This window comes from Mauremys mutica, unplaced genomic scaffold (genome assembly GCF_020497125.1).
Source record: "Mauremys mutica isolate MM-2020 ecotype Southern unplaced genomic scaffold, ASM2049712v1 Super-Scaffold_2380, whole genome shotgun sequence".
Lineage (NCBI taxonomy): Eukaryota > Metazoa > Chordata > Testudines > Geoemydidae > Mauremys > Mauremys mutica.
Genome location: NW_025423354.1, coordinates 947,613 through 1,019,701, shown reverse-complemented (window position 1 = coordinate 1,019,701; position 72,089 = coordinate 947,613). Strand labels below are relative to the sequence as shown.

Below are 72,089 nucleotides of genomic sequence, written 5' to 3'. Positions count from 1 at the left end.
AGCCCTGACAACCCCTGCTGCACTCCCCTGCGGCCCTGCCTGAAGCCAGCCAGCCCACCCCACACCCCGCCCCGTCTCCAGCCAGCCCCACACCCCTTGCCTTGCCTGCAGCCAGACCCTACCTCCAGTCAGCCCCTGCCCTGCCTCCAACCAGCCCCATGTCCACTGCTGCCCTGCAGTTCCCAGGGCAGTAACCCTGCACACCTGCTTCAATGAGGGAGGGCAGGGAGCAGCTGGGACCCACACATGTGCACACCCCCAGGGATTGGCGGTGACCCACACATGTGAAACGGCGTTCATTAATAACCAATCAACAGCATATATGAATCAATGTACATAATATATAATTTTATTATTTATATAGTTATGGAAAGTAAATAATAGAAGGCAGAAATGAAAGGCTTTTTTTTTTTAGTCATCCCTGCCAGGGCCCCGCCAAAAATGTTCGAATTGGGCCCCGCACTTCCTAAAGCCGGCCCTGATGTGTAATATAACTATGTTAAAAACGGCCCCGAACATTGGTGGAGCTGGGCCCCTGGGCCCTGAATTTGCTGGAGCATGGGCACCACGGGCCCATATAACTCGCCGCCCCTGCAACCTTGAGCATGTGGCTCCTGGGAAGTGACAGAGAAACTGTAGCTGTGGGAACAAACAGCATAAAGTTTTTATACTGCTAGGTGCATCCTTGGCCTTCTTGCAGGGCTCTGCTGGGCAGCGGTGGGCTCCCTGTGACCGTGGCCCCCCCCATGCAGTTCAGCCCCTGGGCTAGGACAGAGGAGGAAAGCGAGGCAGTTGGCAGATCCCCGGGGGAACCACCACAGTTGTAAGGGTTTTGGGGATATGTGCTGCTGGGGGATGGATGGGTGGAGACTGAGGGGACCCCAAGCCCGATGAGAAACTGTAACTGCCATATCCCTGGAGCGTGACTTCCGCTGCCCCACATGCAGCCCCCCAGGGAGCAGTCCAGAGACCAGAGCTAATGACCCCCGGGACTGCGCTTCCCTCAACCCATGACATTATTCAGATGAGGGGATGGGAGAAGTGTTTTCAGTTGCCATGGTAATGCTGCCATGCCAAGCGGAGCTTGGGGCAGCAGTGCCACCTTCTGGCCAAGCAGAGCGACTGGGCATGGGAAGTGCAAGGAGGAAAGGTCTTCCCCTCCCTTAGTTCTTCTTGGGGTGAGGGGCTGGGTGCTAGCAGAGATTTTCCCACGCTACAGTGGTCCCCCACCGCTCATGAGTGTTTGGAGCCAGGCTCTGGCTCAGCCCAGTGTGGAGCTGGGCCCGCGCTGTGAGATTGGGGTCAGACTTCCTCAGCATTTGGATTTGAGGGAGCTGGGTTTGAGGCCTCAAATAAAATCAAACAATGGAGGAGGATGAACCAGGCCGCCTTCCCCAGCACTAGCTGCTCCTTTAAGCCACTCTTGGCCTCTGGGTGGAGGGTGGCACATCCTCCTTTACTCCCACCAAAACCCACAGGCATCCCCGAAGGACTGAGCTTGTACGGTTTCCAGCCCTGGAGCCTCCGTTGCTCTACGAAGGGCACAATTCTTAGCCAGTGTCATTCTGCATAGATGAGTGGAACTTGGCCTTGGCTTTTGGATCCCGAGGCCTTTAACAGGGGAGAGATACTGAGCAGGAGTGGAAACAAACAAAAAGATAATCGACCAAGCACCCTTGACTCTTTCTGGCTTGACTAAGGTGGCCAGAGATGTGATCGCGCTGCACCCAGCAGCTCCCATTGTGACACTGATGGGCAGGTTTTCAGATCAGTTCAATGCCCAACCTGCGGGGTCTCCAATCATCCAGCCGCTTGTTTAGGTGCCTAAATGAGAGATGAATTCTTTGGAAAATCTGGCCCCATGTCCACTCCTGGACACCTTGGATGATGATTCTCCCCTCCCATCCCACAAACCCCGGCTGGATTCACAGGCAGACAGGTGTGTTCTGGAAAGCAAAGCCCTGCCATGGGCCCATGCTGGAATCCCTGTCTTGGCAGCACGCTGCTGCTGCTGCTGCTGGTATGCGTTACTCAGACACTCCCTGCACGGATTTATCAAGGCAGTATAGGTGCATGTGTGTTTTTCAGACCTAATTTACAGATTGCTCTGCCAGAGCTAGGATAACAAAGCACTTAAAAGAAAAACAACTAACAAGAGAGGCTGGTTTGAAGGCCCTGCAGAAGTACCAATGCCCACCTAGTAAATCTTTAATTAAAAGAGGAAGGGAACAGAGAAGCAAGTGAGTACAGATGAGATGGTAAATATTTAATCTGGACACAGTCATTATACTACTGCGATCGGAGGGGGGAAAGATGGATGAAAGTGGCACCTATAGAACATTCAATCCTGATAGTCACAGAGGAGATAAATAAAACATCCTGCTGCCAGCAAAGACAGGAATAAACTGATACCTCCCAGCAGCTTGATCACAGCTGTCCCAGCAGCAGCTCTTGGGGAAAGAGTTAGAAAAGGAGACTGAGGACAAGTTAGGGGGCACCTGGGGCCTGATTGCCCTGCTAGCAGCAAGGGCATGGAGTGCCCACTGAAATCCGTGAGACTGTAGTATGCCTCCAGCTCTCGGCTCAACCCATAGAGTGAGAGGGGTAGTTTACAATTGTCAAGGGAAAGGAGAGTGGGAGCAACAGGGCCTCACTTTCTGGACTGTCTCAGGGTCACCCTTTGCTCCTTCATCGCTGTCAAGCCACCCTGTCATGGCTTAAGAGTGTGAAGACCAAACTCAGGGCAGACTGCTAAGAGGCAGGGCACAAACCTTCCATCTCACACCAAAGACAATGCTTGTAGCCAATCCTATAACAAACTAGCTAAAGTTTTATGAACTAAGAAAAGGAAATCAGAATGTTATTTACAAGGTTAAAGCAGATAAACATAAACATACACACACAGGAGTTAGTCGTAAGTTTCAAAAGGTAATAGAGGCTTTTGTAATGAGCAAGCTCTATATATCCCTAGGACTAACCCAGGCTAAACACTAGGGATCTCTTGCTTATACCTCAAAAACCTTGCCCTTGAGACTCCAAGGAGCATAGTGATATAGTTTCTCCTTGTCAGGGATTTTTAGTCCCTTCCCCCTTCTCTGAGCTGTCAGTTCAGCTGAGGGAAGGAATTCACATGATTGTCTCCTCTTTCTGGGGGAGCAAACAACAAAGTCTTTTGTCCTCTGATGTTCCACTGGTGTTAATGGGCCTTCTTTGTTGGGTGGGAGATACCTCCTGTTGGAGACTAGTATTTCACAGTAGACAATGCTTCTCTTCTGTCTAGTGATTTAGACTTACAGAGAATTGCAATGCAAATGCTTAAATATTACCTTAGGGTTTGTCTACACTTACTGGGATCAATGTGCGGTGATCGATGCATTGGCGGTTGATTTAGCAGACCTGCTAAATTGACCGCAGATCGCTCTCGACTCCTGTACTCCACCAGATCAAGAAGAGTAGGGGGAGTTGACGGGAGAGCGTCTCCTGTCAACATCGTGTAATGTGGACCCCGCGGTAAGTAGATCTAAGCTATGTCGACTTGAGTTACGCTATTAATGTAACTCAAATTGGGTCGCTTAGATCAACTTTCACGCATAGTGTAGACAAGGCCTTACAATATAGGGTACAGCTGTTATAAGTGAGATGAATGCAGGCAACAACTTACAAGTACTCAATAAAGTGTGAGAACATTTTTATAACTCTAATACCTATTGCAACAACCCTAACACACAGGTGAACCAGAGTGATTCCAGCTGTGTATTTGTCAGTATTCAAGTGAGACAGGGGACCTTGGCATCAGCTGACACCTGCTTTGCCAGCAACAGTCCCCTGGTTCCCAAACTGCATCTGCAAATTAGTATTATTAGAGTTGTTTCTACAGGCTGAGATCGGGGCTCCATTGTGCCTGGTGCAGGACATGCACAGAGCAAGGGTCTGTCTACGACAGCAGCACAACTATGGCACAGCAGTGTTGTCATGTAGACGCTTCCAACATCGACAGAAGGGCTTTTTCCATTGGTGTAGTTAATCCATGTCTCTGCAAAATGGTAGCTAGGGTGACAGATGCATGCTCCTGTCGCCCTAGTTGTGTCTACACCAGGGATTAGGTTGACCTAACCACAGCACTGAGGGTGCTAAATTTTTCACAGCCCTAAGCGACGCAGCTAAGTCATGCTAATTTTTTAAGTGTAGAGCAGGTCCAAGAGACAGTCCTTGCTCCAAATAGTTCACAGTCGAAATAGACAAGACAGAGAAAAGATTATTATCCCCATTTTACAGGTGGGAAATTGAGGCACAGGGAGATTAAGTGACTTGCCCATGGCCACAATGAGAGTTGGTGGCAGAGCCAGGAATTGCTCCTAGATCTCCTGAGTCCCAGATTTGTCTGTTTAGACAATAAGCTCTTCAGGGCAGGGGCTGTCTGTGCATCTGTACAGCACCTAGCACCACAGGGCCCTGATCTCAGCTAATAATAGCAGTAGTAATAATTGAATTCAGTGGCACTTTGGTTAAGGACCACAGAATTTGGCTTGTAACGAAGAGCCAAAAAACGCAAGTTCTAACTCAGCAGGAGGGACCGCAAAAAGTTTATTTTCCTGCTGAGGGAGCCACGGGGGGGGGGGGGGGGGCTATAATTTAGACTGTAATGATTTTAAAGTAGGCCAAAAACTTTAGCCTCACCTCTAGTAAGAACATTCCTTTAATATTATTAACCTTGCTGGAGGGGAATATACTCCAGCACTTGCAATCTCTCCCTTGGTACTGAAGGAGTGTTTGTCAGACTGTATGGCCTTTTCCTTTCAAGGTGTTTGAACATTTCAGGCTTTGAGACCCTTTCACAAATTGGATTAAGTTGCTCTAGACCTGCTGTCGGGCTGCAGTTCACCTGCCCTCATCCCCCAGCACCCGTACACACTGACCTCAATCTCTCACTCACATGCATGCACACACATCACTTTCATTCAATGAGACTTTACTGGTATGTCAAGCTATGAAAGTGCTATGGGGGGAGGGGGCGGGGAAGGTGACACAGGGAGAGAGAGAGACTCACTCAAGTATCTGTCAGAAGTAGTTCCCTAGCTGTAAAATGGAAATAATAATCCTTCTTCTGGCTGTCTTTTCCGTTTCTCTTTTAAACTCTGAGGTGGGGACTGGTTCTTGCTGTGTGTCTGACAGTGCCTAGCACAATGGGACCTGATCTCACTTGGAGTCATGGAATCATAGAATATTAGGGTTAGAAGGGACCACAGGAGGTCATCTAGTCCAACCCCCTGCTCAAAGCAGGGCCAGTCCCCAGACAGACTTTTACCCCACTTTCCTAAATGGCCCCCTCAAGGACTGAACTTACAACCTTGAGTTTAGCAGGCCAATGCTCAAACCACTGAGCTATCTCCCCCATCACTGGAATACAAACACTAATATTAGTTTGCAGCTTCCCACCAAGTGTATTGCAGGAGATAATTTTTGCCTGTGGCTTTGGCTACAATTAAACCCCCTCCCTGGTGGTTTAGAAAAGGTCAGTGCACTGGGGATGGGCTTGTGATAGAAAGGAGAGTGCTATAAACTACCAATCTCCACTTAGCATCTCACTAGTGCAGCAAACTTTTGTACCTCACTTTTTGCCGGCTTCATCTTCCAGCCCTCTGCTAATACCCTAAGCAATTGTGCTGCTTCTACTTCTATTCCTAAGGGTGCCTGGCTCTGCCATTGTTTGGGATCTGGGTTTGTATTGCAGGCTAAGATTACACAAACATAACATAATCCTCCTCTCTTGTTTTTGCATCTATAGGGAAAGACTTGCTGTTTGTTGACGCAAATGCAAATATCACCCACAGACCTACAATGCAGTTAGTAAATCGCTTTAGCTCTCAAATGGGGTGTTTGCTGACACTAGAAACCAAAGAAATGCAGAGAGGGGTGGTGCCAATCACACAGCTGTCAATTGGTGGTGCCAATCACACAGCTACCAGCTGGGAGCATGAAATACAATAGGAGGCAGAAGTTTTCAGAAGTGCATTTTGCTAACCTGAAGCATTTTGTCACTGAACACATCCCTTGGCCTCTGTGCCACACCCACTGTTTACTTAAACCATTGGAGAGCTGCATGGCCTTGTAACTGGACTTGATCGGTTGCAATGAATGCCCTATAACTGGGACACCCAAAAGAACATTCAGGCATGGAGCAAGCAGGCACAATGGAGTTATTTATTTCTATTGCAGTACCTAGTTGCTCCAATTGAGAGCAGGACCGGGTTATAGTAGGAATTGTAAACGAACATAGTAAGAGATAGTCCCTGCCCTAAAGAGCTTATTATCGGCAGGAGAAATAAAAAATTACCCCATTTTCCAGAGGAGTGAACTGAGAGCCTGGCCCAGAGAGGGTAAGGGACAGATTTTCAAAGGCTCACCACCTGCAATTGTGGCCCAATTTTTAAAGAGAGCTCCGTTCCCATTCAGGCACCTAAATAAAAGCCAGCTTGTCAAACCTGCCCAGAACGCTCAGTGATGTTTTCTTTTGAAAACGTGGCTCCAGCTGTGGCTCTTCAGCCATCTTGAAAATTCTGGCCAAAGCAACTTGCCCAAGCTCAGACAGGAAGGCTGTAGCAGAGCCAGGAATTATACCCAAATCCTAGTTCAGTGCCTTAACCCCAAGACCATACTCTGACTTGGAATTTGGCCTCAAACCTTGCAAAACTGAGTGACATGTTAGTGACCTGCCAGGAGCCTGAAGGCCACACTACATTTGTTTAATTTTTAACATCAGAACTAAATGCACACAGCCACCCTTGCTCATCCTTGAATCTACCTTCTCAGATACATTTTACTTGTTGGGAGTTGGCCAGCAACATTTAAAAAAAAGAAAAAGAAAAACCGCAACTGATTGCTGCTGTTACAGAAGGAGGTCACCAGTTAGCCACACGTTGGGCACCCCAAATCTTTATGAAAATGCTGCTGGGATACAGTAATGCTCCAACACCAGTCGAAAGGTTAATCTAGGCTTCTCTTTAGCAGCAGAAGGAAATCTTCCAATTGTCAAATATTAACATCTGAAGGGGAATTTTCAGCTCATTGCATCAAAAGCTGGATTCTGAAACCATCCTCAAGTCAGCCTCACCTTACCTTATTGCAATTGTTCTAAAAATCTAGTGTAGACTGCATTATTACAGCAGGGTGTTCACATTTCACTCCAGCTGGGCACTGAAAACAGATTAGTCAATTTTTCTTCTAGGTTAGAGAGGCAGGATGGTTTTGTGAGTAAGGTTGTGGATAATAATGCCTAGCTTTTATATCATGCTTTTTATCAGATCTCAAATGCTTTCCAAAGGAGTATCATCATCATCCCCATTTTACAGGGGAAACTGAGGCACAGAGGGTAAATGACTTGCCCAAGGTAACACAGCATGCCCTTGGCAGGGCCAGGAACGGATCTGAGCCCCAGTCCAGTGCACCATCATCTAGACCAGTGGACTCCAAAGTGGGGTGCGTGCACCCGAGGGGGTGTGCAAGAGGATCCTTGGGGGTGCACAGCAGGAGGAGCACTTTTTTTTTTGCGCTTTGGCAGTTTGGGCAGGATTCCGAGCAGCTTTTTTTTTTTTTTTTTTTTGGCTTCGGCGCAGCAGGGGGTGCATGGTCAAAAAATTTTTACTGATAGGGGTGCGCGATCAAAAACGTTTGGAGACCACTGATCTAGGTATTTGATTCCTGGCACTGCTGGTGTGACTTTAGATAAGTCACTTAATCTCTCTGTGCCTCAGGCTCCCATCTGTAAAATTAGTATTCTACTACTCTGCCTGTCTTGTCTCATTAGTGTGCAAGCTCTTCAGGGCAGGGATGGTCTCTTACTATGTGTCTGTGCAGTGCCCAGCACAACAGGGCCTGAGCTCAGCTGAGTTCTCTGCATGCTACCACAATACAAATAATAGCTGCTTTTGTTTACTTACTTTTAATGTTGGGGTTGTAAAATCTGCTGGGAAAGATTTAAGTCCCACCCCTATAACTGAATTAATTAGAATTAAATGAAACATTCCTATTGAACTTAGGTCTTCTTGTTGTTTTGGAAACAATCAAAATTTGAGGGCTTTCAGTTCTCTTAAAGCATTGATCACCTTTCCACCCCCAAGGGTGAGTGAGACACAGGGAGCCATGGCCTCTCTCACGCATATCTCGTCCCTGCTTTGGAAGGGGAGTCCTGAAACCGGGGAAGGGAGAGTCTCACGCAGTCTCTTCCTTCCCATTCACGCCTGTTTTCCTCTGGAGACTTGGATGGTGGAGACTGCAATCGGGCTGTAGCACGGTCCCCTCCCCAATTTACTTCAACCTGGCACGCCAGCCAGCCAGCTTTCCTGCGGCAGTAGCCAGCCCAAAGACTCTGTTCCCTCCTAGAGAGAACCTAGACTCTGCACTGCATTGGCCTATCTATATACCTCAATTAAAGAGCAGAAAGCAGCCAAAGGCGCCCATGAAAAGCAATGGGAGTTTTGTCACCCGTTTGAGTGGCGATCAGGCTGTAAGATTCACCAGCTGGTGTTAGCTTACAAGGGCTTCTTTGGTGTTGGAAACACTTGGGTGTCAGTGCAGAGAAAGAGGCATGAGGTCAGCTTTCAAAAGCATTATAAATTGCTGAGTGGGTGGCAGTGCATGCATTGTGTCAGCTTGTGCCTTTTCAACAATATTCTGTCAGAGACAATGGTTGCTTTTCAGAGGGCCAGGCTCTGCCCTCAGTTACACCAGTGAAGATCAGGAGTAAATCCACTGACTGCAATGGAGCAACTGGCTTTTCACCTATCAGAGGGGTAGCCATGGCTTTTCACCAATATACCTAAAAGCAGGTTTCCACCAGTTTTAAGGGAGCTTTCCTGCATGCCACTGTTCTGAATCGTTATTTGTATTAAATTAGAGGCTCCAAGACTTTGTGCCAGGTACTGTACACATGTATAGTACAACACAGTTTCTTTCCTCAAAGAGCTTGCAATGTAAACAAACAAGAAGGATGGGAGGGTAAGTGAGAGGCACAGAGCAGTAGCAGATTCAGGAATTGGACTGAGGTCTCCTGTGTCCCAGTCCAGTGCTCAATGGGCTACATCACACACTATGCAAGAACAGCTCCCCTTCTCGTTTGCTAAAATGACAAACAGCACCTCTCCCAAAAGAAAAGTATCATGGCCCTGTCTGTAAAGAGGATCAGATGCCAATTGTTCGGCTGCTCTTAACATGATGTGAGCACACTGAAAGGAACTTGCATCTGAAGAAGTGGGTATTCACCCACGAAAGCTCATGCTGCAAAACGTCTGTTAGTCTATAAGGTGCCACAGGATTCTTTGCTGCTTGAAAAGAACTGGATGCATCTACCTGACAAGTCCTCCCCTCCAGAAGTCAAACGGAGAGGTGAACAATTCCATTTCGCTCTAATAAATTTTCTAGCTTCATTTTAAACAGAGAGGATTTGTTTTGTCCACGGGGCTCTCTGGTGACAGACAGCTGCTATTCAACCAGGGGCAGGTAGAGAAGGGGAGGGGAAATCTCACCAGCAGAATGTAGCTTATGGGGAACAGAACTGACACATGTTCTCCGAAATCGATTCTCCCTGCCTCTGGCTAGCCTGGTCTAAACATCTGGACAGCTATAGACATGAGGTGAGCATGCTGCTGCATAGCTCCTCATCAGGGAAAGCTGATGGAGCTAGGGGGAAACAGGAATGCTAAGGATTATTCAGGGTATTGTTTACAAGTAACAGGTCACTGGTGGCAGGTGTGTAGGGTCCACAGAAAGGGCAGAGTGAATGGGCAAGAGAACATGATGCAGGCACACAGGAGAGATGGTTAGTTGTCCAATGTGATTTGCCTGGCGAAGAGAGGTGCAGACACCATAGCAGATGGGAAGGGCATTTCTACTTAAGGATGGCTCCATTTTCTCTTATCACACACTGCCCGGAACCCGCATGCAGAAATGTCAATGGCAGCTCTGCATACAGGTTAAGGGCAGCGTCCCACCCTGTGTGTGCAGGTGCCAGCAATGCTGGAGGGAGGGGGGAAAGAAAGAGCAGAAAAGTTTTTGCCATCATGTAAAATGACAATTTCTCTTGACCAGAAGTGCACATGGGGCTGTGAGGATTCCTCCAGAGATAGGCAGGAAGGCCCCTTACAGAGCTTGGGTTTTTATCTTCCCACTGAAGGTCCTGCTTTACGCTGCAAGCACAGTCTTATGAAATTCTTGGCAGAGTGCAGAAAAAGCTGCATTAGGTAGAAGACCGTGCAAGTGGATTGAGTATGGAGATCCAGAGGCTCTCCCTTGTAAATCGCTGGTTTGTGAGCACAATTACTGCTCTCCGACAGCTGTTTGGCACCTGAAATGGTTGATCATAGCCCATTGTTAACCAACAAGCGTTAACTAGGAAACCATCACTGCAGAGCTCTCTTCCTGGAAATGGTTAATGACTAAATGGCAGTGTGGCATCTGAACTATTTTTACCCCCAGGAAGTGGTCCTTTTGGCAGAGGACAGAGCACGGTATGTTGTGGGCAAGCTTCCACCGTCCCATCCTCGTGCCATGGCTAAAGAATTGTCTCTAGTTCTTTTATCCCGCCACCTTTCAACACCAGTTGCATTTATTTATTTTTCGTAGGGAGCATTCCACCTGCGGTTTGTTATGAAGCTGCATCTCCTTCTGGGCCAGTGACTAGTGATAAGTCACCCCCAGGAGTTTTTAAAACATAACACACGTAGTTGAGTACATATATATATCTATATATAGAGTGCATCTAGTTAATTTGTGTAGAGTCCCACTTGCTTTTCCCCTTCCCTGACACCTGTCTGCCTGTCCTTAGACTGAGCTCCTCCAACATGGACAGTCTTTTCCTGAATGTCTGGAAAGTACAGCAGGGATGCTACCACAAATTATGATGTCGTAATAAAAGCACAGTGGTGCTGTGATAGCCATGTCTGTCCCAGGATATTAGAAAGGCAAGAGGGGGGGGACGTAACATCTGTTATTAGACCACCTTCTGTCGGTGAGAGAGAAAAGCTTTCGAGCTACACAAGCTCTTTTTGAAAGCTTCTCTCTCCCCAACAGAAGGTGGTCCAATAAAATGTTACCTCACCTCCCCCTTATCTCTCTACTAAACTCAGATGATTGTCTACTAGTGTCTTTATAGTTTTACCGAGTTACACTCACAGGAATAGGAGACAATGACCCTAATCAAGTGGACTGCACGTCCCACAAACAGTTAAACTCTACTCAGTGAAGCCAGTTTTGCTGTAGAGTTGGAAGCTGAGGTTTCCTAATATTATGAGTAGCTGGTGCCCTCTAGCGAGCGGCTCCCAATACCTAGTTAGGTGAAATTTACATTGCCATGTTCTATAGAGGAGTATGTTTCTTTTCAGATAATCTAAACTTCCTCCATGCCCACCCACTTACAAATGGACAGCGTTCCTAACATCTCAGGTTAGGCAAAACACTCTCTCCACTGCATTCTGTCACCAAAGGCTCAGGATCAGACTCTGATCTGAGTTATACTGGTATAAATCTGGTCTAATCCCACAGTATTCAACCAAGTTACCAATTTGAGATGTGAATTTGGCCCATACCTCCTGCCCTAACCAGCCATAATCACCTGAGTTATCTAAATGGTACTCTGTATAATACAATACAAAGTCTTAGGGTGCTTCTTCTACACTTTGCTCTAGTCCAGTCCAATTGTTTCCAAGATCTTCTCATTCAGTCTCCTTAAGTCACAAGGACATAAGTTACTCATAGAAAACAAGGAGGTCTTGAGCTGCTGAGGATTTCTTATTGATTTGTTAAGCTGCACATGCACACACACAAAGTGAAATAAATGAGGTTGCTATACTGGTAACAAAAGATTTTATTTAAGCTTTGCCAAAACACAGTACAAATTAAAAACTAAACCTTCTAAGTTACCCTGTCACAAGATTTCAAATGTCAACTGTATTTTGCATGGGAAACAAACAAGTCATTAATTTAGTCCGACCAAAGCACGGTAAAATAGTGCAAATATAAATAGAGTATTTTGGTGAGCTTTATGCTACAAGTAGGGAGCATGTATTACATAGATATTTCACGTTTCCTGGATGAAAATACATTTAGGCGCAAAACAGGGGAAGGGTACTGAGATTTAGTAAGAAATTACGTTTTCTAGAAGGGACTCGGTCTTTCTATTGTTATTCAAGAGCATAAAACATTCCTGCTACCCACACAATATTTCAGCCACCTTCAAGAACCTTCTCAGATAGGTACATGGGGGTATTGGAAGGATTCCTGCTTGCATAGCACCGTAGCTCTTACAGCACTTTATTATTATTAGAGAGAAAGGTCATCACCAATAATTTGTAAACAGTCTGAATACAAACAGTTAAGAATGAATGAGGAAAAGCTGCCACCTTGAAAGCTGAATGACAGTTTGGGACACAGGGAATGTCTGGGAGCAGGAGTCATTCTCAAAGCAGTTGTGTTATTTTAAAATGTATTAATAGTAGTTTAACATGCATAACATTAACTGATTATTTTTTAGTAACAGGACATCAGGCAACTGCACGGCTTTTCATATGTTCAGCTATCCTCCCTGGCCAACACTTTCCAGCCTGGGCTCCAAAAGGGGGCACTGCTATACATAGCCAAAGTTTCAGAGATGTTGAGTATCTCACAACTGACACACTAGTCAACAGGAGATCCAGGTGTTCAGCAGCTCCAAAAAATCCGGGCACTGATTTAAGGTGCCCAATTCTCGATTTAGGTGGCTAACTTTCTGGTGCCTTTATTAGTTTCCCATCTGTAAAATGCTGACTCCCTTTTAAAGTGCATTGAGATCTACAGATCAAGAGAGCTATACAAGGGCTAGGTATTTTACTGAAATACTTTGGGTCCTGTCTCTGCAACTAAGGCATGAGAACAGACTTCCTGTTGGGAAATATTAATAACACGGCAGCTCTGATTGAATTAGGGCTTGTCTGTACCACTAACTATACTGATATATAGCTATACAACCCTCTGAGGCGTTGTCTACACGGCCACGTTACAGAACGGAAACATTCTCGCTCAGGAGTGCGAAAAAAACAAGTTTCAGTGCTGTAAAGCGGTAGTGTAGACAGTGCACCAGCGTTGGGAGCCACATTAGCTACTCCCCGCATGGGAGTGGTTTTTTTCTCTCCCCCAGCGCTGGGGCCGCGACTACACAGGTACAGTAAAGCACTTGCTGCGGCAGCGCTTTGACATTGGTAGTGAACACATACCCCTAGTGTAGACACAGTTACACTGGTGTAAGCATTTATGGGAAGAGGAATAAGATACACCAGTCTAAGGTACTTTTATACTGGTATACCTGCATCGACACTAGCATTGCACTGGTATAACTATTTCATGGGACAAAAATCATACCCTTAAGCAAAATAGTTATATGGGTACAAAAAAGAAGCTGATGCTTCTGAAATACTACTCTTATATTCGCTACATAATAAAAATAAATCTCCGAACTGTCTAATGTTCATTGTGGCTTTCCTTTGACACAAGGGGATTTCCACTTAGACTCCCTATAACTCTTAGCCACTGAATAAAGGCAAGTATCTCAAGCTTTATATATATTACACATCTTAATAGGGTTTCAGTAAGGATATTATATCCCCAATAAATTGTACTTTCAGGTTTTTTTGGTCAACGGACCAAACACTTCGTAACACATTCGGTCTCAAAACTATTCAATCAGAACCCTTAACAAAATGCACTTTTAAAGGCAACAGGGAAAACAAAATTCACAGTATCCAGAAGATGTGCTTTCAGGTCTACGCCCAAGCATCCACCTTGCCGACCGCAGAAACATCCAAAGAAAGGGAAGGCAGCAAGCTGGTAACTAACAGTTCCCACTTCTATACTATTATAAGGAAACTCTGCTAAATCTACTACGGCCCAAAGGAAGGCTAAGGTGTGTCAGCTTCATTTTAGTGACCCTTCAGCAAGGAAGCTACCAGTGCGCTTCAGATATGGAGCCAGAACCCACAAGGGTGCAAGTCAGCATAACACCACTGACTTCAATAGAGCTATGCTGATTTACACCCATCGGTGATCTGGCCTGTTTGCAAAACAATATTGTGAAACTGCAATTTGGTGCACTGCAGCTTAACTTGTGGTTTAAAATCAAAACTCATTCCATTTGTACATTTACAGCAAATAAAAACAGACACAGTAATCATCACACGGTAAAACAAAGTCAAGTCAATATAACTGCAGAATCACCAACAGGTTTGGTGTGCTTTTGGCAGTGATAGCTCTGATTCCACACATCCCTGCAGAGGAAGAATAAGCTCAGCGTGGTTTTGGTGCTGCTGGGTTTTGTGACCTTCCCCGGCAGACGTAGACTTACAGCTGGCTTTACACATGGTAAAGACTGGTTTTGGACTTGAGAAGGAAAAAGTTGCTTTGAGAACCACCTGAAAGAGTGTCAAGTATTTAGCGGCATGGAATGGTTCCCAGTTCTGCTTAGACTTGCTCACTTATAGCTACCGAAGTACTGCTAGTCAGCTGCACATCCAGTCCTGGCGCTGTGCTGGTCAGCCTATGCCCAGTAGTAGCGCTTTCTAACTAAAAGCCACAAATCAATAGGGAGAGAGGAAAAGCCTGGATTATAGCCATGGAAAAGAGATCCGTTCCCCTCTCCTCCTCCCACGCTCAACATTAAACCAGAGGAGAGCCACTGCCCCCTCTGCAAACATAGCTAAGAGGGTACTGATCAGTCCCTGCTATATATTCTCCCTTCCCTTCCCATGTGAAACTTTGGAGATGGAGCTGCTTCAGCAGCAGAGTGCTAAGCACTGCTCTGAGGAACCTTGTGGGGTGCCTGTACCTGCTTTGTGTCTCTACCAGGGAGATGAAGGGAGTTAGAAAGACTACGATAAAAATACTAGATCAAAAAGGAATGTAGCTAGAGAAGAAACTACAGTTCTTTGTGAATACGTAAAGCCTCCTGCAGCTTTACAGGCTCAGTTGAACTGTACACCCTCGGGAACTCTGGGCAATAAGGCTATGATGTACAGCACAAGCTGCAATGGCTGGCAGTGATGGTTCAGAAGGGGGAGGCAAAATCTTCCCCAAATCACATGCTAGAGACAGGGCAGTCTAGGTGGCCCAAGTAATAGGAATCCCCACCCAACTTGCACTGGATAGACACTTTACAGTAGAAGGCAGGTATGTGTATCTTAATAGTTAGAAGGTAAACACCTGGTAGATCAAATAATCCATCTCTTTGGAGGAGCCCATAGTCTTCACAGCAGAAGACGCAACCCCACAATGTGTATTCTATTGACAAAGAACTATGGCTTCCCAGTGTACTGAGCTGCTACACCGAATGAACATTTCTTGGTATTCAAAACAGAGAAGTGACAGCGTCCACCCTAGAACTATTTTAAACAGGCCTGGACAAAACCTTGGATAACACATTGTTGAGAGCAACCTGTGGTGGCCAGGGAGTGCTGGGCTAAATGGGATCTAACAGGTGTTGGCCATCTTTATTTTTTCTAGGTTTTTATTTATTTTAAGTAAGTAGGAAATAAAACAAAGGTGCTAAAAGGGGTGTGTGTTTTGAGGAGGGATGGAGGTAAGTAAATTTACTCTACATAGTGAGCTGTAATTATGGCTATAGCTCTGCAGGAGAGAAGGGAAAGTGCAGCAGGAGAAGGGCTATATACCTGCTTTACAGCCAACTGATATGCATAGATCTATAGGGGCTTGATCTAGCCTGGAGGAGACTCTGCATTTGGTAAGATCGTGTGCTTCCACAGCACTGTCTCCTCCCCTTGGACCCTGCAGATGCCTTTGCACATGGTCCGAGGTCCATGCTGGGGAACAGGATAGAGATAGGGCAGGCCAGAGGAGAATGGAACATGGGTGCCCAGTGATTCTCCACCTGCCCAGTGGAAGTTACTCAAACCCTCAGGGGTCCCCAGGGTAGCTGTGGCTGTAGGCGGGAGTCTGGTACTCTGGTAGCGTGGGTCCAGTGGAATGTGAATGACCCTGTTCCCCTATAGATCCCCCAGGTTTGAGGACAGGCACTCCACAGCCTTCCCCACATGGGCAAATCCTGACCAACCTCCACAAGGGACAATAGAGGATGCTCTCCTTGAGGCAGCCTTCAACCCCTGGAGCTCCTTCCTGCAGATGGGGGTTGAGAAAGATGTGGGTAGATACCTAGGGTGTGCTCTTTAAGAAAGAATTTAACAACAGTTTAAAACTACCAATTCTAGCGGCAGATGGACCCTCTATTACACTGTGCAGATAAGAATACCGCAGAAGGATTCTGAGACGAGTTAAAACCTGTAAGAAATTAAATCAAATTGAAGAGGGTCCAGGTGTGACTAACACCACGCAACAGTTCCTTAGATAAACCAGCTGTCAGGTGGCACACAAAGATAAAGGACTTATTTTTCAAAATTGCACATTAGTCATTAGTAAATCTCACTAGCACTTTAAATAGAGACTTTTCTCAAATGATCAGCCAGCTTAAAAAAGGTAGGGATGCAGTTAAAACAGCTGTAGGTGTGAGGGGCTAATTATGAGCATTAGAATGCTCGTATATACACGCACAACTGCTGTAAGTGCACACCTAACCTAAGGGCCAGATCCACAGCTGGTGTCAATTAGCATTGAGTTGACTGAGCTATGCCGATTGGCAGCAGCCGAGGAACTGGTCCCCAACACTGTATTTTAATTAAAAAGGATCCATTAAGAGAGCAAGACATGACACCTTGCTCTTGCATGATTGCTAAATCATACAGGGTGGTTTACATATTGATTAAAAGTTGGGGAGGTTTGTTTTTCATTATGGATTTTGTGGAGTGTCTCAACCCAATCTTACAAAATACTGAAGAGAGTTAGAAGTCTTGTAACCCCCGTTCACCATTACTCTTCTGAGAACTGATCCTTGGAGAATCCAGCGTACATGTGTGTACACACAGACACACTCTCCTCCCACCCTGTGCTTTCTATTTTCAGGCACTGCACAGAGTTTAGCTTACTGCAGAGCATACAACCAACCAGAGTTAAATATTTATTTATTAACCATCTGGCTTCTGCAAGGATCAGTTATGAAAACAAGACCATGCGGGTGAAATCATCTCCTCTAGAACTTGGAAAGTAAAGGATTTAGAAATTCTAAAATCAGTCAGGCCCCAGGAACGTAAACTGACACTAAAAACCGAACATTGTTGCATTTCATTTCGGGGATTCCTCAACTTTCTTTGTCAGTTTGGGACCCCTGTTCTTTAGCTGCATTACATAATTAGGCTCCCTTGTAGCACCATAGACACTAACGTAAACCTTGTGGCAGATGTCCCCTGACTAGTGACCATTTAAGTCCCTGAAGCACCTTGCAGCGGCACAGCTACCCCACGAAGATTCTGATCACCATCTGGATCGGTTTCTTGCACACTGGACATGGCAATCTCCCTTTCTTCAGCTTTTTCCCACATTTGAAGCAAGCTACTAGGTGACCAGACCGTCCATGGATAATATTCCCATCCCGTGGCCTCTTCTGGCATAGAATGCAGGGATTCAACAAATTTTTGATATTCTCTTGCCATTCTACTACTTCTTCCTTTTTGTGTTCACCAAAATGCATCTGTGGCTCCTGGACCTTGCATTCTTGTGTCAAACCCAGGGACTCCATAGAGCTACCAGGGTCTACATGGGACTCACATTCACCTGTGTGCAGATCTTTGGGTCGGCAAACTGGAGCAGACACGGTCCTTCTGCAGTCTGGGACATCGATTCCCTCATCATCCTTTTTGCCTTGAATAGTATCAATGGTGGACAGAGAGAGAGAATGAGCTAGTCTGGGGCAATCCGAGTACCAGTCCTTCCGTAAGGCCCAGCAGCGGTAACAGTACCGTTTGACTGGAGAGTTAAATTTCTTACATTTGGTGCATTGCTAGCAGTCCTGAAGAATGGAGTAGACAAAAACAAGAGCAAGTCAGTGCATTCTTGCTAAGGCTGCTTTCCTTTATGTGCAGGAAGCAGCAAAGAAGAGTCATCAAGAATGGCAGTGTGTCAAGGCTAGCAGACGCACGATACACAGCGGCCACTTGAGAGAGCCTCAGAAACATTTCACCTTGCCCATAACACCTGCAGACTCATGCCCTCTGCTTAGGAGTTTACTTCGTCTTTTTCCACCTCTCAGCCTTCATATCTTTATGAAGTAAAGTTCTCATTCTATGCAGTTTATTGAAATGTAAGTGCCCCACTCTAAATTCAAGAGTAGATAGCTCCTTGAATTGGTTAGAAGTGTACTTCTCAGAACCATTAATTATTTAGCATCTATTGGATCTACACAATTGACAGTGGTGTACTTGATTACCCTATTTACCAAGGGCAATGGCTGCTCAAGTTTAGAGATATAATTCAGCTGTCCTATGCCAGGGACAATCCAATTTGTCAAGTCAGCACAGTCTAGAAAAGTGTGCTCAAATTTTTTTGGCTCTGCCAGCTGCAAGGAACAGTGTGATATATTTTTTTTGACATACAGCAAAACCCTCAAAAGAAAGCCTGCAAAGATTGGGGAAAAAAGAGCACAGATGATAGAACATAGATCTGGTGTCAGTTAAGATACACTGGGAAGGATGTCTCTTGGAGAAGAGTCAAAAGGGACAATTCTTTTCCACATGGTTCAGAAACTGAAGGGGGAAATGGGGAAGAAGGATGGATCTGTAGTTCAAGTGTTAACTAGGCTGTGGGTGACCCAGGTTCAATTCCTGCTCCACCACAAACACCTTTTGTCACCCTGCACAAGTCACTTAATCTCTCACTGCCTCAGGTCCCCATCTGTAATGTGGTGATAACAGCACTGCCCTACCATCGAAGGGTGTTGAGGATAAATACATTAAAGATGGTGAAGCACCCAGATGCTACTGTGACAGAAGCTGTGTGTGTAACTAAAACAGATTAGAGTGACAATTGGATTCTCTCTCCGTCCTGGGGACCACCTTGAAGCAACCAGCAGTTTAGTAGCTGGCTTGGAGCTCTCAGGATACAGTGGAACTCTGATTGGAATACAGAATATTGCATCAGCCTGTTTTCTGATATGACTAACTCTGATCTGGCTATTTCATTGGCTACTGGGGGCTGAATTTATACATCTGAATCTTCATCAAGGATAATATCCCAGATTCCCTTTCAGACTGCAATACAGAGTTGGCCCTAGAAAAGTGTGCAAACACATCCATTTTTCACCTCTCATAACAAAACCAGTTCCCCCCGCCCCATTCTAATTAATTCAGTGCTGGCTTGACAGTGCCAGACACTGAGGGCCTGATTCCCATTTACAAAATTCTGGCAGTGAAAAGGGGCCTTAGCATAACACAGAATAAAGTCCTGAATCGTCTAGCCAGGAAACAGCTATAGAACAGGCAGGTGCAAACTCTCCCACGCTGCCCAGCAAAACTGCCTAAACCTGCACCTGAAGGGACTACTCTGCTGTGAGTGGTGTGTTCCGTCTCCATGGCCCATTCAATGCTTGACTAATCTTCAGGCTGCCAACAAGGGGGCCATTTCGTGCCAATCCTGGGGTCTGTATTTAAACCAATACCTTTTCAAAACAAACTGGACTGAGACACACCCCTAAACTTCATACAGGTAACCAAGCAAAGGGAATGTACTTTTTTGCTACAGAGCACTTATGGCTTTTGAAAGGGATACGGTAAACATTCTTCTAGCACAACAAATAGTGTACATTTTAGCCAGACAAGCTGGCACAGCACACTCAAGAGCATGGGATGTTGAACTAAAGGATGAATACCTCAGAGGCAGCTTCTACATCTGTGTCGTCACTTAGGGACTGAGAATCCTCGAGGTCATCAGTACACGTAACCTCAATCACCTGGGAAGATTAAATAAATTATTAGAATTGTATGCAAATCTCACTAATGACTTTTCTAAAAATGTGTTCATGGATTTTTCTTCACATCCTTCAAACATGCATGTGGGTAACTTTATTCATGTGACTGGTCTTGCTGACCATCGACTAAGTTTGCAGGATCAGGCCTAAACTGTTAAACTGACTGTGCACAAAGTGCTCACAAAAAAGTATAAGAAAAATGTTTTTCCTCTAATTTTTTTCATTGCTGAATCTTAAAGTAATGGCTGTAGTAGTGGTAGAGAAAAAAATTCAGAAGTATGATTTTAAGCTGATTGTGTGCCTTGAAAAATGACTTCAGTAGGTCAAAACAAGCAGAGACAGAGGACTCCCCACAGCTTATAGCTTCTGAAAAAAGTGGTTCTAATGGACATCCCATCAGAGACTATTGAGGGGGAGTCCTTTACTGAGGAAGACTTACAAAGTTGGCTGGTCATTGGACTGCCTGTTCCCAATCATAGGTGTGCGCAGCACATTTCATTAGGGTGTGCAACCAGGGAGCCCCGCCCAAGCCCCGCCCCAATCCACTCCCTCCCAATTCCCACCCCCGACTGCCCCTCTCAGAACCCCCCATCCCCCTGCTCCTTGTCCCCTGACTGCCCCCTCCTGGGACCCTGCCCCTAACTGTCCCCCAGGACCCCACCCCATATCTAAGCCTCCGTGCTCCTTGTCTCCTGACTGTCACGACCCTTAGTCACATCCCCGCCCCCAGACAGACCCCCGGGACTCCCACACCTATCCAACCGCTCCCTGCCCCCTGACAGGATCCCCAGAACTCCCGACTCATCCAACCCCCCCGCTCCTTGTCCCCTGACCGCCCCCTCCAGAGACCCCCCCGCATCCCCTAATCACCCCCCAGGACCTCAACTATCCCTGTCCCAATTGTCCCAACCCTAGTCTAGGCTGACCAGATAGCAATTGTGAAAAATCGGGCCAGGGAGTGGGGGGTAATAGGAGCCTATAGAAGAAAAAGCCCCAAATACCATGACTGTCCCTATAAAATCAGGACATCTGGTCACCTTACCCTAGCCACATTCCCGCTCCCTGACAGACCCTCTGGGACTTCCACACCCTATCCAACGCCCCCATTTCCTGTCCCCTGACTGCTCCTAAGACCCTCTGGCCCGGCCACCTAACCATGCTGCCGCTCAGAATACAGTCCCCACCAAATCCCACCCCCTGGACATCCCCTTGACCAATGACGTGATGGCACTTACGGGGCAGGCGCAGAGAGCGCCAACCAAGCTGGAGCACAACAGTGGAAGTGCGCTATGACTGACATAAGTCAAAAGTCACATGTAGCGCTGGGGAGGCAGCGATTGGCTGGGTGGGGGGGGGGCAAAAGGGGGTCACGGTAGCAGCGTGGGGTTCACTGTGTGACAATTACAACAACTTTGTGCAGCTGCTGGGGAAGTTTGTACAGGCAACAAATACACCTGCGCGGGTGGGGGGACCCCTGTCACCCTGACTCATGGGTGCTGACTTTTGGTTTTGCCGGTGGGTGCCCCATCCTGCCCCCACCCCCTTATCCAAGGCTCTGCCCCCACTCCACCTCTTCCTGCCCCTGAACACCGTCTTCTTGCCAACTCCCTCCCCATAATGCCTCCCACCAGCTGCTCACTCCTTTCGGCCCCCTCCTGCCTTAAGGGCAAGGTGTGGGGGCTGGAGGGATATTCTGCCAGTTTTGAGGGGAGGCTATTTTCAACATTTCTACACTTTCATTCTAGTTATTGAAAATGTGTCTAGCATTGGTATCTCCCCTTCCTGATATTTCCCAGTTCTTGCTCTCTACCTGTGTCCCTTTTCCCATGTCTCTCTCTCCCCACTTCCTGGTGGCTCTGTTTAGCACCTGCTCCCACCCACGCACTTAAAGCAGCTGTCTCCCCCGAACCCCACCCCCTGCAGCCAGCCTAGAAACTACACACCCTGACACAGAGAGAAATTTAATTCAACAGCCCAGCATAGAAATGGCCCATTCATTCATCCTGTTGCGTGGCTGCTGTGTTGCTCCAGCTCTTCCCAATCCCAGGGCTGCAGCCCATCCCGGCTTTGACTCCTTCACACACTCTACAGCTTTTGTGGGAGGGGAGCCCCTGGTGGGACCATGGCCAAAGGCAGGGAAGTGGAGGCCAGTTGCTTCCTCCGTGAGGCTGCAGCAACCCAGCACTCTGAAGCAAGAGCTCAGGTGTCCCAAGGTGAAGCAGGGCAGTATCTCCTGACTTGAAGTTGATACAGGGGGATGGATGCAAGGGAAGGAATTCCCCAGGAGCTGGGGAAAGGGGGATCCAGGGGAAGGGAATCAATCCCTCCTTACGCTGGGAGGAGGGGATAAACATCCTCTCTTGGAGGAAAAACCCCTCAGGCAGGGGCTTGATCTGGGAATGGGGGAGGGGGAGACAGCTTTGAGCTGGGCAAACATTACTTTCCCAGGCATGAGAGAACCGTGGAGGGGTGGGAGCTCCCAGAGCCTGCCTGGGAGGGGTCTGGGGAGCGTTGGGGCTTAGGGAGGCTGCTCATTTGCAGCTGGGGCTGGGGCTGCAGTGAAGCCCCTCTGGACAGGTAAAGAAGGGGGAGGGGGTGAGCTGTGGGCCCCAGCCCATTTTCACTCATCAGACACAAGGGAGATCTTTTCTTAAAAGGAGCCATGTCCTTTGGTTTGTCCCCCTGCCCAGCACTAAGGGGATCTACAGCTGGTTTCTCCTGGCTGAAGGGGGAGCACAGGTCCTGAGGGAAACACCAGGGTGGGCTGAGACTGGCTGGCTCAGTCCTTGAGAAAGCCCCTGGCCCATACTCCCCCCAGCAACCCCCTGGAGCCAGCCGAGAAGCTGCCTGCCCATCTCCCCCCAGCCCCCTGCCGAGAGGCTGCCCACCCTGTCTCCCCCACCCTTCTGCAGCTAGCCCAGAAGCTGCCATGCTCTTCCTCCTTCCCCCTCCGAGCCTCCAGCGGGGAAGGGGGGGAGGAGCAGCCTTAGCAGCCACACCGTGTTCCCGATACAGAAGCAGAACAGGAGAAGAGAAATGAATGGCAAAGGGTTGCAACGTAAATTAGATCAGCTAACACAGCCGTACTGTGTATCACTAGGAGATACCTTTTTGTCACTCTCTTTCCCCACTTCTTCACAGTCCACTGTCTCCACTTTGACGGCAACATTGAATTGATCCGAAGCAGATTCATTGAGGAACCACAAGTCATCAGTAGTATCTGAAACAATGGCAGTGTCTATGTCCTAGTAGAATGGAGATGGGGGAAAATATGCATGCATTAGGATATTAGTGATTCAACAGGTCTGGGTATGCAGAACTCCAGTGCTCCAGGGCGCATAACTGCAGTCCTAATGCATGCTCTCCTCTTCTTTTATACCAGACTTCTCTCCACTCAAACTCACTCAGTGACTCTTGGGGTGACAAGCAATGCAGTAGAACACGCTGAAAAATGGAGACAAGTTTTCACACGTGTCCATTTTCTGACCCGCTCGACAATTCAGTCCCCTTGTTAACACTTCACACAGGCTAGCCACCATGCTACATATATCTTCATTATATATTAGTGACTTTTATCCCAAAGGATCCCAATGACCTCCACAGGCTATATGCACATGGCGCCACTGAAATACAGTCAACATTTTTGGCATGGAGAAGAAAACAGTGGGGAGCAGGGACATTTTGTCCAGACACACCGAAGCAAACCTCACATTCATGAAAAGACTTAACGGGGTAGATAGAAGGGAGAAACTGTAAGTCTTGGACAGACTCTGAACTGGGGGGGGGGGAAACACTACAGGAATATTTAAATGACCCACACAAGAGAGTGGAGAGGGAGAGAATACACTGCATTTTTAGCTGTTTAAAGTATCCATTTACCTGGTTGGTCTGTATGTCTGTTGACCAGTTACTTCTGGACTTGTAGTTGTTTCTCAGATTTCCTAAAAACCACCATGGAAGGCCAGCTACATCCCACTCCTCAAATACCAGATCCAGCTTGGGCTTCTTGCTTTTTGAGAGGTTTTCTATTAAGTCTTTGTCTGTAGAAGCCAAGTAGAATCTAGGTCATGACAGGCACATGCGGCTTGTGGCACCACCAAAGCAGAACCAATCCCAGTCCAATACACGGCGTATTATAGAATCTTTAACTCCATACCTTTCTGCCGGAGCTAGGTTAACAAGCCCTTGGCTGTATTTATTACAGCATCATACTGACATGTTGCACCTCCTGTACTTTTGGATGCTCACGTTGCTTAGCAGAGCAGTCACGTGCATTATTTACACGTTGTGCATGTGTGCACACGCACACAGAGTACAACCCCACTGATTCCCTTGACCATCCCTTGGCCACCACCACTACACTGCAGACTCTAAGTCACTGGTTCTCCACCAGCCCTTCCAGGAATGCCACTCTGTCTAGAACTGACAGCATAATGGGGATCTAAATTTGCACAGTGCTAGGACTATGAAAATGGATGCTTACTATTAATTAATATTATTATGGCAATTCTAGCCTCGTCTGCATTTTCATGCACATTTGCCCTAGGCCCCGGCCCCGCAGGGGTCCCCATGAGAATATATTATTCTACAGTATTGCAACTTTTTTTTATAGAAGGGGCCCCAAAATTGCTTTGCCCCAGGCCCCCTGAATCCTCTGGGCAGCCTTGCATTGAAAATAAGTGGGACTAGGCACATAGGAATTACCATCTCAGCTCAGAGGCTGTCTAGCTCAGTTTTCCATCTTCAACAGTAGCCAGCACCAACTGCCCTAGAAGAAGGTGTAAGAAACCCTGTAGTGGCTGATGTAGGATAATCCCAGGACAAGATCTCCCTAATCCTTTATGAAGATCGGTTTAAACCCCGAAACGTGAGGTTTTTAATCTCTATCAGACGTCTTTGTCTGCTTTAACTTTTATAGCTGGCCATTCTTGTCATCTGTATAACCTGTCCCCTTTCCCTTTTGTTAATTTCCTGATGCACTGCTCCCCACCCACCCCAGTCCTTGGTGCCTGACCCTGGGAGCCTTGGGGATGACAAGTAATATATAATTGTAAGGCATCAATATACAGCTGATGATGATACATATCTTCGTAACAAAGCCTTGAAAATTGCTTTTATAGCCCCTGGCCCTCTAAAATCTTCCCATGTTTAAAACAATGAAAATATAACACATAGGGATTTCCATCTTCAGTGCGTTGAACAGATGCTGATGAATCCTTTGACTCGCAACATTTAAGTCACATCTTTACATACGAATAAATCAATATTGAACAATGCTGAATAATATTTTTAAACTAGGCACAGAACAAGCATAACGTGGGCAGAGGCAAGCCACATTTCCTCTAGCTTTACCCCAGACTGGGAGAGGTTCCCTGGGATGAAATGGGAGATCTGCCTCCTAATCCAGCAATACGTTCTATTTAAGGAGAAGGGATGGGGCCTGGCAGCTAAGCAAGGGGAGTTTATTTTTCATGCGATTAAATCATGAAGCATCAGTAAATGCAGGGGGAGCTGGCCAGTTTGAATGCCGTTGGATTTGGAGTGTCTCAGATTAGGAGACAAGGCTATTATGAGGTGCAAGGGAACACAGTGAGGTGTGTGAAAGTAGAATGAATTATATTATAAAAATCAGAATGGATTAAAGAAATTTTGTATGTCCCTTTAAGCAGAAATAAGGAATATTGAAATATGGTTGTCAGGAAGAGAAACATTAAGGTATGAAACAATGGGTTCACTTAAGCTAATGGTGGGACATTAACAGAAGATCAGTAATAGTTAGTAAGGAAATAAGATATGCATGTCTAGCCCAGGTAAACTTATCAGATTCTGCTTGTTATGTTATGTTGTTAGGGCTTGGCTACACTTACAAATTTGCAGCGCTGCAGCAGGGTGTGAAAACACACCCTCTGCAGCGCTGCAAATTGCAGCGCTACAAAGCGCCAGTGTAGTCAAAGCCCCAGCGCTGGGAGCCGCGCTCCCAGCGCTGTCCGTTATTCCCCACGGGGAGGTGGAGTACGGACAGCGCTGGGAGAGATTTCTCCCAGTGCTGGTGCTTTGACTACACTTAGCGCTTCAAAGCGCTGCCGCGGCAGCGCTTTGAAATGTAAGTGTAGCCAAAGCCTTTGGTTTGCGCCCTTTTATCTGTATAAATAAGGTAGTTTGTGTCTTGCATGGCACTCACACATTATCTGGGTGTATCAGCAGAGCGCTTTGCTAATAAAACAGAGTGGTCTGACAAACTGTGAGTCCTGAGTCTAACTTTGACAGGTGCCTTTGCCTAGAATCCAGTCAAGTGAGTCATGGACATTTAGTATCATTGGGGTTAAATTGATGCTTTATATTTATACAACGCCTTTCCTCTCCAAAGCTCCCAGGATCAGGAATCCAGGACTCGGGTGGGAGGTGAGCTGTGCATCAGGAAATTAACAAAAGGGGACATGGTATGTGGATGACAGGAATATTAGCTAGAATAATTATCCTTTGTTTTGGGCTGGCGTCCTCCAGGCCAAATAGGGCTATCACGAGAAGCCTGGCAGAAGGAATGGAATCAAGCAAAGGAAAAATTAGACTGAATATGTGAAAGAGGAGATCTGTTACCCAGAGGCATCATTTCCCCAAGGGTAGGAGTAGAAGCCTCATCATTTGGCATGTTTCAAACTATTCTGGATGAAGTGCTAGGAAATAAGCTGCAGGAAACCATCCCACCCTGGGGAAGGGATGGGTAACTAGACCATTTCTAATGGTTCAGGTGTCTCCAGCATCTCTGGCCTCAGCAGTGACAATATTGACCTAGGGAGCTTTAACTGTACCATGCTATAATTAATCAGCTTCAGTGCTGTGTAGTGGGAGGGCTAAAGTCAGGCACAGAGTAAGTGCTACTCTTCCAACATTTGCCTTTCTTTCCTCCAATGCAAAAGTTATCTTTCTCCATTGCGGGGCAGATTTTACCAGCACATTTTTTGGATGATTAGCTGCAATGGAAGTAAACACCTTTTATTTAAAAAGTCACTAAGGCAAAGACTTGATGTGCAAACCTGAATGTTGGGTCCAAGGTCCTGGGTGTAAAATTCTGACATTCACTGTGGGCTTCTACAATTTGGTTTTCTCCCACACCTTTTAGAACTGTCTGTAAATTTCCTTTGTGAGGAAAAACTCTGCTGCATGGCTGGTTAGTTCATGAAAGATTCTTTGTTATGTTAAGAATCCATAATTATTGTTAATCCCCAGAGTGCTGTAGGTTTAACATGGTGTTTGACCAAGTGCTTAAAAAGACAAGAGGACAGATTTCCAAAAGGGCTCAGCAGCTCCCACTGAGAACAACAGCTTAGAATACTGTGCCCTTTTCAGAATCTTCCTATTTAGATGCCCAACCGGGAGCTGTAGTCTTTGGAGAATCTGGTCCCACGTTTGAGTGCTGAGCATTTTTGAAAATCTGAGCCCAGATTCCAACAATTTTATAGCCTAACTAGGAGAGTGGCCCAAGTTTTAAAAGTACTGAGCCACCACAAACTCCACTGCAGTCAATAGGAGCTGCGGGTGCCTTTGAAAATCAGGCCATTGCAACCGGGTGGGGGAAGAGAAATCAAACACAACGATAGCTCATCTCAATTGATTAGACTCTGCCTGTTGGTATGCATACTTCCACCTTTTCATGTTCTCTGTATGTATAAATATCTCCTGTCTGTGTGTTCCATTCTATGCATCCGAAGAAGTGAGCTTTAGCTCACGAAAGCTCATGCTAAAATAAATTTGTTAGTCTTTAAGGTGCCACAAGTACTCCTGTTTTTTTTAAGGAGGTACAGAGGCATCACAGCCGATGACCTGAGTGTGGGAAGGTGTCTTGGGAGACTGGAGGAAGAGGAGCAAGGCACTTGGAATAACCAGATGGTGATGTGCTGACCCCAGCCAGACCATAAATCAAAGGGGCTTGTGACAGTAACCTCAGCTGGCCTGGTGGTGAGCTCAGTGGAATAAATGTCCAATTTGTTATGAGCTCATAGGGTGTGTTTAAATCCTGAGGTTTGAAATGTATATTTTTAAAATTAATTTCTGGTGAAAGGTCCCAGATTGACAGCCCTGGAGTAAGGCCCATCTCTTAGTAATACACACAGCATGTCCAGCACAGGCAGCTATCCTCCACACTTCTCTGTCATGTGCTTTTTGGATCCCCAAACCTGGGGACCCAATCTAGCTCTGGATGGCAAATTGGGCCTCCGTGGCCCATTCTGTTCCTGGTCTTGCTGCTAAGACGGGGGTTGGCAGTCTTGCCCCATGGCTACCATTCAGTTAGAACTGGACAATACTTTTATTATATGAAATTACCAATATTTATTATATTCTCTAACACCTCATCAGTGGGCAGCACTTTGAAAATTAGCATGGTAGTTTGGAATCTAAAAATGTTGGGATTCTCCAAGCCTCAGGGGAAAAGACAGAACTTCCATCCTATCTCTGGGATGGTCACCTGGGTATCAGTGAAACAAAGCACAAGTGCATGTTAAATATAGGGACATAGTTTGTTCCTGAGAGACAGCAGCCCAGAATGTGTTGTTCATGCTGCAAAATCATGCACCCCACTAAAAGCACAGATTTGTGTCACAAGGCAGGATCCTGTGCATGGTTACTGCTGAACAGGGCCGGCTCCAGACCCCAGCGCGCCAAGCGCGTGCTTGGGGTGGCATGTCGCGGGGGGGCGCTCTGCCGGTCGCCAGGAGGGCGGCAGGTGGCTCTGGTGGACCTCCTGCAGGCGTGCCTGCGGAGGGTCCGCTGGTCCCGCGGCTCTGGTGGACCTCCCGCAGGCATGCCTGCGGATGCTCCACCGGAGCCGCGGGACCAGCGGATCCTCCGCAGGCACGTCTGCAGGAGGTCCACCGGAGCCACGGGACCGGCAACCACCAGAGCGCCCCCCATGGCGTGCCGCCGTGCTTGGGGCGGCGAAATTGCTAGAGCCGCCCCTGCTACTGAAATACAGAACAAACTGAGAGCTCTTAATCATGTCACATAATGGAAGGCGTTTAGATACTACCGTGAGGTGAGCAATATAAGAACCTGTACAGAATGCAAGAGAAAGAACACTCCAGAGAGTTGCCAACTCTCACTATTTTGTTATGAGTCTCGCAATATTTGGTGTTTTTCTTAAAGCCCTAGTTTCTGGATTCATGTGAATATGTGAGAATCTCAGCTTTTATATATATAAAAAAAATAAGTTTAATGGATATGACTCCAGTGCACCCTAAGGGCTCAGAAACAAGAAAACAAATAAAATTAATCCAAAACTTTAAAAAAAAATGGAAACTAATCTCATAATTTTTTAGACCAGATTCATGGTTTTTGAACTCTGGGGTTGGCAATACAGATCCTACATTGACTTGATTTAGGGATCGGGACTTTAGCTCTTTGGAGCAAGCCCTGTCCTTTTGTTCCCTGTTTGTCCAGTGCCAAGTACAATGCAGTCCCGGTCCAAGATCTGGGGTTCCTAGGTGCTGCTGCAGTACAAGTAATAAATAATAATTAGTCAATAAATAAGGGAAAGAATAAATTGCAACCTTCAAAGTGAATGCTCCCAATGAACTTCATAATTATTCTGCACTCTCCCTTTTCCAGCCACTTCTTCTGCCCCTCCTACAGTTCTCATCTCATTCTGTTGTTCTTGATGTAACGTAGGCCCTGCAACCAGAGCCCCACAAGTAGAGCTCTGAACCTATGCAGAGTCCTATTGAAGCATCTGCCAACACAAACCCAATGGGCTTGCACACTGTTATATAATTGCAACAAATCCTATACAAAGTGTGATGCATGGCCAGAAAAGGTTAAGCAGCTTGCATGCTAATTGACCCAGATTCAACCTTTAGGAACATATCGGTAGATAATGTTTGTGTTTTTGTGGGTTCACATATATATTGTTAGAGGTTAACAATGTAATCAAACAGTCCCTGTCTATGCTGTATTGTGGTAATTCAGAGATCAAAAGGAAAAATTAACATTTAAATGAACTGTAAACATAGGATATCACTGTATTCATCTCTCTTTTTATTATTTTCTACTTGCAGGTTCAATATTATTTATGTTTTAAAATTCTGGAAATCTGGAAGAGGCATGTATACATCTATGGCTTTGCCACCAGTGGCAGATATGATCTTGGCGAAAGAAAGGACCTATGAATATTATGGCTCATGTCCATGAGTTCTCCCTTGCACATGAGTCTGTCTCTAAGACCAAGTAATTAGTTGTCTGTTGTTCAAAGACAGACACACATTAAGGGAAAAATAGAATCACTCATTCACAGATCAAGGAGCTGCGGGATGAGTGGAAACCAAGGTCAGTCTGGCCACAGGCTAGGCTCTAGATTAGTTTCTGAGTTGAAGGAAAGGTGACCAGATAAACCCAAATGTGCATATGTCTAAACAATGGCTTTGCAGTTGCACAGATAAAATGTGTGCTGTCACCAGAAGATCTCTACTTCCGCTCATGTAGTTTCAATACTGGCAAATATATGGAAAAATAATGAGACTCATACAACCACCAAGATAACGTTTCACAATATTATTGAGATCCCCACATTGTTACATGCTTCTGAAACTTAGCCAATGCTAGACACCCACAATAGGAAATGTAATGCATGTGCATGCCATCAGAGATGCTTGCAAAGAAGACTCAGGAGTTTGCAGGTGGGAAAAGGTAACTAATGCTGATGTTAGGACTGGCCAACAGACTGTACGGATAATGATCTGAAAAAGAAAGCTGAAGTGGGTTGGGCATGTTGTACAGATGTCAAAAAAAAGTATTCCTAGACAAGCCCTTAACTGGGTACCACTTGGTGGAAGATGGAAAAGAGGACAACAGATGACACACAAGAAAAACATTGAGAAAGATGTCACTGTCATGGACACAGACACAGTGGAGCAAGAAATGTGGCACTAGACAGACAGAGGTGGAAAAACTGGGTTGCTTTGTGTCACAAGGCAGGAGAGCATCCAATAAAAATGTCTATCTTAATTAGAGGTATGCACTTTACTGAATATCATAGCTCACACTTGTTTTTGTGATTTTTTTCCAGTTTCAACAGTGTGGAACATTTAACTCCTCCCTTTATCTGAAACAAGCAAAGAAAGATCCTCTGAAATCATGACTGTGAGCCAAAAGATGATACACAGTAATGCTACTAGAGTTTACAATTCTGGGAAAGTAGAATATTCAGCATAATAAATATTTGGAGCTACATTTGCCTAGAAAGCCATGTGTTTGCTAGCTGTGACAGAGATGCAGCAGAGATGAAAAAGAGATGGAGTGAGCCATGAAGCTGCAAAAGAAAAAGAAACTGGCACTTCTGGAGTGATAAGATCAGGGGGTATTATCTTGGCAGGGCAGGAAGAGAAAGGGGGCAGGGGTCTGAGACCAGCCTACAGTTCCTCCATTCAGTGGGTTGCAGACAAGTGTATCCTGAGGGTTAACAACCCCTGGAGGATCAAATCCCCCCAACACCTTCACATATTTAAGAATGAGAGAAGAATGTGGTGTGCTAGGCTCCCTCCCTTGTTTCAGTCTCCAACTCTGGTATCTGGGAGTCCCCTAGACCAAATGTGCTAGGAATTATGTCTCCTGCTCTCATAGCAGGGCTCTGATCTGATATCAAAGGAGCAAATCTCAGTGCCCCAGGGTCAAATCATCACAGCATTTTTCTCAGCCTCTCTCTCCTTCCACATGTCACGTTCAACTGGCAACAACAGCACAGAAACCCATGTGATTCTGGGGTGCTGTATACACAGAGGAATCACAATCCCAGAGCTGTGTAATTCACAGATGCTACTAAAGTAGGAGGGCATTGCAAATACCAGGCAGCACAAAGAAATAATAGAAAAAGGAAGGCAGAAAGACAAGGGATGGGGCTGAAAATAACACCAGATTCAGCTGGGAAAAACAACAGCTAATACATCTGGGGAAACATAATCCCAAACACAGCTGCTCAATGGGAGGGAGACCTCTAGAAAGCACTGATGGTGAAAGAGACCGAGCATGGGCAGCAAAATAGGTGTGTGTGCAAATGATAATTATGAATCTAATTAAAGAAATAGTAATAATACTTTACACTTGTACAGCTGCCATCAATAGATCTCAAAGCACCTTACAAAAATAAACATAATTATCCCAATTTTACAGATTGAAGGACGTTGAGGCATACAGAGGCTAAATGACTTGCCCAGGGTTATACAGTAAGTACTGCACGTAAAGTTAGGAAAAAATGTTAGGTTACATAGGCAGAAGGAGGCCATCTCAGAGCAAAGGGGTGAGATTATGCACAGCTGTGGTGAGGTCACACAGAATACTGTGTTCAATTTTCTGGGCATTGCTTGAATAAACGTGCTCAGAAAAGATCAACAAACATGATTAGAGGGCAGTTCAGTAAAACCAAAATAATAGGATCCCATGTTTATGGTCTTTCAGTGGTGTTTGTATCTAGTGCTACATTTACAATTAAAGGGGGATTTTTCTTACCACCAGCACTGCACACTCAGCCTGGACTCTGAGGGTTTGCCCACACTACAAAATCACATGAGAATCCAGGAAGAGATAATCAAGTCAGCTGACACTGTGCTAACCACCAGATTGTAATCAGTTCAGATCATGGGGGCTGGAGCACATGACTTATGAGGAGAGGCTGAGGGAACTGAGATTGTTTAGCCTGCAGAAGAGAAGAATGAGGGGGGATTTGATAGCTGCTTTCAACTACCTGAAAGGGGGTTCCAAGGAGGATGGATCTAGACTGTTCTCAGTGGTAGAAGATGACAGAACAAGGAGTAATGGTCTCAAGTTGCAGAGGGGGAGGTTTAGGTTGGACATTAGGAAAAACTTTTTCCCTAGTAGGGTGGTGAAGAACTGGAATGGGTTACCTAGGGAGGTGGTGGAATCTCCTTCCTTAGAGGTTTTTAAGGTCAGGCTTGACAAAGCCCTGGCTGGGATGATTTAGTTGGGTTTGGTCCTGCTTTGAGCAGGGGGTTGGACTAGATGACCTCCTGAGGTCCCTTCCAACCCTGAGATTCTATGAAATTCCTATCAAATTGGAAATTTGATTGGAGGGAAGAAAAAAACCCAACCCAATGGATTCCAGCCACTTGGGCCTGATTCACTGTTGTCCTGCTGCCTGCGTCATCACTTCCCCCAGCGCAGAGGGGATCAAGGGCCACCATTGTGCCTTGGTAGCATTTTATCCTGTGCTGGTGTCATTTCACGTTCTCTGTATGTATAAATATCTCCTGTCTATGTGTTCCATTCTATGCATCCGAAGAAGTGAGCTGTAGCTCACGAAAGCTCATGCTGAAATAAATTTGTTAGTCTCTAAGGTGCCACAAGTACTCCTGTTCTTTTTAGGATTTCGCACACCCATCACCCACAGCACAGCTCCCAGTGCTGGCAAGGGGGGCATTGCAGAGATGACAGCCTTTACCCAGTGACTGAATGTTTATCATAGTTATCATGGTTTTCGTTGTTCAAGTCTCATGCAGTATCACAGGGGGGAGGATAGGGAATCCTGATAGGCTCCACTACTGTTTCTGCCCTCAGTTTCTCTCCTTTTCCCATCCTCCTTCCTCTGCTTGTCTCCCTCTTCCCTGGCTCGCTCTGTTTTTTCCTGTCGTCTCTTTCCATTTCCTTCACAGCAGCTGCTCCCAGTTCCCACCCCATGGGCTTCTGTTTTCCTGGGTTGTCACCTATCTGGTACCTTTATGGACCAGCATTCAATTTGCGTAGGGAAATGAAAACACAAATTGCAGTTCTCTTGAAGGGTTGCCAAGCAACTGATTCTACATTCCACTTCTAGAGCCCACACTTTGCAGTCTAGCTACAAGGCCTCTGCGTCTGCTGCTGTCCACAGGAAAAGAGACAATGGTGGTACAGAGCAAGCAGGACAATTCCTGTAATGTTGCAGGGCTACTGTTGAGCCAGAGAAGAGAAACCAGAGAGACTGAAAGCACAGAACCTCCCCCCCCCATGTCTGAACTGGGGAGCAGAGCAGAGGGGGAGTGGGAAAGCAAGGAAGCACGTTCACCTTGAACTGAATAATGGGCACTATTCCCAGGTCTTTGTAGTATATTCAAAACTATAACTGTGATTTGTAAAACCCCTACAGAAACACAGGCAAGGGGTTTCTGTAGGGAAGCATCTGGGACTTTCGGCGGCACCCTGCAGACAGCCAACAGTAAGATGGGGTGGGTGAATGATGGAACAGTCTGCTTTGTCTGTTTTTTGGGTTGTGTGTTAAAGGTAAGGATTTTAAGAATTCAAGTAGTGTGACTGTGCAACCTTCTTGAAAGATGTTATGTTCTTAATGATTTTTTTATATCCCATGAGCATAACATTCAAGAGATTACCCAGTTTTGTTTTTATAATATAAGTTTCTAGCCCTCATGGTTGCAGAGAAAATCTGGAAAACAGGAAGTGAATTCAACCTAAAGGCTCAGAAGCCAGCAAAGAAAAACCACCCAAACATTTATTGTTTTTAAAATTCTCATGATTGGGGGGGGGAGGGGCAACTCATGATATTTAAACTCTTGGGGTTGGCAAGACTCAATGCTTTTTCCTCATCTCTGTAGGTGAAGCTGTCCCCATAAAGCACTTTCCTTCCTTCAGGATGAAAGAAAGTGACGTTATTACATCACTGAACTGACACCCTATTAAAATAAATCCAGTTTATTTTTCCATTCAAATGTAAAAGACGAGTTTATAAAAACATTAGATAGAAACAAAAAAAAGAAATGATAAAACAGACGCAGTGTAACAAAACACAAGTTAAATTTCATTGCAAGTAAAAAGTCTATTATTTTTCCCATTTATGTTTTAAAAAAAAAAGGCAATCCATGATAGTAAACATTTATCTACTTTGCATTAAAAATGTAAGTAGGACAAAGTCCTTGTGCAGATGTTAAGACAGCATTGAGATAAAAATCATACATTAACAACAACCACTGCTACATAAACCACCACCAACACCTGCTATCAAACTAAACAAATCTTTAACATGTAATCCATTTTTCACTATTGATGCTGTTCGTTTACTTTTTGCACTTGGCTTGGGACAGGGGAACTAGTCCGTTTCACTTCCTTTTTTGAGTCCGTTTTACAAGCTGCAAGTTGTGCATGACCTTAAGTTCCACAGCACTGCAGGGGACAATTGGATTTTTTTAAAACCTGTTTTTATTGAAATTTAAAAGACATTTCTGAAAACAATTGTATTTCTATCAAGTTGGGGTTTGTTTTTTTTTAATTCCCACCTCTCACTCCCCCCCACTCCCATGCTTAAACATTGAGTCCAGGAGAAGCTGACACTGTCCCACTTTTAACAAAGAAATAGATAAGTAATCTAATTAGCCTGTGGCAATGTCGCCTCAAGGAAAGTGAGGGAAGCCCCATTAACAGAGTCACTTAAAACTAGAATTGGAGAAGAAACAGTAGGGAGCAATCCTGCACTGGCCCAGCTCCCCAGTGAACGGCCCAGTTTGGAGCATAATTTGACCTGACAGTACCTTTTTTTTTGTGTATTTCATTTGCTAATTGATATGTCAGACTTTTAACATCAGTTCAGGTGTACAGTAACTCCTCACTTAAAGTCGTCCCGGTTAACGTTGTTTCGTTGTTACATTGCTGATCAGTTAGGGAACATGCTTGTTTAAAGTTGTGTAATGCTCCCTTCTAATGTCGTTTGGCAGCCACCTGCTTTGTCTGCTGCTTGCAGGAAGAGCAGCCCCTTGCAGCTAGCTGGTGGGGGCTTGGAACCAGGGTGGACCAGCAGCCCCCTATTAGCTCCCCTAAGTTCCCATCTTCTGTCTCCATGCTGGCATAATCCACGTTCGCTGGGAAGCCATGATAAAAGTTCATCTTTTGCTGGCTAAAGAAGCCCATTGCCTGCTGGGCGCTGCAGGCTCTCCTGGCTTTCCCAAAGAACCCCTCCTCCTCGATAGCCACAAAGGCTCTGGCCACTCCCATAAGGTCTGGCTGCTGCAGGGTACGCTGTGCTGTGGGGAGGGGCTGGGGGCTCGGTAGGGGGCGCTGTGCTGTGGGGCTGGGGGCTGTTAGGATATAGATATTCAGGCCTGTCTGCAAAGGCCTGTACTTTAAGAATGTAGGTGTATTCTTATACTGGGAAACGTGTGGTCACATCCTCACATTCCAAACTAGTCATATTAAAATAAGGCAATTTGGGGCTGTTAGGAAGGTGATTCGATCTATCACCTCTAGAGAAAGGGATGAACCTAGAAATTTAGTTTGATAGTTTTCTGTCTGGTAAGAACTCGCATATCAATAGACACAGCTGCAGAACCCTTATGTCTATATAGATGTAGTTGTGAAATCCTCACTTCTGTATTGTTTTGTATGTTTATTTGCATGGTCTCTGTCTGGTTCTGTGATTGTTTCTGTCTGCTGTATAATTAATTTTGCTGGGTGTAACCTAATTAAGGTGGTGGGATATAATTGGTTAGGTAATCATGTTACAATACGTTAGGATTGGTTAGGTAAATTTGAGTCGAATGATTGGTTAAGGTATAGCTGAAAATATTACTATATAAATTAGGAGCAAAGAAAATAAGAAAAAGGAACTTGAATTTAAACTTGCTGGAAGTTCATCCCCAATAAACATCGAATTGTTTGCACCTTTGGACTTTGGGTATTGCTGCTCTCTGTTCATGCGAGAAGGACCAGAGTGAAGGAATAAGCTTCCCTAACATCTGGGTGCTGGTTGGATAGGTGAGTGGCTGCCTGTGAGAACCCCACGCCAACAGTCCCTGCAGCTGCTTGGAGGGGGTCTGGCGAACTCTCGTGATATGGTAGTTGCAGGTACTGGCTGTTTGTAAACTATGAATGGGCTATTAACCTTCACAGGGGGGAGGCTCCCCACTTTCGTAGGTGCCCGGAGGGGCCGGGGCACTGGGGTGTGACTGGAGCCCGCCCCTGAGATCCCTGCTCCCCAGTGAACGGCCATAGACTGAACCCAGCGGGGGGGGGTTGGACTGGATCCTAGGGCGGGGTGTGTCCGTCCCAGCCCGGGCTCCGCGGGGGAGGGAGTCAGAGCCGGACAGAGAGACCGACTGACCTAGCGCCGGCCCCCCCCCGACGGGGCGGGCTCAGCATTTGGTAAGACACCAGGGACCTACAGCTGGGGGCCAGGACTCCTGGGTTCTTCTCCTGCCCCCCCCCCGTCTGGTGCCAGGACAGGACTCCTGGGTTCTGTCCCTGGTTCTGGGAAAGAAAGGGGGTCTTATGGGGGTGGGGCTGGGAGCCAGAACTCCTGAGTTCTCTCTCAGCTCTGGGAGGGGGCTGGTGGGTTAGAGCAGGGGGCTGGGAGCCAGGACTCCTGGGTTCTGCGACTCCTCTGGGAAAGAAAGGGGGTGTGATGGGGGGGTTGGGAGCCAGGACTCCTGCGTTCCCCCCCCCCCCCCGGGAAAGAAAGGGGGTGTGATGGGGGGCGCAGGGAGCCAGGACTCCTGGGTTCTCTCCCCTTATTTTTGATGCGCAGGGCGCTCCCCCGTTAAGCAGCTCTGGAGTGCGGGAGGCAGGTGTAACGACAAACACCCCCCTCTTTCTAGCAGCTGCATTGCGCTTGACCAGAGGGCGCCAGGTAACCCGGAAGCGGCCCGCCCCCACGCACTGGGCAGAGCGGCTGCGAAGGGAGGGGGCCGCACGCGGCCGAACCCTAATGCAAGGGAGCTCCGCGGGGCGGGGAAGGAGCTGGGTGTCAGCCCCAGGTAAGGGGCGGGTCAGGACTGCCCCCCCCCCCCCGCCCATGGGAGCCGGGGCTTCCCTGGGATCCGGGACCCTGGCAGTCCCCAGGGGCTGGGAGCTCCGGATCCAGCGGCTTCTCCCCGCGGGGGTTAGGGGGACCCCCCCCCCTTGCCGAGGCTGGCCCAGGCTCCCTCTCCAGTGTGTGTGTGGGGGGGTCTCTTGCTCCTGCTCCCTCTCATGCGGAGTTCCTGAGCCCGCCAGCGCCGCTCATTGGCTGCCCGCAGGAGGGGGTCCCCCCTTCCCTCAGGGGAGGCGGCTTTCCCTGCCTGCAGAGTGCCCCGGGGGAAGGGGCCCCAGCTGTGCTCTGGGGTACGGGCCTTCCTCACCGTGGGGGGCGTTGCTGGCCGGAAGGAGTATGGGGCAGCCTGTGTGTGGGAGTGAGGTGGGGCGCCCTGCCCAGCCAGCTGGAGTTGAAGGGGGGCTGTAAGAAAGGGTCTGCTTCGGAAGATTCAGAGTTTCTTAGAGTCTAGCGCCAGACGGGACCATTGCGATCATCTGGTCTGCTCTCCTGTATAACACAGGCACCTTTGGAGAAGTCATTGGCTGGAAATTTCCCCCCCCCCCCATGTGTGTTTGGGGCTGTCCCTATGCTTTGGAATGGGGCCCTTTGATACCATACCCCAGGGGTTCTCAAACTGGGGGGTGGGACCCCTGAAGGGGTTGTGAGGTTATTACATGGGGGTACGCGAGCGGTCAGCCTCCACCCCAAACTCTGCTTTGCCTTCAGCATTTATGATGGTGTTAAATATATATAAATAAAACAAGTGTTTTTAATTTATAACGGGGGAGGTCACACTCAGAGGCTTGCTATGTGAAAGGGGTCACCAGAACAAACGTTTGAGAACCACTGCCATACCCTGTCTGGAATTCAGGTGGGGATGACCTTTGTGTATGTATAGGAGGTTGCACCTATATGACACAGCGCTTTAATGACTGATGCTGCTTCATTTGAGTCCCCTGGGAATTGTGGCAGCCTAAAACACAACCCACTCCCACCCTGATGTGTGCACAGATCTTTATTTTTCCCAAACTACTGTGGGTGGTAGGCAAGAGAAAACACTTGCTGGGCAACTGGGCAAGATGTGGGAGTTGGAGATGGTATCGTCCTTGCCTGAGTTAGACATTCCTGAAGTACCTTGTCTTACATGGCTGGGTTCTCTTTACCTGTTGCAGATTTGTAAATATGCTTTTTTTTCCCTCTCTGAAACCTTTGAGTATAGATGTTGAAAGAGGAAAAGGCAGTGCCCAAATGTGGTGTTACTATAAAGGGGAGAGTGAGATATGGGGCAAACTAACCAGCCAAATTATGCAATTTAAGGGGGAGGTTAGGGTAGATTTTACCTTTTTTCCAAGGGGTGGGACCTCAGGTCCTATGAGGCCACTTGCAAGAATTAAAATAGATATAGTCAAGCCCTGCTTAATAGGCACCGATTCTGTGGGTGCTCTGGGGCTGGAGCCATCCACATGGGGGAAAAAATGGTGGGTGCTGAGCAACTACCAGCAGCCCTCTTGTCACCTCCCACCCACCCCCACAGCACTTCCCACTAGAGTGACCAGACAGCAAGTATGAACAACTGGGACAGGGGGTCGGGGGTAATAGTTGCCCATATAAGAGAGCCCTGAGTATCAGGACTGTCCCTATAAAATCGGGACATCTGGTCACCCTGCTTCCCACCTACCAGCAGACCCCATAGATCAGCACCTCCCCCTCCTTCCCATGCCTCCCACCCACTGCAATTAGCTGTTTGGCAGCCTGCAGGAGGCTGGGGGAGAAGTGAGGTTGCAGTGCACTTGGTGGAGGGGGCAGAACTGGGTGGGAAGTGGCAGGGCTGGGTGGACCAGGGGCAGTAAAAGGTGGGGTGGGGGAGGGGCAGGGTCTGGGGCAGAACCAGGGGTCAAGTACCCTCTGAAAAGTTGGCATCTGTGCCCTGCTTCCTTTTTGGGTCATGTATGTTTGGGTGGTGGAAGGGGGGCATACAGATTCAACAATCTTTCTAATTTAAAGCCCAGTTTTTAGATCCTTACTGCAAATATGCACAAAGGTCACGTGGGGTTTTTGTTTAATAAAACCTTGGTAATATTTAATATTTCCTGCTCCTTAAGCATCTGCTACTGTGAGGCCTAATTTTTTCCCCTTCACCAGAAGCTTGGGAAGTTGTGTGACTGACTAGTATTCTTTGACTGTATTCAGGAAGCACACTGTCTGATGTTCTCTTAAATTTTCAATATATCGGTAGTTAAAGCTGTAGGAGGGACTAAGAGGTGCAGACTGGATTGTAATTGTAGATATTTCTGTAGATGGATTTACTACCTTTCTTAGCTGATAAATGAGGCTGTCTACATTACCAGCTAAATTTGCATTGCTGGGATCAATGCAGTGGTGTTGATTTTAGTGGGTCTGCTGAAGACATGCTAAATTGATGGGAGAGTGCTCTCCTGTTGTCAGGAGAGTGTCTCCAGTCAATATAAGTTGATTTACAGCAGTGTCTACACCGCACCACATTACATGGACTTCAGTTATGTAATTTATGTAACTGAACTAGCCAGGGTGGATTTGATTGGAAGACTCGATTTAATCATGGAGTTCTACATAAAAGTGCATTTTTGTTGGTTGTTATAACCTTAATAATAATCTTCACAACTCAGAAATAGATGAAGGTTTCATTTTTAGAAGATACACACTATATATTTTTAAGTGATTTATTTTGAAAACTTTTCAGATTACTTTTACAGCTACATCAGAAAATGAATGATTGTTTAGTAATTGCAGCAAAGAATCCTGTGGCACCTTATAGACTAACAGACGTTTAGTAATTGAAGCAGATATTTATGAAGTTACTGGGAGGTGAACTATCTCCAATTCAACAGGTTAATCATAACATTTGGAGGATTTTCTTCCCATGCTGTATCAGGAGGAGAGCATCACCAGACAGACATTTAAATTGTGTTATTTAACTAAAACAACATTAGGTATTCTGGATTTTTTTCTTCAACAGCAAACCTATAATTTTAACAAAACAAGCATATGAATATTTGAATTTAGTTAAACATTCTAGTTTTTTTAAATCAGGTTTGTTTTTATTAAATTGTTTTAACTAAAATAGTTAAATTGACTGTCAGCCTCATCAGCTTAAAACTTAAAATACTGGATTCTGTAGCTGACTCAGTCATCTTCACATTCATTTTCCTGTTTGTTCATAATCTGGAAGAGAAAAACAAGCTTTCCTGCTTTTTCAGGTCCCAAACAATTTCTCAATTTGGAATGAATTTGTCCAAAAGAAGAAGTAATAATCTCACTTTAACAGCAGTAGCTTCTTCTGCCAGTGTACAAAGAATATTTTCAACAGTCTGAAGTGCTTAAGTGACTTCCACCAGTTCACTGGTATGACTTTCTTTAAAACGTCATTAGCAAACATATATTTCTTGAATAATTCTTATTCCCAAACTGGCTCTCTTTTATGGCTTGCTGCCATTATAAGGTTTCCCTTCTAGTGAGAGAATGGTATGGTAGTTCTTAAATCAATAAAGGCTACACTCAGAAAGACCTCAAGACTTTTGGAACATGCTGCTCAAACAGTTTAACTTTTGTTTCTACTGCCTGTCCCTCCCTTCTCACATTTATGTCCAGACTTCTTCTCCTTGTCGAGATCTATTCCGTCCCCAACAATCTTCTATTCATTGAGCTTTTTGAAACTTTGCACTTTTAGAGAGGGGTAAGGGATTGACTTTGCAGAGGGACAGTAGGGTTGAGGTCTGTTATTTCTCACCTCCTATATAGTTATTTCTTTAACAGCAAAAATGTTTTTAAATAACAAGCATGTTATCTCTGGAGACACAAATTCCACAGTTTGAGAACTGCAAAACTAAGCATCTCTGATGGTATCTTCTTGACTGAGCACTGAGTCCCATTGGGTAGATAGAAAGATTAACCTAAATAATCTGTACAGAAGCCCCTGGAACCACATAAGATTGAGTTCCTAATCCATGAACTATTGGAACTCATTTACAAACCTTTTCTTAAACATTACATGAATATATTGTCTCATACTATAGAATTTACAATCCTTATTCTATGATGAGAGATCTTTGAGCCATAATGATCTTAATTAAAACTATATTTAGATATGCTTTTTGAGGGGGAAAAAACCTTTTATCAAAAAAATCCAATTTAAAGAAAAAAGAAATAACTTTAAAAATTGCTTTTCTTTAAATCATTGATTTTTATCCACCCTGGAACTAGCGTGCGTAACTTAGATCGATTTACAGTATTAGTGTGGACCGGCCCTGAATAATGGTGTTATACTGAAGTGCAACAATTCCAAATCTGTTTTCCTTATGATAATACCATATGGAAGACAATATTTACTTTCCACTTTATTCATTTGTGCTGGATTGGTCAAGGACAGCATTGATGTAAACAATTTGTAATCTTGAATCATGATCATAAAGGGAATCATTAGCACAAACAAGGCTTTTATGACATAAATTCCTGTGAAGACAGTTGCTTGCCTCTTCTTATTGTTTTAAATATTTAATGAGAGTTGACTGAATATTTACTTACCTGTATTACAAATAATACCGTGGACTATTTAAACTAATTAAATCTAATTTACCCTTTGTTATTAGTTTTTAATACTTTCTACATTTCTCTTCTTTTACAATGAAAATAGGTCAGTTTCACACTTTTCCCTCTAAGTATTATCTTATCAACTTAAATTTCTCATACAATAGCATGTTTGTTTCATGCATACAGCAGGGGAATTTTTTTAAATATTTTCTATGGGAATTAAAAAATTTGTATTTCTACTAGTCTTGGTTTTTGTAAAATATTTTTACAAAATCCCAGTTTGGAGCATAATTTGACCTGACAGTACCTTTTTTTTTTTGTGTATTTCATTTGCTAATTGATATGTCAGACTTTTAACATCAGTTCAGGTGTACAGTAACTCCTCACTTAAAGTCGTCCCGGTTAACGTTGTTTCGTTGTTACATTGCTGATCAGTTAGGGAACATGCTTGTTTAAAGTTGTGTAATGCTCCCTTCTAATGTCGTTTGGCAGCCACCTGCTTTGTCTGCTGCTTGCAGGAAGAGCAGCCCCTTGCAGCTAGCTGGTGGGGGCTTGGAACCAGGGTGGACCAGCAGCCCCCTATTAGCTCCCCTAAGTTCCCTGTGCAGCAGCTGCCTGCAGTTCAGCAGTGTCCCTCCCCCCCACTGCCATGTGCTGCTCCTGCCCTCTGCCTTGGAACTGCTCCCCGAGACTCCTGCTTGCTGTGTCGGGGGGAGGGAAGGAAGAGGGGGGCTGTCAGGGTGTACCCCACTTACACCATCTTCCATAGAGCAGGGCTCAGGATAGCTCAGTGGTTTGAGCATTGGCCTGCTAAACCCAGGGTTGTGAGTTCAACCCCTGAGGGGGCCATTTGGGGATTTAGCTGGGGATCTTGGACTATAGATGACTTCCTGAGGTCCCTTCCAACCCTGACAGTCTATGAAATGCTCAGAGTTGCAAGGATGGAGTCTCAGCAAGCTGATCTAATTAACAAGGCAGTGTACTTGAGGGAAATGTGCATACGTCTCTCTGTTCCTGCTGCCTTGCAGAGTGAGAGTTAACCCTTGAGGGCTCAGCCAATTGCTAGTTCATCATTTAGTGGTAAGGGAAATAGCCCACTCTCTGACTCCTCCACTTCAACAAAGCTTCACAATCATCATCACTGTGTACCAGTGTTAACTTGTTTGTTTAAAACTTTGTGTGTGTGAGAGAAAATTTCCCTGGAACCTAACCCCCTCATTTACATTAATTCGTATGGGGAAATTAGATTCGCTTAACATTTCATTTAGTCGCATTTTTTAGGACCATAACTGCAACGTTAAGTGAGGAGTTACTGTACTGAGTGCTTAAAAGAACAGTCAGCTACAGGCACTTCAGTTCTGTGCAAGGCAGTAATGAACTGGTATATCTCAATGGATGACTACTTACATGTACATCTAAGTGGCATTTCATGGCTGAAATGTTCATTCTGCTATCTACATTGTACTTTAGCTTTGTGAAGAGACCAGTCTTTCAAATGAAAGCAATATGCTGCAATCATTTGTTTGAGAGTCTGTAGTCTCATTGCTATGTGAAATGCTGCATAAAACTTGTCCCTAACTGAAAAAAACAGACTGGGAATAGAATTCTAATCCTGGTTCTAATGTCCTCTGTGGCATTTGGTGAAGCATGTGATCTTACACTATCATTAAATGGGAATAACATCTATTTCATATGGGTGTTGTGAGCTAAACTAGAGAAGGCTGTAAACATTTCTGAGCACTAAACGCTAAATACTGTAATGTTGTTGTGCCTCAATCTTGACCAGTAAGAACAGCTTCCAGGGGTGAGAGCATAGTTCAGGTTCCATGTCGATTCAGATCTTGGCATATATGAATCTGCGAACAAGGGGGGCAGTTGAGATGGCTTTTGAATGGGAACACCTGTCCACTGGTAAATGTGCTAAAACCAGTCCACCTCATCTCTGAATTAAAGGAAATTTGGGATGGTAGGTCAAAATATAAGAATCCAAAGCATTTCAGACAGTTCTTGTGCTGACTCTACTGAATTTTGGACCAAGTGTTGCAGAATACTAATCTCCTAAATATTAAGGAACAAAGAATCCTGTGGCACCTTATAGACTAACAGACGTTTTGCAGCATGAGCTTTCGTGGGTGAATACCCACTTCTTCAGATGCAAGATGTCTTGCATCTGAAGAAGTGGGTATTCACCCACGAAAGCTCATGCTGCAAAACGTCTGTTAGTCTATAAGGTGCCACAGGATTCTTTGTTGCTTTTACAGATCCAGACTAACACGGCTACCCCTCTGATACTAAATATTAAGGTTTCAATAAAAACCTTTTTGGATCCTTAAATATAACCACATTACTGAGTTACTCAGTGATTCTCAGATTGCTTGTTTTGATGAAACACATTGTGATTTCCCTGTTTCTATGTCCTACCTGCCTAGGGCAGAGCTAGACTTGTACTAACAAAGGACAGATAGAGGTGCTTTTGAAACTAATAAATGATTGCCTAATAACTAGTTTTCATCAAACCAGTTTCTGTGTCAAACTTGTGATCCTCCTCAAATATCTGTTCTCTTATAGGCCTTTGGATTTTGCGGGGTTAAAGAAATGGAATACAAGGGCTTTTGGGGGATGGAGTGGCAGTGAATGAAATGCTTGTAAACAGCACTAAATTGAAAACTACTGATGTCAAACACAGAAAAGTTCCTCCCTCTAAGGGAAATTTACCAAAACACCCCCCCCCCCCAAAATCCCCTCTAGTGTGTGGTTGAGAACACTATATCTGAACCTGGATCCATAAAAGCTAGTAACTCAAAAATCAAAGTTATATATGTAGGGATATTAAAGAAGGTTTATATTAAACATGGTTTATATGAGAAACGATTTATTGATTTATTGTTAATTGATACTTTATAACTTAAGGTTTATGTTAGAAGTAAATTTGTGATTCCTAACACTTGGCCTCTAACCTGCAAGCCACCAGCTGTCTGTGTAAAGCCTGCTCAAAGAGATACTTTGTATAAAACTTGTTATACATTACTTATCTCTAAGTAAGCCAAAACAGTAGCTGTTATAGTGTATAGATAGAGACCCCCACTCTCTGTAAGTTTTCATCTCACTTTATCTTTGCTTGTTAAAAGACAGGGAGTCTCACATAAATTGGTAACAAAAGGTAAAGAGACAGTGAAATAGATGTGATTAAGATAGAGAATGTATGTGAATGCGTGCCTAGTTTAAATAATGAATGAATGGGAGTTACCAGCCTGAAGAATTCAGTGTCCACTGAAGAAGGTGTCAAGTGGGATCAACCAGATGACCCCCACCCCCTCAAAGGAAGGAAAAACAAGCATCTGACAACATGGAGCCAGCCACCTGCTGATTGATTTAGCAACAGCAAAATGAAGCAACTCTCATGAACTGACACAGGAATAAATTCCTATAAAACTGGACTCTGAAGACTGAGGCCTTTGAGTCTATGGTTCTGCTGCCAGCCTGCAGGAGCATCAGATGCATCTGACACAGACTCGGCTCCATCCTCATGACCAAGATACCTGGCCAGTAACTTGGCATGAGCAACATCTAGGCTGGTAACTATAACATCTATACAGAACCTGAATGAATGATTCTGTGAATGTGTGTGTGTCCTGTGTGTCTGTGGAATAAGTAGTAATAGAAATAAGTAGTAAAACACCATTGTTTACTGTTGTCTTTTGTTTTGTTATGGTATTTACAATAAGTGTGGCATCTTTGCCTTATCCCTCTTAATAAGTTCCTGCTGGTTTTTATTATATTGGTATAACATTTAGAAGTACAGTACATAAGTGACAGAAATTATTCTGGTATTAAATGAGAATTGAGTATTTTTTATTTGGATTTAAATGTCAAGAGCCCATGGATAGGGAATCTTTAAGTGCCTTTGATATGAACTAAAAATATAACTGATTTCCAAACATAACTAGAGAATAGCAGCAATCCAATATAACCACACCAATTTAATCTTAATCTTGCTTTAAACTCCACACTCGTGTGTGTGTGTGTTGCAGGAAACTAGGATTTTATCTTGTATAACAGAGGTCACAGTCCCAGTACAGTTTTCAGGATTCAGGTTAGTGGGTTATGAGATACTTTGGCGGTTGATTTATTACAGATTTTAGGTCCCAGGCTGGGCTTTCAGTAACCTTCTAAAATGCACATATTTACAGTACATAGTATTATATCAGTCTCCACTAATGACATTACTACATGATTGACACTAAGGTGGTGGTAAGTTGAAAAACATGGGGCTAAATGCCTCTCTGATATAAATCAGAGTAAGCCCATCAGTCTGAAAACAGATTATTCATCAAAATACAGTGTAATTCAGTGTACTTCTGTGACTTTAAAATCTCACTTTCAGTGATCTGAAGAAGGAGCTTCCTCCCCAAGATTTTAAGGAAGGATAGACACAAAGCAGAAATTGGTTTCAGTGCTCCCCAAATATGAGGATTTGGTGAAAAATCATAAAAATGACCGTTTTGGTTTGTTTATTTATCTGCTGCTATTTCAGACCAAATTGAAAAGTGGGATAAATTTTCAGGGATGGGATTAGAAAGTATAAGCAGGTGGAATCTGCCACCCTAAGGGAAAAACTCTGTAAAGTGCAGGCTGCAGTGGCATTACTTGGGATGTCAGTGTACAATGTGGTCTGATGTGACCATTTACACTAACAAGAAATCAAGATTTCAATAATGTCACTTCATTGTGATGATGGAGATACCCTGAAAGCATCTTACCTATCTCTTAACAAATATTTTTATAATGAAACCCTTTGGAAATATGTTCATCCCCCCCATCTCTTTTAAAACTGGCTTCCTATGAGTATTTCTGCTACAGCAAGAGACTCTTCCCCACTGTCCTATTTTGCTGCTGTTAAGCTTTTAGCTTACTGCAAGAGCCCACTCTAAGTTAATGAGAATTCCTCACTTATCCAGTTACCCCAACAACAGGACTTTTTGATGGTCAGTTGACTCTCCCAGCAACTTCACTCTCTTGTTTATTACATAGTCAAATACTTTTGGTGAGTAGGTATCCTTATGGGATTACCGGAAATGCACCTTCCAAAAGCATAATATTGATGGGACATTGCTTTGTTTTTCTCTTCCACTCTAAGGCACTATGCTCCATCTGATCTCTCCTATTTGTTTCAGACTGCCTTTTGACCAAACTAGATTTTCTAACAAAATATACAACTTTTGAGCCTGTAAAGATAGGTGGGAAGCTTTAGGGGACTAAGTAGCATGGAGCCAAAAGGCTCATGCTTATGGGAGCACAATTTAGGCCTAATACTGCTCACTTTACTTGCATGAGTAGTCCCATTGATCACCTTTGGACAATCATGTGAGTAAAGTGAGCAGTTTTGCCCTTCATCTTTGTGCCTTTCTCATAGTATCTTGGGAACCTTTCCTCTTTGCTTAATCAACTCTGATCTCTAGTAGAAAAAATACTAGTCATTAAAAGCTGCTTCAGTTGGTTGTCCCACTTTTTGACCTTAGTTACATGAGAAATCTAGTGTAAGGAAACCACAGTGGTATGTGCCCTTATAATTTAACTTGGAAGGATAGAGAAATGATGAAGTAACTTCTATTAAGATATTGTTGTCATGCACTGGTTGCTTTTATTGTAAAATCTCTACTTGAGGTATCTAGTCTTCCTTGATGTTTAATATTGTATCTCATTGGATTACTGTCACAAAGCCATTGTACTGTGCAGGTAGAAGTATTCAGGGAGTAACAATCTGTGAAACTTTGTAGAAACATCAGTTCCAAACTTTTTTACCTCCGAAGTGCCACCTATGTTCTAAGTATCTTTATTAGAATAATGTTGGTCATGATGCATTAGGGTTTTAATATTATAACCATGCATGTTAGATTTCAAAAGTAGCACTGATGTAAAATATTGCTCTGTGTAGAAACGTAGCTAAAAGCTTTGAAGACTACATACAGCTAGTTTTTTGAAAGAACCCCTCCCTCCCACTTTCCATGCACCCCAAGTACACCACCAGCCCACTTCCAAAAATGCATTTAATACAAATAAAGCATGTATGAATTTATTTATTTTAGTGCATAAACATTAATCCAGTGACCTTTAGCTCTGTTAAAAATTGAATTTTTTTCATATGGAACATATCAGAGCTTTTAAGGTTTAAAACAGCAGCATTTCCAAAAGAGTGCATACCCCAAAATATGTATTTAACTAATGCAATGTAATGAGTGCTCACCTAAATACATGATTTGCATTTACTGTGAAACTATATAATGACTCCAAATAAATCACTCTTGGTTTTATTTAGCAGCAGGAGATTATTTGGTGATAGTATCAGTGAAATATAAAATCTCTTAAGTAAACTCGATACTTTTGTAGCAATATTCAAACTAGAAATCTTAATACACCTCTACCTCGATAGAACGCTGTTCTTGGGAGCCAAAAAATCTTACCATATTATAGGTGAAACCATGTTATATTGAACTTGCTTTGATCCACCAGAGTGTGCAGCCCCCCCCCCCCCCCCGCCAGCACTGCTTTACCACATTATATCCAAATTTGTATTATATCAGGTGGCGTTATATTGAGGTAGCGGTGTACTTTACTTCCCATAAAACAAATAGGAGTCAGTTAAGTTGGGCAACTTCCAAGGTAGAAAAATGAGATTTCAAATGCATTTGTTCAATTAGCTTTAAGTAATTTACTAAATTTACCCTTCTTGATTATCTGAAGAAGATGTACATCTCTCACTTGTGATGTACAATAGGCAAAAACCCTAGCTCCAAACATCTGCATTTTAAAAAGTGGAAACATTCAGTTTTCCATGATCATGTTCTCCTGGAAAGTAATATGGAAGCAATAGCTTGGAAATACACAGCATGAATACATATTACCACTGGATGGTGGGGCTTAAATAACGAAAGCTCCATGCAATAGGTAGGTCTGAGTAGGTGTTTAACAGTGTTCCTGAACTGTTTAAAAGCAGTTCCCAGTGTTCCATTTAATATGCTTCTGAACGGAGAACTTAAAAAACATTGCAGCCAAATAAAGTGACAGTGAACATAGATATTGGTTAATATTGAACATTAACGTTTCAGGTTTTTTAGTTTAGAACATTTGCATGAAAGTGTTTCCTTTGCATTGGTTGGAAGAAAAATAATTCCAAGTATGTCTGCAGAGTGTAAGATATCAAATGCTGGCTGCTGCACTGAGTTTCTGCTTGACACAATGGAGCATGAGGTAGGCCCATCAGGGAGCTTGGTCCCACTCTGTGATTCTTAGGGCAGACTTGTGGATGTAAGTTGTGGTAGCTGGCAGTGGTCCCCCGGGGACTGTGCCAGTTGAGGATACCTAGACAGTAGCCTGCTTCTGCCACCCCAAAATGTCCCTTGTGCTGCACCCAGGTCTGGAGTGTGTGTGCTTGTGTGAGAAGCGGAGGGTGATGTAGAAACTTGCTGTGCTGGGACCATCAGGAGAATTCTCCCCCGTGCCAAAGGAATCCTTAGCAGACTACCTATGTCTGCTTTCTGGGCCCTTTTTACTTCTAGAATGAACTAGAGAATTTTGCCCCATAATACCAGTGCTATTTGTGGTTCAAGCCCTTTGAAATAATCACTAACTATTGCATCACCTCTGTTATCCCCGTTTCACAGATAGGGTAACTGAGATAGAGACGGTGATTTGTCTCAAGTCCCACAATCAGTAGTAGAGTGAGTGAATCATGCTCAAGTCATTTAATGTTGATAAATATCATGGAATTGAGAGAAGTTGTGAATGAACCTAATACCTGTAGAACAAGTCAAATTGCAAAACTATCATTAGAATCATAGAATTGTAAGACTGGAAGGGACCTCAAAAGGTCATCTAGTCCAGTCCCCTGCACTCATGGCAGGACTAAGTATTATCTAGACCATCCCTGAGAGGCGTTTGTCTAACCTGCTCTTAAAAATGTCCAATGATAGAGATTCCACAACCTCCCTCTATTCCAGTGCTTATCCACCCTGAGAGTTAGGAAGGTTTTTTTTCCTAATGTCCAACCTAAACTGCCCTAGCTGCAATGTAAGCCCACTACTTCTTATCCTACCCTCAGAAGTTAAGGAGAATAATTAATTAGATTAATAAGATCGGGACTTTTTAGCTTGGAAAAGAGACGACCAAAGGAGATAAGATAGAGGTCTATACAATCATGACCGGTGTGGAGAAAGTAAATAAGGAAGTGTTATTTAGTCCTTTTCACAACACAAGATCTAGGGGTCACCAAATGAAATTAATAGTCAGCAGGTTTAAAACAAAGAAAAGGAAGTATTCTTCACACAGCCTGTGGAACTCCTTGCCAGAGGATGTTGTGAAGGTCAAGACTATAACAGGGTTCAAGAAAGAACTAGATAAATTCATGGAGGATAGGTCCTTCAATAGCTCTTAGCCAGTGGTGTCCCTAGTGAGCCTCTGTGTACCAGAAGCTGGGAATGGGCAATGGGATGGATCACTTGATTTCCTGCTCTGTTCATTCCCTCTGGAGCACCTGACAATGGCCGCTGTCAGAAGACAGGATATTGGCCAAATGGACTTTTGGTCTGATCCAATATGGCCATTCTTTTGTTCTTATCCCATAACCACTTAGTTTTCTTTAGAGCCTTTGGTGAGAGACCCTGTCAAAGGCTTTCCGAAAATCACAGTTCGCTACATTGACTGAATCATCCTTATCCACATGCTTGTTGAGATCCTCAAAGAATTCTAGAAGATTGGTGAGGTACAAGTTCCCTTTACAAAAGCTGTGTTCACCCTTTCCTAACACAGCCTGTTCATCTGGGTGTCTGATCATTCTTTACTCTAGTTTCTACCAATTTGCCCATTGCTGAAGTTAGGCTCAGTGACCTGCAATTACCAGGGTCGCCCCTGGCGCCCATTTTAAAAATTGGCATTACATTAGCTACCTACCAGTCATCTGCAACAGAGGCTTGCTTCAGTGGTAGCTTGCATACTACGGCTAGTTGTTCTGAGAGAACTCAAATTCTGAGAGAACTCAGAACTCATGGTTGAACGCCACCTGGTCCTGCTGACTTTCTTCCTGTTTAACTGAACAATTTGTTCTTAAACCTCTTATACTTGGACGGTACTTCAGATTTGTCACCCAATAAGGACATCTCTGAGGTGGGACTCTCCCTCCTGTCCTCTGCAGTGAAGACCACTGCACAGAGTTCACAGATCTTCTCTGCAATGGCCTTGTCTTCCTAGAATGCTCCTTTGTCAGCTAGTGGCCACACCACCTCTTTGGCAGGCTGCCTGCTGATGTACTTAAAAACATTCTTATGTGAAGGGTTAAAATCCATGTGCATTTTATATAACAACTTGGTCTATGGATTGTGCCAGCTCTTTTCTAGACCCAAAGTCCAGAGTTTGCTCAAGAGACCAGAGGCCTAGCAAATAGCGATTAGCTAAGAGAAAGCTGGGGGAAACAAGATAATGGCCTTTGCTAAGATATGCTTGGTCAGTAGAAATGCCAGATGTTGAAGCAAGAACTGAATAATTGTTTCATCTAATGGTTCAGATTGAACAAAGGATCCCTGTTCCTATTGTGTCAGTCTCTTCTGTAGGGAACGTTCTTCCCACAGATCCAATCTTGAGTTTATGAGAAGTTGGCACATGTCAGTATAAGATATGGCATCCTTCCACCTCTCTTCCCAGGGACCAATGCCTGCCTTAAGACATAAAAGGGACAATCTTTATTGCCATGTACTTTCACTGTTTCTTTGCTTTAACCCCCAGGAATGTTAAATGTGGCACTGCCTACCCCGTCACTTTCCCCCACCCATGGAAAATCTATATATTCTATTGTAATCAATTGACTGACAGTGTCTCTGAGCCTAATAAGCAAGGTGACACTTTGCCAGCGCTGTGTGTAATAAACTCCTATGCTTGACCTCTACACGGTGTGGATTTATGTCCTTCATTATGCTTAGTTTTTGTATGTTTAGCACATTGCTTCTCAGATTCTTTCTTGGCCCGACTTGTTAGACTTTGAGACTTAACAGGCCAGAGTTTGTGCACCTTCCTATTATCCTCACTAGGATCTGATTTCCAAATTTTGAAGAATGACTTTTTGCCTCTAACAGCTTCCATTACGCCGCCGTTTACCTAGAGTGGCGTTCTGCTGGTCCTCCTATTGTCATTTCTGATTTAGGGCCTACGTTTCATCTGAGCCTTGTGACAGACCCAGACCAGTGGGGTACAGGAGTCTGGTAGAGGGCAAATATACTGGTCACTGGATAAGTAGTTTTCTGTTCCCTGAGTGACCAGAGCAGGGGCTGCACTAGAATAATCACAAACCTGCTAGAACCAATTAAGGCAGACAGGCTGATTAGACACCTGCAGCCAATCAAGGCAGGGCTAGTCAGGGCACCTGGGTTTAAAAAGGAGCTCACTCCAGTTTGTGGTGTGCGTGTGAGGAGCTGGGAGCAAGAGGTGCAAGGAGCTGAGAGAGAGGGTGTAGCTGCTGGAGGACTAAGGAGTACAAGCGTTATCAGACACCAGGAGGAAGGTCCCGTGGTGAGGATAAAGAAGGTGTTTGAAGGAGGCCATGGGGAAGTAGCCCAGGGAGTTGTAGCTGTCATGCAGCTGTTACAGGAGGCACTATAGACAGGTGCAATCCACAGGGCCCTGGGCTGGAACCCAGAGTAGAGGGCAGGCCTGGGTTCCCCCAAACCTCCCAACTCCTGATCAGACACAGGAGGAGTTGACTCAGACTGTGGGTTCCACAAGAGGGGAAGATCACTGAGGTGAGCAAATCTGCCAATAAGCGCAGGACCCACCAAGGTAGAGGAGGAACTTTGTCGCAGCCTCTAATTGCAGTGTTTTTAAACGATCTGCATGCTGCTTGCAGGCTCCTAACACTTGCCACAGCAGCTCCTTTTAACTTCCATCCAACCATCTGTACTTATGCCGATAGGTTGACTTTAGGTCTTTAACTTTGATCGGTAGCTGAGAAGATGGTAAATTGGACAGAAACCTGTTCGACAAACCTTCATTTCCTTATTTCCTGACTTCTTTATTCATCACCTTTTCCTTATTTCCCGGCAGATTGACTAGATCTGGGTGCTAGCAGGGGGACCTGACGAGCTCCTTATTTTCTGATTTCTTTCGGAAGCACTGAACTTGCCAGGGCACAGTCAGATTCTGGATGCTCATGTAAATGTAACACCTCATGCTCAGCTTTAGTTCTGTTTCTCAGCTCTTTTGGAAAATGGATCTTTAGTCTGACATATAGCATCCTTGCATTAGGAGATGGCTAATTAATAAGACCATAATTCTTGGCAATCAAATGGAACCTGAAGTCCATAGAAGAGCCCGAAAGGCCCTTGGGGAGTGGAGTGCAAGTTGAGGAAGACTTCCCTGCACAGCTTCTCTCTCAATTCTTGTTTTCCTGTATTGAGCGCAAAAGTCAGGAATCAGCTCAGGGTAGGGTTATACCATGTGTGTGCAGTGGTTGGACAAGAAACAGCATGAGTTACATAGACTTCTCCCCACCCAGCCTACGTTCGATGTATCTTGACTGAGCCTGCCGCCCACCATCCCAGAGCAGAAGCCTGAGCCCCACCGCACGTGGGGAGGAGGGGAACTCTGGCTGGTTACCGGCTCCTGCAGTGTTTATGACTCCAGAAGGGGGTAGGGACCAGCCCCTGCAGGCAGCCCCAGGGACGAGCCGCTGCTTTGCTGCCTCTGACTCCCCCTCAATTACAGCCCGGGAGGCTGTGGCCACAATAAAAACCCCTGGTGGCCACACTTGAGAAATGCTGGAGCTTCACAGTAAACAAATCCCAGCAGGTTTGTCACTCCCTGTCCCCCACCCTTTCCACACCCTGGGGATTTCCTGCCCTCTCCCACACAGACCAACCTTCCTGGAAGTTCCCACCCCCTATGTATTTACTGCCCTTTCTCCCCGCCACAGGAACCCGCCAGCAACTCCCTGATAGTCCCTCCCTCAACTGGCTCCACTGCAGCCATTTCCCTTCCCTGGCCCCTGGAAGGACGGAATGAGCTGGAGCAAAACATGGATGTTGCGCTGCAGCCTGTTAGGGCAAAAAAGGCAACTGGGGACATGTCAGAACAGGAAATAATTTCATAGCACAATTCCCCCCAGGCTCTTTCCTTGCACACGGATATTCCAGCTTGTCCTGCATGGGACAGAAAAATTCAAATCTAGGGCTGTCAATCACAGTTAACGTACACAATTAACTTAAAAAAAATCATGATTAATCTGTTTTAATCACACCACTAAAGAATAGAATACCAATTTAAATTTTATTATTTTTTGATGTTTTTCTACATTTTCAAATATATTGATTTCAATTACAACACAGAATACGAAGTGTCCAGTGCTCACTATATATAGTTATATTTTACAGTGTAAATATTTGTAATAAAAAGTACTGTAGTGCAATCTCTTTATCAAAAAGAAAACTGATCAGAGAGGGGAATCGCCTCATCTCCCTGCTCCTCCCAGTGTCCACACATGGCCAACACCACATTCCCCCTGTCATAGTATGGCTTCATCATATTCACGTGGTACACCCGGTGGTGGTGTGCCCGGTTTGACAGCTCCACCACATAGTTTACCTCATTTAGTTGCTTGACAACCTTGAAGGGCCCTTCCCAGGCAGCCTGGAGTTTGTTTTTCCTCACAGGGATGAGAACCATCACTTGATCCCCGGTGGCAAAGGCGTGGGCCTGCGCCATGCGGTCGTACCAGACCACCTGCTTCCTCTGGGCTCGGGCCAGATTCTCCCTGGCCAGGCCCATGAGCTCGGCAAGTCTTTCCCGGAAGGTCAGGGCATACTCCACCACTGACTCGCCATCGGGAGCACCCTTCCCCTCCCATTCGTCTCTCATCAGGTCCAGGGGCCCCCTTACCCGCCTTCCATATAACAGTTCGAAAGGCGAAAACCCAGTAGATTCCTGGGGTACCTCCCTGTACACGAACAGCAGGTGAGGTAAATACTTGTCCCAGTCCTGTGGGTGCTGGTTCATAAATGTTTTTAGCATCATCTTTAGCATCCTGTTGAACCTTTCCACCAGCCCATTGGTCTGGGGGTGATACGCTGAGGCCCAGTTCTGCCAGACCCCACACTTCTCCCACAAGCACCGGAGCACGGTTGACATTAAGTTAGACCCCTGGTCCGTTAAGACTTCCTTGGGGAACCCCACCCGGCTGAAAATGGTCAGCAGCGCATCTGCCACGGTGTCTGCTTCGATAGAGGACAAGGTCACCGCCTTGGGGTAGCGAGTGGCAAAATCTACCACCACCAGAATGTATTTCTTCCCCGAATGGGTCGTCTTGCTGAGAGGTCCCACTATGTCCATGGCCGCCACCTGGAAAGGTTCTTCTAGGATGGGCAAAGGCCTCAAAGCCGCTTTCCCCTTGTCCTGGGCCTTCCCCACCCTCTGGGAGGGGTCATAGGATTGACAATCGTGTCAGACATGGGTAAAGACCCTAGGCCAGTAAAAGTTCTGTAGCAGCCTCTGCCTGGTGCGTCGGATTCCCTGGTGCCCTGCGAGAGGGATGTCATGGGCCAGATACAGGAGCTTGTGGCGACCCAACTTCTGGGGAACCACCAGCTGCTCCTGATCCCCCATGACTCCACTTCCCCGGGGGGAGCCCATTCTCGGTACAGGAACCCCTTCTCCCACAGGAACCTCTCCTTGTAACCTCTCCTCATGGTCTGTACCGCACTGAGGTCAGCCCGGTCCCTGGGCTTCCCAAGGAGGGATCATTCTGCAACTCGGCCTGGAACTCAGCAGCTGGGACAGGGATGGGGACCTGCTCTCTCCCGCTGGCTGGGTCTGAGGCCGCAGCCTCTCTGAGCCGTGTCCCTGGGCGTTCCCTCCCCACCAGGTTAGGGTCCTGCACCTCGTGCAGAGTACCTTCCCCATTGTCAGGTCGCAGTGCCCTGCGCCGACTCTGACTATGGGTCACGACCATGGCACCCCGGGCATTGCTTGGCCAGACCTCCAGGTCCCCCCCCCCATTAACACCTCCATGGGCAAATGTGGGTATACCCCCACGTCCTTGGGGCCCTCCTTGGCCCCCCACTTCAGGTGTACCCTCGCCACGGGCACCTTGAATGGGGTCCCGCTCACACTCCTCAGGGTCAGGTAGGTGTTGGGCACCATCCGATCTGGGGCCACCACCTCGGGCCGGGCCAGTGTCACTTCAGTGCTCGTGTCCCAGTACCCAGTGACCTTCCTCCCATCTACCTCCAGGGAAACAAGGCACTCTCTCCGGAGGGGCAGCCCCGGGCCCACCCGGTAAACCAAAAACTCAGAGCCTGGAGCATCCAGCCGCCCAGAGGAGCTGACCTGGGGCCCTCCTCCCTCCTTTGCAGGTGGTATGCGGCCAGCCCAGCTTTCCTGCGAACGCTGCCCCTCATCCGACTGGGTCTCTACCAAGTTAACCCGGTGTGGGGTCGGTCTGCTCGGTCTGTCCTTGAGCCTGGGGCACTGGGACTGTATGTGGCCCCTCTGGCCACATTAATAGCAGCTCATGTCCCGTTGGTCCCCTCGAACCGGTCGGTTGTCTCTGACACTGGGCGTTCCCCTTGGGAGGGGGTTCTCCCTATTCCCCCTTTGGGAGGTCCCAGGATGACTCTCTCTCTGCATCACGGCGGGCCTGTTCCTTTGGGGCTCCTCCCTGCCACCTCCCGACCGGCTCTTCACAAACTCATCAGCCAGCCGCCCTGCATGTCGCGGGTTCTCTGTCTTTTGGTCCCTCAACCACAGCTTCAGGTCGGATGGGCACCACTCATACAGTTGCTCCAGTACCAGCAGTTTAACCAGGTCCCCCTTTGTCTGGGCCCCATCTGCCCACTTAGAATCATAGAATCTCAGGGTTGGACCTGAGGAGGTCATCTAGTCCAACCCCCTGCTCAAAGCAGGACTAAACCCAACTAAATCATCCCAGCCAGGGCTTTGTCAAACCTGACCTTAAAAACCTCTAAGGAAGAAGATTCCACCACCTCCCTAGGCAACCTATTCCAGTTCTTCACCACCCTACTAGTGAAAAAGTTTTTCCTAATGTCCAACCTAAACCTCCCCCACTGCAACTTGAGACCATTACTCCTCGTTCTGTCATCTTCTACCACTGAGAACAGTCTAGATCCATCCACCTTGGAACCCCCTTTCAGGTAGTTGAAAGCAGCTATCAAATCCCCCCTCATTCCTCTCTTCAGCAGGCTAAACAATCCCAGTTCCCTCAGCCTCTCCTCAGAAGTCATGTGCTCCAGCCCCCTAATCATTTTTGTTGCCCTCCGCTGGACTCTCTCCAATTTATCCACATCCTTCTTGTAGTGTGGGGCCCAAAACTGGACACAGTACTCCAAATGAGGCCTCACCAGTGCTGAGTAGAGGGGAATGATCACATCCCTCGATCTGCTGGGAATACCCCTACTTATACAACCCAAAATGCCATTAGCCTTCTTGGCAACAAGGGCACACTGTTGACTCATATTCAGCGTCCACCGTAACCCCTAGGTCCTTTTCTGCAGAACTGCTGCCCAGCCATTCGGTCCCTAGTCTGTAGCAGTGCATGGGATTCTTCCGTCCTAAGTGCAGGACTCTGCACTTGTCCTTGTTGAACCTCATCATATTTCTTTTGGCCCAATCCTCTAATTTGTCTAGGTCCCTCTGTAGCCTATCCCTACCCTCCAGCGTATCAACCACTCCTCCCAGTTTAGTGTCATCTGCAAACTTGCTAAGGGTGCAGTCCACACCATCCTCCAGATCGTTAATGAAGATATTGAACAAAACTGGCCCCAGCACCGACCCTTGGGGCACTCCACTTGATACCGGCTGCCAACTAGACATGGAACCATTGATCACTACCCATTGAGCCTGACCATCTAGCCAGTTTTCTATCCACTGATGGGGAAAATTTGCCCCACCTGTCCAGCCTAGGTTATTATTTGCTTATAGCTTTTACTGTGTTAGGCCCAAAGGCCTATAGTCTAGACAACTGCGATATATAAAGCCAAGGTTTGCATTTTTGCTTTTAATATGTTTATCTGTACAGAGGGCATTCAGGGAAAATGAGGAACCGAAAAAAGGAAATAAGAAAAGAGTGCTCAGCTTGTTTTTAGATTGCTTTATGAATTTTAGCCTGCATAATGTAACCCCAAAGAAAGGGTCTTCAGACTGGCAGACCACCAACAAAAACTGCCCAGAAACAATGAAAGGAAACACCATATATGGAAGAAAACTGAAGTAGCTTGCTAATGTTACAATTGCTACTCCCAAATAAGGGAATTTTAAGTAAATGCTAATTTGCGGTTTTAACCTTTATAAGCTTGGTAAAAATCTGTAACAGGCAGAGGGGGGCTTAACCCTTACGGGGGAATACGCTACCTCTCTCCCTGCATGCATGCTTGTACTTAAGTAAAAGTGCCTCCGACCATCTGATCCAAAAATTCAAAGGTGTGGTCGATTTTTTTTTTTTCCCCACAACATTTTGGGGGCTCGTCCGGGATCCACAGATGACATCCCTGGATCGGAGGACCGCGGGCAGTTACCTCTCAGATGGGCCCAGGGGTTGGAAGGGAAGAGACCTTTTGAAATCTCTAGAGGGGTCTGGAGGAGGACTGATCCGTAGGCTCCGGCTTGGGGTAAGTCACAAGCTGGATCTGAACTTTTAACACCAGGCAGGCCGGACGCCTTTTTCTGAGGTTGTTTTGACCCGTGTAATTCCCGGTGTGGTAACGGGTCCCGAGTCGTTTGGTGGTGCCGGCAAGCTCAAGCCTCGGACCCGCACTCCTTTTCGTCCGAGGGAACTGATCGCCTTTTTAGGGGTTCGGGGGTCCCGGAGCCGCCAGGTCAGGAGGGACCAGAGCAGTATTCGCCCTGGTGACTGTGCCAGGAACGTGCCTGTATGTGTGTGAATGTTGGTTGTGGGAAGACGCACCGAACCTCCTGCGAAGCGAAAGCTCGTGACCGGGAGTGTCTCGAAAGCAAGCCCCACAACCCTGCTTGAAGAGAGACTGTAGAAGCTTCCCCGACTGGCAGGCCTTGGTAAGTGGCTAACCAGTCGAGGTGCATGTACATTCCCCGTCCCGTTACCCTTTTCCCTCTCCACGTCCCCATGATCCTGTGACTGCTCTTTGAGCACTGCCTTCACCGAAAGGCCGCAGGGTCCCTTTGTTTTCCCCCCGGAGCTATAAGCTCCCTTCCCTTCTTGGAGAGAAGGGAAGCCCCAGGGAAACCACACCGTCAGCTCGGAAGCTGCTGCAGCACCGTTGGCTTGAAGGCTGGTGCTCAGGGCTGAGGAGAGACATGCGGGGGCCACGGGCTTTTCTGTTAGCCCGCCCCGCCCCTTACCCGCTCGCCCTGTAGGTTTAGCAGAGGCGGTATCCCGAGCCTCGGAACCTGCTCCCTTGTGTACCTGCCATGGGCAGGTCGTGGGCCACTGGTGATAGAACCGGGGCAGTCCTAATAAGCGTTCCTTGTGTGATTTGGCTTGAGTGAGAGTAAGAGCTGGGGTGAGAATGGGGTCCGGAGAGTCAAAAGACATTCCGGTCCCACCTAAAGGCACGCCTGCTGCTTATATGTATGTGCATTATGGATCGTCGACGTGTAAATATTTAGAGAGATGGAATTGGTACACTAGGGATGATCTGAAACTGCAGTTTCCCCTGGAGGGAAGTTTCAACCTTGACAGAATTGTGCACCTAAGGGGAGCCCTTCTTGCCAACGCCGTACCTCAGGGACAGTTTGATGCGTATTTTTTGTGGTATGATGAAATGGGAAAATGGCGTCAAGAGTCTCAGGTTAGGGGGCTAAAGGATTCTCAGGAGAAATGTAAACAAACGCTTAGAGAGACACAGGAAAAATTGAGCCTTACGCATGGCCCTACGGACCAGCCAAGTGCTGGCCCGAAATCATCCCTTTTTCCTGTTCGCCCTATTAGGAAGGCGGCAGCTTCTTGTTTAACCCCATCAGCCCATCTCCCGATGTGATTGATCTGTTCCTGGAGTGCAGACAGTGGTCCACCAAGCCCCAGCCTCGGATGAGGAAGGGGACGACTCAGTAGGTCCCTCAAGGGAGGCCCCTGTCTGCTCTGAACCCCCTTCTTACACATCTACTACTACCCAGTTTCCTTCGACTCCGGGAGGGTCAGGTTCTGAATCGGAAGTTGAGTTCCTCAGGGAACTCAGAATCCATGCAGGTTTCCCCAGTGCTTCAGCAACGACTTGCAGAGTTATCTCAGCATGTCGAAGAGGCGATTGCACAAGCTGCAACTGACTGTGATTCTACTGACGATCCAGTAAGGTGTCTATCAGATGCCTTTGAATTATTAAAAACCTTTGTGAAATCACCTACCTCACCCCCGGCCTTCCGTACCCGATATAGAACACTTGTAAGGAAGGGTCAGGATAAAACGGGGGACCGATATGAGGAGTTGTCTAACCCTCAGACAAGGAGTTTACTGTTGCCTTTAAGGCAATTACCTGGAGATGGACGGTTGGTAACTGTACATGCTCCTTGGTCACCAGTTGATTTATATAATTTGATTGACAAATTTCCTAAAATTCGGGAAGATCCAGAGAAATTTCAGGAACAATTAAAAATGGTTGTGCAGTGTTATGATCCGTCCTGGGCTGACATGGATCAGCTCCTGCGAGCCATGTTACCCAGGGAGACACTCAATCATTTTCTTACCTCTAGCGGTTCACCTATTTGTAATGGCCCTTATGTCTTGGCCCTTTTGTCTGCCCTCCAACTCCCTTCCTCTATTGCTGTAGTAAAATGTTTGGCCCACCGGAAACCCTGCGATGATGTTACGCGAGGAAATGCCCTGGCGGATACTGCCGCCGGGCAAGCAGCCCTTTCCAGGTCTCTGGCTCCCACTGAAATATTCCCCCTTTGTGTACTTCAGCCTCTTTCTCCAGCTACGTCCTCGCAGGCCCTTGCACTTATGCAGGAATCTGCACCTGAGAAGGAGAAGGTTGTCTGGAAGCTATCTGGGTGCTCAAAACACCCAGAAGATGCTTTGTGGCGTGATCCAACTGGTCGCTTGGTTGCGCCCCAAGCTTTCCTTCCCTACCTGGCTCGCTTGGCCCATGTGAGTAAAGGAGGGATGATTGCATCAGTAACAAGACATTGGTATGCCCTGAAGTTTTCAAGTGTGGCTCAACAATATTGCAATTCATGTCCTATTTGTTTGGCACACAACAGCGGTAAACCAGTTCGCACTAATCTGGCAGCTCACCCTGTACCATGGGGGCCATTTGTGAACATTCAAATTGACTTCATAAGTATGCCAACGTGGTGTTCTTATGAATATGTACGTGTGTGTGTGTGTGTATTCTGGATGGCTTGAAGCCTACCCATGTGTTAAGGCTGATTCCATCACAGTGGCGAAAAAGCTATTGAAGGATTTTGTTCCTAGGTTTGGATTGCCTGCCTCTATAAATAGTGATAGAGGTACTCATTTTACAGGCCAGATTATGCAGCATCTTTGTAAGGCCCTCAATATCATGCAACACTTACATTGTGCTCACCACCCTCAAAGTGCAGGGGCGATAGAGTGTAAGAACGGGGAACTTAAGAACAAGCTTGCCAAACTTTGTGCTGAAACTGGCCTTAAGTGGCCAGATGCCCTACCCCTAGCTCTGATGCAAATGAGGAACACCCTGATGCGAAAGCATGGGTTGTCTCCACATGAAATTCTCATGGCCCGACCAATGAGAATGCCAGTCTCCCCACCCTTGCTTCCTAAGCAAGTTAATTTACAGTTAGATGGTGATGCTGTTTTAGATTATTGTAGGGCACTAATTCGTCATGTCATATTTATCCATTCTCAGGTTAAAGACGCCCTGCCTGAACCTGCGGATTCTGCATGCCACCCGTTGCAGCCAGGAGATTGGGTCTACCTTAAGGTGCACCAGCGGAAATCCTCCTTGGAACCTCGGTGGAAGGGCCCTCACCAGGTGCTGTTGGTTACTCACACGGCGGTCAAGTGCCAGGGATTCCCACGTTGGGTCCACGCCTCTCACTGCAAAAAGGTTACCCCACCTTTGGATCCCACTACGGCACCCTTCGTTCCCGAGATTCAAGACCAATTCACTAAAAGGGACTATAATCTAGTAGACAACCCTATCACACCTGAGCCCCAAGAAAAGGAGCCAAGATATAACCTCAGGAAAAGACTCTAAAGGAAAACTAGGAAAATGACTTATTACCAATCTGTTAAAAGACTTATTGCAATGGCTGATCCAAGAGCAAAAATCAAAGAATCACCCATGGTGCGAAAGTGGCTTATACTGTCCCTTTGGTTTATTTGTGTAACCATGTTTCTTTTGTTGCTTTTAAATTTTCATGATACCCTTATGTTTTTCTGGATGCTGGGGAAAGCTAGTACTCCCGTTACCCCGATCCCTATAACCTCTTTAAGTCCCCCCCCCCTACAAAAGACCAAACCAACCTTGTGCAAAACAAAACCAACCCCACCCACAAAGCCATGCCCAGCTCCAGTAAAGAAAAGGATAGCGCGATCGGCTGAGATAAAGAAGGGGACTAAGCCTTTGACCATTAATGATATAAAGAATTGGCCCTGGTATAAAAGACGCAATATAGTCCACTGGCAGGGGGGAACATGTGGGACATAGTCTTGGGAATGTGGTACCGAATGGCTGGTGGGATTTATCCCACAGGCTGCCAATTGTAAAAGGGACCAAGTACCATACCCATGTCAAACTATCCCTGAATTGTTGTCAGAACCTAAACCTTCTCTTCCAGCAGCCCCAACCAGGAAAATTGTTCCTACACTCCATCCCCGTCCCCACCGAGAAAAGGAAATGACCTTTGACAATTTTACATGGCCTAGGCCCTCTTTTATTAGCAATTTATTTTCTTATTGTTCAACCAAATTATTTTTTTTTCGCTCAAGGCCACCTCTACCAACGGGTAGTGGAGTGGGAACCTTTGGGAACTGTATATATCCATTTTAGTAACATTTCTGTTTATTATAATACCAAACCCACAAAAACCGTTGTCTTTTATGCAACAGTGGGGAAAGGATACAGATGCAATGTTATTTCCTGGCCTGTGTCAAACCCTTGATGCCCAGGGTGCCTTTTGTTTCCTAATCACCCGGGTGACGGTGGACGCTGTAACCACCCATAGACAATGTTCCACACAGACCAGATTTTCGTGCCAGGAAACTTTCCCCCTTACTGAAAATATTACATGTACTTTTATCCAGTTTACCCCCACACATACTATTAACGAGACCATATCCAAGCAGGGTGTCCACATCCACCCCCAGCAGTTGTGGTATGAAACCTTAGACACTACTGCCCCCGGGGGATTTAAATGGACTATACTTAATACTACATTAGGGACTATTAGGTTTATATTGCCTTGAACTCATTTTCAAATTGCCGCCATTTATCCTAATTGTTCCCGGGGGGCAGCCATCCAATTATTGTTACAACGCGTTTGGATTCGTAAGTCTAGAAAAAGGAGGGATCTTACTAATACATTATGGAAAGGGGCAAATAGTGTTGCCTCCGCTTGGAGTGTTTATAAGACCCATCAACATGAAAGCAGATTGGGACAATTGGAACAAGTGGCGGGGCTTATTTCCGGGGCACAGATCACTGGGGTCAGGGCTGGGGTTGGAGAACTGCATTTAATCTCCTCCCTTAGTGTTATTACTCACGACATGTTAAGCCAAATGATCTGGAGCGTCTCTGAAGCTGGGAAGGCATCGCAGTGGGACCACGCGTGTGCGGAGGTGCAAGGGTTCCTTAGTGCCCAATTAAGTTCCATTCAAGAAGACCTCAAGCACCAAACTTGGCCCACTGCCCTTACAGATACTTAGGCGTGCCGCCTGGTTTATGGCCTTGGAGACACACTTGGAGGTTCTCAGGATGGAACTGCCTAAGCTCACATTGCTCCTTCCAGACCTATGGTCCTGTGAAAGGTGTTTGGGCCCCCACATACCGGATTCTCCCTGGACTTTGGGGAGGTTGCATGTGGGACTGGGTAGTCCACCAAGATGTGTGGGAGGTTAAACCACCCCACGGCCCCAATCGGTTTTTGCTCGGTGCCACGGAAATAAGACCTGATCTTTGGATAGGATTAGGTAACTTGTGGACTTTATGGCCTTTGGAACCCCCTCAATTACAGTGTATTCGAAAACTTAGCCCTGGGGAGGTCATTACTATTCATGAGCATATATGTTGGGAAGGTAGCGGGAACCTAACAAACCTCACTCCCCAACCCATCGTCCAAGCCAATAACAGTTGCATAATAGTTAACTCGTCCGGCTTAAGGGATTCAATTTTTAATTTGATTACTGACTCTGACACACACGCAATTTATTGGCCAGCAGACAAAAAATACCAACTGTCTTTGTCTTTTATTATTCCAGTTAATTGGACTGCCCTAGTATCTGATCGATTCTCCTCTTTATTATCTCTCTTACCACAGATTGAACAAATTTCTCAATTACAGGGACAGATTCACGTCCTTGAAAACATATACCAAACTGAACTACAAGCCTTTCAAACAGCCCATAGAGTTACAACCTTCTGTACAGGCACTGACGTCCTCTGCTCTATTACTAAAATTTTACAATCCCAGACCCATAGATACATTTTGTGGGGTCTCCTAGGAGGATTGTTGCTGTGTTTTTGCCTTTGTTTTTGTTGCTTCAAGATGTGTTGTCCCTGCATGCATGCTTGTACTTAAATAAAAGTGCCTCCGGCCCTCTGATCCAAAAATTCAAAGGTGTGGTCGATTTTTTTTCCACAACACCACCTTACCGTCCATTCATCCAGCCCATACTTCTTTAACTTGCTGGCAAGAATACTGTGGGAGACTGTATCAAAGGCTTTGCTAAAGTCTAGAAATAGCACATCCACTGCTTTCCCCTCATCCACAGAGCCGGTTATCTCCTCATAGAAGGCAATTAGGTTACTCAGGCATGACTTGCCCTTGGTGAATCCATGCTGACTGTTCCTGATCACTTTCCCCTCCTTCAAGTGGTTCAGAATTGATTCCTTGAGGACCTGCTCCATGATTTTTCCAGGGACTGAGGTGAGACTGACTGGCCTGTAGTTCCCTGGATCTTCCTTCTTCCCTTTTTTAAAGATGGGCACTACATTAGCTTTTTTTCTAGTCATCCGGGACCTCCCCCGATCGCCATGATTTTTCAAAGATAATGGCCAATGGCTCTGCAATCTCATCGGCCAACTCCTTTATCACCCTCGGATGCAGTGCATCTGGCCCCATGGACTTGTGCTCGTCCAGCTTTTCTAAATAGTCCCAAACTACTTCTTTCCCCACAGAGAGCTGGTCACCTCCTCCCCTTACCGTGCTGCAGAGTGCAGCTGTCTGGGAGCTGACCTTGTCTGTGAAGACAGAGGCAAAAAAAGCATTGAGTACACTAGCTTTCTCCACATCCTCTGTCACTAGGTTCTCTCCCTCATTTAGCAAGGGGCCCACACTTTCCTTGACTTTCTTCTTGTTTCTAACATACCTGAAGAAACCCTTCTTGTTACTCCTAACATCTCCGGCTAGCTGCAACTCCAAGTGTGATTTGGCCTTCCTAATTTCACTCCTGCATGCCTGAGCAATACTTTATACTCCTCCCTGGTTATTTGTCCAATCTTCCACTTCTTGTAAGCTTTTTTTGTGTTTAAGACAAGCAAGGATTTCACTGTTAAGCCAGGCTGGTCGCCTGCCATATTTACTTTTCTTCCTACACATCGGGATGGTTTGTTCCTGCAACCTCAATAAGGATTCTTTAAAATACTGCCAGCTTTCCTCTACTCCTTTCCCCGCCATGTTATTCTCCCAGGGGACCTTGTCCATCAGTTCCCTGAGGGAGTCGAAGTCTGCTTTTCTGAAGTCCAGGGTCTCTGTTCTACTGCTCTCCTTTCTTCCTTGTGTCAGGATCCTGAACTCAATCATCTCATGGTCACTGTCTCCCAGGTTCCCATCCACTATTGCTTCCTTTACTATTTCTTCCCTGTTTGTGAGCAGCAGGTCAAGAAGAGCTTTCCCCCTAGTTGGTTCCTCCAGTACTTGCACCAGGAAATTGTCCCCTACACTTTCTAGAAACTTCCTGGATTGTCTGTGCGCTGCTGTATTGCTCTCCCAGCAGATATCGGGGTGATTAAAGTCACCCATGAGAACCAGAGCCTGCGATCTAGCAACTTCTGTTAGTTGCTGGAAGAAAGCCTCATCCCCCTGGTCTGGTGGTCTGTAGCAGACTCCCACCATGACATTACCCTTGTTGTTCATACTTCTAAATTTAATCCAGAGACTCTCAGGTTTTTCTGCAGTTTCATACTGGAGCTCTGAGCAGTCATACTGCTCTCTTACATACAGTGCAACTCCCCCACCTTTTCTGCCCTGCCTATCCTTCCTGAACAGTTTATATCCATCCATGACAGTGCTCCAATCATGTGAGTTATCCCACCAAGTCTCTGTTATTCCAATTACATCATAATTCCTTGACTGTGCCAGGACTTCTAGTTCTCCCTGCTTGTTCCCTTGTTCCTTGCTGGCGTATCCCTCCATGCGGATGGGTAGTTGCAGGTATGAGACCTCAGGGGTTTTATACTGACTCTGGAACCTCTCCCGGTACATCTCGGGAGCCAGCCCAAACTCGCACAGCAGGGCCTGCTTTAATAGCTTGTAATTCCCTTTCTCCGCCCCTTCCAGTTGGCGGTACAATGCCACGGCTCTGGGGTCCAGTAAGGGGGTGAGAACCCGGAGCCTGTCCGCAGGATCTACCTGGTACAGCTTGCAGGCCGTCTCAAAGGCATCCAGGAAGTCATCCATGTCCTCCCCCTCCTTACGCTGGGCCAGGATGCACTTATCAAAGCTCCGCGCAGTCCTGGGCGCCCCCCCCCACTCGCCGCAGGCGGGGGCCCGCTGCCCCTCAGCCTTGCCAGTTCCAGCTCATGGTGATGCTGTCGTTCTTCATGTTCCCTCTGTCTCGCGCTCTCTCTTCTCCCGGTCATGTTCCCTCTTGTTTCTCATGATCCTCCAGCTCTCCCAGTTTTAGCTCTTTCTCCCATTCCAGCCGCTTCCGCTCCACGGGTGCCGAGCGTCGCCGGGAGGATCCCCTGCTGGCCAGGGGGGCCACGGTGCCCTCGGTAGTCGCTGGGCTCCTCCTCCCCCTCCCCCTAGGCATAGGAATGGGGGATCTGGGGAAGCCCTCAGCAGCCGTCTGACCACTCCCAGCGGGGACAAACACTGGTGCCTGTGGTGCATCTGCCAGGCTGCTTCCCTCAGAGACGGGGATCAGTTCATTCAAGCGATCTCCCTCCTCCAGCTGGGCAATCAGCTGGTCTTTGGTGAGCCTTCCTCAGCGCAGCCCCCTCTGCTTGCACAGCTCCACCAGGTCGCACTTAAGCCGCTTGGCATACCTCTTCCTGCTGGCCACTTGCAGGCCGGGGTGCTCGCCGCTCCCCACGGTTTCCAGGGGGACCCCTAGTGTGCCAGTCCTTCAGGTCACCCCCTCTCTGCCAGGGTCGAGCTGCAGACTCCTCCGCCCGTGGGACTGCTCGCTGCAATCCCCTGGGGGACCCTGTTACTGCAAAGTCCTTCTCACTGGGCACACACTCCCAGGGGTTAATCACCCCTGCAATCGTCCCTTCGTTTTACTGCTCCCCAGTCACTTACTGCAGGAAGCGCCGTCCACGGGATGCAGTAGATCCCACTTCTGGCACCAGTTGTCACAGAGTGTGGGGGAGTCTGGCTCTGCACCCCTCTTCCTGGGACTCACAGTGACTCTCAGCCAGCCAGTAAAACAGAAGGTTTATTGGACAACAGGAACACAGGTGACAGCAGAGCTTGTGGGCACAGTCAGGACCCCTCAATCTGGTCCTTCTGGGGGTGCAGGGAGCTTAGTTCCCAGCTTGGGAACTCCCCTCCCCTCCCCTCCCCCCTGCCTAGCTCAGGTTACAGGCTCAGGTATTGTCCCTCACCTAAAGTCCTCCCCGGCTCTCCCATCCCCCATGCAGACAGTCCCTACTCCATCACACCCGGCTGGATGGGTTCCGTGTGGACTTAGGGGGTTCATGGGGGGCACACAGTGGTGAGCTGCAGCCAGTTCGCGCCGGTTCGCAGGAACTGGTTGTTAAATTTAGAATCCTTTTTAGAACCGGTTGTTCCAGGACAACCGGTTCTAATAAACCTTTTAAATTTAACAAAGGCTCGGGCAGCTGTCCACCCGGCCCCTGGCCCCAGCTCACCTCCCCCTCTCCTCTGAATGCTCTGCCCTCCTTCTCCTCCCCCTCCCCTGCTTCCCACAAATCAAATGTTCGCCGGAAACCTGAAACAAGGAGCAGGCAGGTAAGCTGGGCGGGGTGAGGGGGGCGGAGGGCTCTAGGGAGGCACGGTGTGCGTGGTCCAGTCCGGCTCCCCCTGCCCCCGGCCGAGCGCCCCCGGCTCGGGCTGGTTCTGCCTGAGCGGATTCGGCCCGGCTCGAGGAGTTGGGGCCCACGGCGCGGGTCGCGGTCCCAGCAGAGCGGCTCCGGCCCGGCCAGGCTCGGGGATTCTGGGCCCCCCGGCGCCGGTCCCGGTGCCGGCCGAGTGGCTCCGGCCCGGCCCAGCCAGGCTTGGGGAGTCTGGGCCCCGTGGCGCCGGTGCCGGCCACGCGGCTCCAGTCGGGCCCCGTGGTGCCGGCCGCGCGGCTCCGGCCCGGCCCGGGGAATCGGGCCCCGTGGTGCCGGTCGCAGTCCCGGCGGAGTGGACCCGGTCCGGGCCCCAGGCAGTGTGGTAAGGGACCAGGGGGCAGGGAGGGGGTGTTCGGTCGGTTGGGGGGGTGGATAGGGGTCGGGGTGGTCAGTTGGTAGGGAACAGGGGGATTGAATGGGGGCAAGGGTCCCAGGGGGCAGTCAGGAAGGAGCAGGGGTTGAATTAGGTGGTGGGGGGCAGTCAGGGATAGAGAGAAGGGGTGGTTAGATGGGGCGGGGGTCCTGGGGGGCCATCAGGAATAAGAGGAGGGGTTGGATGGGGTGGCAGGGGGCAGTTAGGGGACAGGGAAGGGGGGTGGATGGGGCAAGGGTCCTGGGGATGGGGTGTCAAGGAACGTGGGGGGGTTGGATGGGGTAGGAGTCCCCTGGGGGGATTACGGGGTTTGTGGAGGGCACAGATATGGATTTCCATGCTGTAGGGGTCCCTGGTGTGCTTAGAGGGTTTGTGGGGGGCACAGATGGGTTCCTATGGGTAGGGCACTTGGAGCTAGGGTTAGGGTTACTCTGGGTAGGGCACTTGGGGCTAGGGTTATGCTTCCCAAGGGGAGGTCTCTTGGTGCTAGGGTTAGGGTTCCTATGGCTGTAGGGGTCCAGGGGGGTTTAGGGGTTTGGGGGGCACAGATACCTATGTCCAGCCTGGAGGGGTCCCGGGGGTGCTTAGGAGCCTGTGGGGGGCACAGATACCTACGTCCAGGCTATAGGTGTCCCGAGGGTTTTTAGGGGTTCGGAAAAGGCACAGATAGCTAAGTCCAGGATGTAGCTGTCGCGAGGGGATTGAGGGTTGTGGGGTTCAGAGATACCTATGTCCAGACTGTAGGGGTCCTGGAGGGCTTAGGGGGGTTGTGGGGGTACAGATATATACTTCCAGGGTGTAGGGGTCCCTGCGGGGCTTACGGGGTTTGTGGGGGGCACAGATATCTACGTGTAACGAGGCGGCCTGGCTCCCCGCTGCACCTCAGAGGGCTGAGCCAGAACAGATGCCGAAGTGGGCAGAGCCACCGCCGCCTGTCCCCACCCCCCGGAACTCAAGGGGCGGGCGGGACAGGAAGTATAAAGGCCCGGTCCCAGCCCTCAGTTGATGGCTGGCTCCCGGAGAGGACAGACACTGGTGCCTGAGCTCCCACTGGGCCCAGCCTGCCCCATGCTCGCTACCTTGAGGAGCACTGTCCGAGCCTGCCCTGTGCTCGCTACCCTGAGGAGCTACCCGAGCTTCCCCTCGTCCGGCCTCCTGAGGAACCTATGGTGTGGGACTCTGCGGAAGACGCTGGCGATACCCAGGTACCAACAGGGAGGGAGATTGGAAATAGCCTGGGGGTAGCCGACCCCAGTCTGGCTCCAGGAGACCCCGAACCAATGTCAGTGTGTTTCGGTCAGGATCCCCACTGACGCAGCAGCAGACTGCCTGCCGCTGTTAGGGCCCCGGGCTGGGACGCAGTGGAGTGGGAGGGCCTGCGTCCCCCCTGCCACCCTTCCAGGGGTGGCAGACTCCCCCTCTCCCTGGCCTGAGGAGGCCCTTGTACTGCTGCTCAGCCCTGCGTGATGGTCTGAGCCTTGCCCCTGTGTTTGTTGCCCTGCCCTGAGCCAGGGCTTGGGCTATCTATAGAGTCTCAGAGGTGCTTGGGGAGTTGTGGGGGCACAGAAACCTACATCCAGGCTGTAGGGGTTCCTGGCAGGTTTGGGGGTTTCTGGAGGTCACAGATACCTACGTGCAGACTGGAGGGGTCCCGGGGGCCTTAGGGGTTTTATGGGGTCACAGATACCAACGTCCTGGCTGTTGAGGTCCCTGGGGGGCCCAGGAAGTTTGTGGGGTTCACAAACCTACGTCCAGGCTGTAGGGGTCCCTGGGGGGCTTAAGCGGGTTGTGGGGGCACAGATACCTACGTCCAGGCTGAAGGAGTCCCAGGGGGGCTTTGGGGTTTCGTGGAGGCACAAATACCTATGTACAGTCTGGAGAGTTCCCTGGGGAGCTTAGAGGGTTTGGGGGGGGGTACATATACCTACAGCCTGGATGTAGGAGTCCCGGAGGGACTCAGGGGTTCAGGGCTTACACAGATACCTATGTCCAGGCTGTAGGGGTCGCTGCTGGGCTTAGGGGAATTGTGGGGGCACAGATACCTATGTACAGACAGGAGGGGTCCTGGGGTTAGTTAGGAGCTAGGGTTAGGGTTCCTATCGGTTAGTTCAGGCCTCAGGCCTCATACCGGGCCTCTGAAACCAAGGTTTATATCTTAGGGCATCCTATTACTACAGGGCTTAGGGGCTTCTTGGGGGCACAGATACCTACATCCAGATTGTAGTGGTCTACAGGACAACCGGTTCTAAAAAACCTTTTAAATTTAACAAAGGCTCTGGCAACTGTCCACCTGGCCCCTGGCCCCAGTTCACCTCCCCCTCTCCTCTGAATGCTCTGCCCTCCTTCTCCTCCCCCTCCCCTGCTTCCCACAAATCAAATGTTCGCGGGAAACCTGAAACAAGGAGCAGGCAGGTAAGCCGGGCGGGGCAGAGGGCTCTAGGGAGGCACGGTGTGCGCGGCCCAGTCCGGCTCCTCGTGCCCCAGCCGAGCCCCCCCAGCTCGGGCTGGTTCTGCCTGAGCGGATTCAGCCCGGCTCGGGGAGTCGGGCCCCACGGTGCGGATCCCGGTGCCAGCCGAGCGGCTCCAGCCTGGCCCGGCCAGGCTCGGGGAGTCTGGGCCCCGCGGCGCCGGTCCCGGTGCCGGCCGAGTGGCACCGGCCCGGCCTGGCTCGGGGAGCCTGGGCCCCACGGCGCCGGTCTCGGTGCCGGCCAAGTGGCTCTGGCCCGGCCCAGCCAGGCTTGGGGAGCCTGGGCCCCGCGGCACCGGTCCCGGTGCCGTCCGCGCGGCTCCAGTCGGGCCCCGTGGTGACGGCCGAGCGCCTCTGGCCCGGCCCGGCTCAGGGAGTTGGGCCCCGCGGCACCGGTCGCAGTCCCGGCGGAGTCCAGGCAGTGTGGTAAGGGGGCAGGGAGGGTGGGTTGGGTGGGTGGATAGGGGTCAGGGCGGTCAGTTGGTAGGGAACAGGGGGATTGAATGGGGGCAAGGGTTCCAGGGGGCAGTCAGGAAGGAGCAGGGGTTGAATGAGGTGGT

At 47.2% G+C, this 72,089-nt stretch overlaps 1 pseudogene; it reads right to left on the bottom strand.

Moving 5' to 3' along the window:
- Positions 1-16,948: 16,948 nt before the first annotated feature.
- On the bottom strand, positions 16,949-60,115 carry LOC123361483 (annotated as a pseudogene).
- Between the last annotated feature and the right edge of the window lie 11,974 nt (positions 60,116-72,089).